Below are 71532 nucleotides of genomic sequence, written 5' to 3'. Positions count from 1 at the left end.
AAATGACTTAGGTGACTCGGAAGCCACAAGGCTCTAGAGCTGTTATACAACAACTGACTTTAGATACCCGGGAGAAATGATGAAGACCTCCCATGAACTGAGGTCCAAAGGATGTGTCAAGGGGACCTGAACCCACCTAAGCTCCTCATGTCTTTCTCTGAATTATTTAGCATGTTGAAAATAATAGCTTTATATCATTCTTTCTTATGGCTAACATTCCATTGCATACATAATATATCTGTCTTTATCCATTCACCTATCTATGGGCATTTAAGGCTGTTTCCATGTCTTTGCTACTGTACATTGGGCTACTATAAACACTGTTGTGCATATCACTTTTCTGATGGGAGTTTTCATCTTACTGGATATATGACCAGTAGTGTTATTGCTGGATCATATAGTAACTGTATTTTTAGAGTTTTAAAAAACTCTATACCGGGGAAGGAGATGATGGGCAGGAGGTTCAAAAGGAGGGGGGGTATATGGCTGATTCACATTGAGGTTTCAAAGAAAGCAACAAAATTCTATAAAGCAATCACCCTTCAGTAAAATAAAAAATATTATAAAAGCACTGCTTATTGTTTTCAATAGTGGCTGCATCAGTTTCTTGATTTTCATGTATAGTAGTGGTAGTGAAAGTCACTCAGTCGTGTCAGACTCTTTGCAATCCCATAGATTATACAGCCCATGGACTTCTCCAGGCCAGAATACTGAAGTGAATAGCCTTTTCCTTCTCCAGTGGATCTTCCCCACCCAGAGATCAAAACTAGGTCTCCAGCATTGCAGGCGGTTTTTCACGTATGCTGCTGCTGCTGCTTGTCACTTCAGTTGTGTCCAACTCTGTGTGACCTCACAAGACGGGAGCCCACCAGGCTAATGCATCCCTGGGATTCTCCAAGCAAGAACACTAGAGTGGGTTGCCATTTCTTTCTCCAATGCATGAAAGTAAAAAGTGAAAAGGAATTCACTAAGTCCTGTCCGACTCTGCACCCCCATGGACAGCAGCCTACAAGGTTCCTCTGTCCGTGGGATTTTCCAGGCAAGAGTATCAGCCATTATAGGATGTTGTTAATCTTCCTGCAGTACATGGTTGACTTACATGGTTTTTTTTTCCAAAAATATTTTTGTTGTTCTTCTTTTTTTAATATATATTCTTAGGAGTGGAGCTGCCAGGTCATATGGTCAGTCTCTTGTATTCTTTAAAAGGCACTTTGTAGTGACATTTATAATGGCTCCTACCAAATATATCTCACTAGTACCATAAAGATTCCCCTTTAAAAATGTTTCTCTACCATGTCTTCTCTGTATAATATTTGATACTTTTTCACTACTCAGAGGTGATACCTCATTAATATAGTGTGTGTATCTATAATAATACACTGGGTTTCTCAGGTGGCACTGTCGTTAAGAATCTGCCTGCAAAGACAGGAGTCAAAGGAGATGTGATTTGGGAAGATCCCCTGGAGGAGGAAATGGCAAGTCACTCCAGACTTCTTGCCTGGAAAATTCCATGGACAGAGGAACGTGGTGGGCTATGGTTCTTGGGATCACAAAGAGGTGAACCCAAAAGAATTCTCAGTAATTCAGTATAATGAGTGTATTTCATGTGCTTTTAAAGAAATACTGAGAACTGTATTTACCTGTTGGTATTTTCTTCCAGATATGGTGCGCTATTTGACATATTTCATTCACACAAGACAGTTAGCAATTTTTGAAAGACAGATATCATTGAAAGCCCCGCAGCCTTGGGAATATTAAGTGATTCTGTTTTTGTTTTTGTTTTTAAGCTGTATTTAACTGTTGATGTTTTCTTCCTGAGAGTGTCCGGGATTTCTTTTTCACTTTTTGTTTGTTTGTTTGTTTGTTTTGGATGAGTGACTCCTGTCATGTTCAAGGGTAGGTGTCATGTCAAGTCCACCAATAAGACCCTGTGTATATCAGATGTGCATCAGTGATAGTTTTAAGGCTGCTGTTACAGAGAAAACCCTCCATGCTGCAAGACTTTATTATTTGCTCCTCTTTTAGGATGGTCTGTGATGTCTGAGAGTTTTTGTCAGGCCTGGAAGTGCATTAGAGTAGAATGAGCCAGAGGATGCCACCAAACCTGATGTCTCCTCACTCTTGGATCTTGGAAGCAAGTGTTGCTATTCTCTTTAAGTTGAAGACAATGATGAGTTGGTTTTATGTGCACAGATTCTTGTTCTGAGACACTGAGACTATGTATTTAGCTGTGGTTGCTTTTCCCTACATATAATTAGAAATTGTTTTGTCTACCACTCTTGCTGCAATAGGTTTATATAGATTTTGTATTTAGTATGGATCTGTGGGAAGAAATTAATACCAAGTTCCAGATGTATCCCTTCCATCCACCAAGGTCCTTGGCTACCCTTAAGTTTCTTGCCAGTTGGATGTCCATGTCACATTTGTGTCAGAGCTCACTGCAGTGGATTTCTGTATCCCACCACTCCACTGTATCCTATGATGTTTCTTGAAATGTTCCTTCATTCATTGTGATGATCTCTGGATTTATCTCTATTGGTGAAGAGGGCCTACTTTCAAATTTCAATCCTTGATTCAAACTTCATTCCAGACCTATATCACACTTCTTTATCCATTCCTCTATCCAAGTACACTATCTTAACTTTCATTTCTTTGATGTTCTGAAAGATGCAGCAGGACTTAGTTTGCAGTGAGTCGTGTTGGAACTCTGTTCATGTCTGAAATACTCCCAGGGAGGATTGGATTTATCATACTGTCTCTACCTCTTTACTTATTTATTTTTCTCTCATGGGAGTGCACTTTTCTAGTCACGCTCATAGTGGCTCTTACCAGGTCCATTCCACCAGTACCTTAAAGCATCCACTGTACTAATCCTACTCTGCCATTAATGCCATGTCCAGGATCTGACAGTGGCCCTTTGCCATGCTCAGGTGGAGGTGATAATGTCCGCGGAGCTTAGATGTCTGTATCTCTTAGAATTCACCCTATGTGCCGTGTGCTTTTTTTTAAAGAAACATGGAATTGCGTTTACCTGTTCATATCCTCTTCCTGTTAGCTTCTCCCAAGTTCACTTTACTTATTGTCCCCATCTGCAAGCCCTGAAAATTTTTTCATCATGGGTATCAGTTGGAGCTCAACCCTTTTGTGAATAGTGTGGCCATCAGCAAACATTTTAAGGTTGCTGTTAGAGAAAATGTCCAGAAGGCCACAGCATTTCTTCATTCCTTCCTCTTATTTCCATGGTAACATCAGCCTCTGTGTTATTCCCAAGTCTGGTTGTAAATGAGAGTAAAGTGAGACACAGGTAGTCACCAAAAGTATTGGTTGTTTACTCTTTGATCTTTTTTTCAGAATCAAAGTTTTTCAGAAACTTTATTTTTTAAGACTATCAACACCGTTGTAGTTGTTTCATGGCAACAGTTCCACCTTCCTTTCCACAGATACTTGGAGGAATTCAGCTGTGGTTATTGTCAGAGGTGTCTTTTGGAATCTGCTGAGTATGTGCCTCTTGATACAGGAGGTCCATGTGGATTATGAATTGCGTAGGTATTTGTGGTTATAACTTTATTCCAGCCTTCACCTTTTGGCCTCTCACCCACCAATACCCTTTGCTAACTGTAATATTCTTACCAGGAGTGTAAATCCATTTCACTTTTCTTTGGGTGCTCGTTCCATCAATATGTTTTTTAATCCCCTCTGGAAGGCCTATGTTGTAATATCTCTTTAATCTGCCCTTCTTTACTTACTGTGATTCACTCTTGATTTCTGCATATCCCCATAAATGGCTTGTGTGTGTGTGTGTGTGTGTGTGTGTGTGTGTGTGTGTGGCATTTTCATAATGTCAGAGTCATAGTTTTTGTGTCTCTATGTCCCATATGTTTCTCTTTTCATTTGCAGCCAGCGATTCTTTCCTTTCATCACTTGGGCATTGTGAACCCTGCCGCCGGGCATGTTTGTGGAGTTGGGGGTGTTGTCGTGTGTTTTCCATGATCTGTTGATTGCTCAAATACTCTGGGAGTCTGCCATATGACATCATCTGTGTCATTTTGTGATTCCAAGGCACTTTGACAGTTATGCTTATAAGTCCCTGACCACTTACCTCCCACCAGTGGCATACAGGGGTCCTCTATACTAACATTGCTCTACTCTTTCTTGTCTGTAGAGTATTGGATAATGGCGTTTTTGGTTTCTCATTAGAGATATTGCCTTGCACTTTAACTTTTCGATTCACTGATAATAGAGCAAATGAGGCACATTTCCAGAGGCTTCTTTCTAAGCATTGACCAAGTATTTACTTGTTGATGTTTCCATCCTGATCATGTGATTTACGCCCGTTTGGTTTTTTTTTTTTGGTCTGCCACCGCTGGCCATTTTCTAAGGGTAGTCGTCATTAAAGCTCAGACGCCTCGTTTATAGTCAGTGTCCATCAACCCAGGGTTTAAGGTTGCTGTTCCTGAGCGTGGCGACAAGGCATCAGCATTTCTTCGGGTTCTCCTCTTGCTACCATGGTAACTGCATCTTTAGAAGTATGTGGCACTTCCACTGGTAAATGACAGTAGTATGAGATAGAGGAAGCCCCTGAATGCTTGTGTCTCCTTCCTACTCGGTTTTATTGTAGTTCATATTTCTTTTTTGAGGAAGGTGATGAACATTGTTTCCTTTGTTGTGGCTGTACAGATTATTCAGATTCCTGCTCCCTTACACCAATACACAGACATTCAACAATGGTTATTTCCTCCGACCTGCTCTCAGAAAGTGTGTAGTATATCACTCTTGCTAAATCAGTCCTTGTGGGTTATATAGTTGACAGGTATTTGTGGGAATCCGTGAACTTCAGCCTATCAATGTAAGACTTCCTCTCACCTATCCCCTTTGCTAAGCATCAGGAAGTTCCCATCACTGGGTGTCCATTTTATTTTGGTCGGAGTACTCACTGCCAGCAATCTTGTCTGCCCCATTTGAAAGGTAAATCCATTGAAACATGTAGAATATCATGTAAGAAACGAGTTGCCAGTCCAGGTTCGATGCGCAATACTGGATGCTTGGGGCTGGTGCACTGGGATGACCCAGAGGGATGGTGTGGGGAGGGAGGAGGGAGGAGGGTTCAGGATGGGGAACACATGTATGCCTGTGGCGGATTCATTTTGATATTTGGCAAAACTAAAACAATTATGTAAAGTTTAAAAATAAAATAAAATTAAAAAAAAAAAAAAGTAAATCCTATAACATAGCTCTCATCTTCGCTTCTTCACTCATTCTGGTTATCACTTATCTGTACCTCTGACCACGTTATTTCCTTGTTTCAAAGTGTGTGTCATAGTCCTTCATGAACCCGAATCCCATTCCTTGAACCATTCATCTCTTCCTCACTGTGTACTTTGTTTACTTTCATCTCTGGACATTGGGAATGCTGCTGCAGTGCATGCTCTCTTGCGTGTGGTTTTCAAAACCTGTGTCTTTTGAAGTATCCTAGGAGTGGAATACCAGACCACCTGACCTGCCTCTTGAGAAATCTGTATACAGGTCAGGAAGCAACAGTTAGAACTGGACATGAAACAACAAACTGGTTCTAAATAGGAAAAGGAGTACATCAAGGCTGTATATTGTCACCCTGCTTACTTAACTTATATGCAAAGTACATCATGAGAAATGCTGGGCTGGAGGAAGCACAAGCTGGAATCAAGATTGCTGGGAGAAATATCAATAACTTCAGATATGCAGATGACATCACCCTTATGGAAGAAAATGAAGCGGAATTAAAAAGCCTCTTGATGAAAATGAAAGAAGAGAGTGAAAACAGTTGGCTTAAAGCTCAACACTCAGAAAACTAAGATCATGGCATCTGGTCCCATCACATCATGCAAATAGATGGGGAAACAGTGGAAACAGTACCTGAGTATTTTTCTGGGCTCCAAAATCACTGCAGTTGGTGATTGCAGCCATGAAATTAAAAGATGCTTGCTCCTTGGAAGGAAAGTTATGACCAACCCAGACAGCATATTATAAAGCAGAGGCATTACTTTGCCAACAAAGGTCCATCTAGTCAAGGCTATAGTTTTTCCAGTAGTCATGTATGGATGTGAGAGTTGGACTATAAAGACAGCTGAGTGCAGAAGAACTGATGTCTTTGAACTGTGGTGTTGGAGAAGACTCTTTAGAGTCCCTTTGACTGCAAAGAGATCGAACCAGTCCATCCTAAAGGAGACTAGTCCCAGGTGTTCACTGGAGGGACTCACGTTGAAGCTGAAACTCCAATACTTTGGCCACCTGATGCAAAGAGCTGACTCACTTGAAAAGACCCTAATGCTGGGAAAGAGTGAGGGCAGGAGGAGAAGGGGATGATAGAGGACGAGATGGTTGGATGGCATCACTGATTCGACGGACATGGGTTTGAGTGGACTCTGGGAGATTGTGATGGACAGGGAGGCCTGGCGTGCTGTGGTTCATGGGGACATAAAGAGCTGGACACGACTGAGTGACTGAACTTAACTGAATTAGGAGTGGAGAGGCTGTGGTATACTATGGAGTACTGTTCATGGGCTTTTTGCTATTTGAAAGCACTTGAGTTGTGTTTATCTCTTTATGTTTTCTTCCTGAAAGTGTCTCATTTGTGTGTGTGTGTGTGTGTGTGTGTGTGTGTGTGTGTGTGTGTGTGTGTGTATTTATTTAATTTCGGGTGTGTGACTCCTGATGTGTTCAAGGGTAGGTATCATGTTGGGTCCAGCGGCCTTGTGAATATCAGATGTCCATCAGTGATAATTTTCAGGCTGTGGTTACAGAGAGCAGCCTCCATGCTGCAAAGCTTCTTTATCCTGTCCTCTATAAGGATGGCCTCTGCTGCCTGAGAGTTTTAGTCAGGCCTGACTATACATTCGAGTAGCATGAGCCAGAGGATGCCTCCAAATCTGATGTCTCCTCACTCTTGGATTTTAAGTAAAATTCCTATTCTATTTAAGTTGATTGACAAGGACGCATTTGTTTTACATGAACAGATCACTGTTCCACGACACGGAGAATACTAGATGTTCAGCTGTGCTTGTTTTCACCTACATGTTATTAGAATGGGTTTTGTCTTGCTGACAAACTTGCTGAAGTAGACTTATGTGGATTCTGTATTTTATATGTATCTGTGCAAGAAATTAATACCAAGTGCCAGATGTATCCCTTCCATCAAGCAGGGTTCTCCACTAACCCTAAGCTTCTTTCCAGGTTGGATGTCCATGTCACCTTTGTGTGGGGTCTCACTGTTCTGAATTTTTGTATCACACCTCTCCGCTTAATCCCATGATGATTCTTGCATCAACCTTCCTTCACTCAGTGTGATGATCTCTGGATTTATCTCTATCTGTTAAGATGGCCAATGTTCATATTTCAACCCTTGATTCAAAATTAATTCTATACCTATATCACGTTTCTTTATCCATTGCTCCTTCCAGGTATGCTATCTTTACTTTCATCTCTTCAAGGACCCTGTTTGGTGTGTGTGATGTCTGAAACCTATTCATTTCTGAAGTAGTGCAGGAGAGGATCTAATTAATCATACCGTCTCTACCTCTTTATTTATTTTTCTCTCATGGGAGTGGACTCTTCTAGTCATGCTCACAGTGGCTCTTACCAGATCCATTCCACCAGTACCCTAAAGCACCCACTGTACTAATGTTACTCTACCATTGATGCCATATTCAGCATTTGACAGTTGCCTTTTTCCATGGTCAGGCAGAGGTGATAATGTCCTCACATCGTAGCTGTCTGTATCTCTTAGAATTCACCCTATGTGCAAATTGTCCTGAGCTTTTTTAAAGAAACATGGAACTGTGTTTACCTGTTCATATCCTCTTCCTGTTAACTTCTCCTGTGTTTACTTTATTAATTTTCCCCTCTGGGACCCCTGGAAATTTGTTAAGGGTGGGTATCTTTCGGAGCTCAGCACTCTTGTGAATAGTGCAATCATGATGGCACCCCACTCCAGTACTCTTGCCTGGAAAATCCCGTGGACGGAGGAGCCCGGTAGGCTGCAGTCCATGGGGTCGCTCAGAGTCGTACAGGACTGAGCGACTTCACCTTCACTTTTCACCTTCATGCATTGGAGAAGGGAATGGCAACCCACTCCAGTACTCTTGCCTGGAGACTCCCAGGGACAGGGGAGCCTGGTGGGCTGCCGTCTCTGGGGTCGCACAGAGTCGGACACGACTGAAGCGACTCAGCAGCAGCAGCAGCAGCAAGCGGTTTAAGGTTGCTGTTAGAGAAAATGTCCACAAGGCGGCAGCATTTTTTCATTCCCGCCTCTTGTTACTATGGTAACAGCAGCCTGGGAGGTTATCCCAGTTCAGTTCAGTTCAGTCAGTCGCTCAGTCGTGTCCGACTCTTTGCGCCCCCAAGAATCTCAGCATGTCATTTCCATCAGCAACTCCCCAGCCTGGTTGTAAATGAGAGTAGAATGAGGCACAGGATGACATCAAAAGTTTTTGTCTCTTTAGCCCTTCAGGTTTAAGTCTAACTTTATTTCTTATTTAAGACCGTTTACACCAGTGTAGTTGTTGCAGGGAAACCGTTTCTCCTTCCTTTCAACAGATAACTGGAGGTATTCACTGTCGTTATTGTCAGAGCTATCTTTTAGAATCTGCTGAGTACATGTCTCTTGATACAGGAGGTCTATGTGGATTATGAATTACATAGGTAGTTGTGGGTACAACTTTATTCCAGGCTTCACCTTTTGGCCTCTCACCCTTTGCTAACTGTAATTTCCTTACCAGGAATGTAAGTCCATTTCACTTTTGTTTGAGTATTCATCGCTATCAGTATATTTTTTTAATACTCTCTGAAAGGCATATGTTGTGATTTGTCTTTAATCTCCCCTTCTTTACTTACTGTGATTCGCTCTAGATTTCTGCATATCCCTGAAAATGGCATTTTTTTTTTTTGGCGTTTTCATAATGCCAGAGTCATATTTTGTTGTGTCTCTATGTGCAATGTCTTTCTCTTCTCGTTTGCAGCCAACGAATCTCTTTGCTTTCATCTCTTTGGCAATGTGAATACTGCTGCAGCGCATGTTTGTGGGGTGGGGGTGTGGGCATGTGTTTTCCATGGTCTGTTGGTTTCTCAAATTCTCTGGGATTGGAAGTGCCACATGACATCATCTGTCCCATTTTTTGAGTCCAAGGCACTTTGACAGTCTTGCCCATGAATGTTCTGATCGCTTATCTACCACCAGTGGCATATAAGGTACCCCTTTCTAATACTGCTCTACCCTTTCCTGTCTATAGAGTTTTGGATAATGGCCTGTTTCATTTCTCACTAGTGGTATTGCATTGCAGTTTAATTTTTCATATCACTGATAATAAAGCAAGTGAGGTGCATTTGCAGAGGCTTCTTTCTAAGCATTGACTGGTATTTAGCTGCTTAAGTTTCCTTTCTGATCGTATGGTTTGTTCTTGTTTTTATTTCAGCGTGCTACCCCTGGCCATTTTGTAAGGATAGGTGTCATCTAGAGCCTGGTCGCCTTGTGAATAACCAGCGTCTATCAGCTTAAGGTTTGTGGTTGCTGCTCCAGAAATGGGCCACCAGACGGCAGCATTTCTGGGGTCTCTCTTCTTGTTAGTATGATAACTGCATCTTTAGAGCTATGAGCAATTTCTGCTTGTAAATGAGAGTCGAATGAGCTAGAGGAAGCTTGGCCTCCCACCCCTAAAGCTTGTGTCTATTTCATTCTAGGTTTTATTGTCGTTCGTATTTCTTGTTTGAGTTTGTTGTTTCTTGAACAGCAAATTTGTTGTTCATATTTCTTGTTTGATTTGCTTTTGTTGTGGCTGTATCAAGTCTTGCTCCCTTACACCAGTACACAGAGGCACTCGCAGTGGTTATTTCCCCTGACCTGCTCTCAGAAATTGTATAGTACATCACTCTTGCTAAGTTGGTCCCTGAAGATTATGTATGTGACAGGTATTATTGGGAATCTGTGAATTTCAGCCTACCAATGTAAGCCTTCCTCTCACCCATCCCCTTTGCTAAGCATCAGGGTGTTCCCAGCACTGATGGGAACCCATTTTACCTCAGTCTGTGTACTCACTGGCAGCAATATTATCTGTCCCGTTTGAAAGGTAAATGCTGTGACACAGCTCTCATCTGCCCTTCTTCACTGAGTCTGATTATCACCACACTTTTCTGTACCTCTGACAATGACATTATTTCTTTGTTTCAATGCCGGAGTCATATTCCAACATGAACCCGAATTCCATTCCTTGATCCATTCATCTCTGCATCCTGTGTACTTTCTTTACGTTAATCTCTGGGCATTGTGAATGCTGCTGCAGTGCATGCTCTCTTGCCTGAGGTTTTCAAAATCTGTATTTCTGAAGTATCCTAGGAGTGGAGGGGCCTAGTCATACTGTCTCTTTTGTTTCTGTAAAGTCACATGGACAGTGATTTTTATACGGGCTCTTCCCATTGATATGCCCTCACTAGCATAAAAGGATCCCCCTCACTAATGTTAATCTACCATTTCTGGTCTGGACCATTTTCCATGGTGGCCTTTTCCCGGGCTCAGATTTGACGTCTTGTGTCAGTTTAGATTTTGTATCTCTGATAAGAATCCCTGTTGAGTACTATTTATGGGATTTTTACACAATTCATAGGGTTTTTGGTTTTTGAAAGCACTTGGAATTGTATTTACTTGGTGATGTTTACTTCCTGAGTGTGTCCCCATTTTGTTTTGTTTTTTGTTTGTTTTTAATAGTATTATTATTATTTTTGATGTGTGACTCCTGACATGTTGAAGGGTAAATATCATGTTGAGTCCAGCGGCCTTGTGAATATCAGATGAACATCTGCAATAGTTTGAAGGCTGTAGTTACAGAGAAAAGCCTCCATGCTGCAAGGTATATGCCCTCCTCTTTTAGGATGGCTACTGTTGTCTTAGTGTTTTTGTCATGCTTGGTTGTACATTAGAGTAGAATGAGCCAGAGAAGCTACCAAACCTGGTGTCTCCTCACTCTCCTTAGCTCAGCCTTCCTTAGCTTAACTCCCTTTAGCTTAGCTGTCCTTAGCTCAGCTGTCTGGAGTTCTGCTTAGCTTAGCTCTCCTTAGTTTAGCTCTCCTAAGCTCAGCCCTCCAAGCTGTCCTTAGCAGAGCCCTCCTTAGGATAGCTCTCATTAGCTCAGCTCTCCTTAGCTTCGATTTCCTTAACACAGGTCTCCTTTCATGAGCTTGGCTCTCCTTATCTTAGTTCTCCGTAGTTCAACTCTCCTCCTTAGGATAGCTATCCTTAGGATAGGATAGGATAGCTATCTCCTCCTTAGGATAGCTATCATTAGCTCAGCTCTCCTCAGTCAGTTATTTCAGTCATTCAGTCTTGTCCAGATCTTTGCGGCCCTTGGACTGCAGCGCACTTGGCCTTCCTGTCCATCGCCAACTTCCAGAGTCTACTCAAATTCCTGTTAATTGAGTTGGTAATGCCATCCAACCATCTCATCCTCTGTTGTCCCCTTCTCCTCCTGTTTTCAATCTTTCCCAGCATCAGGGTCTATTGAAAGGAGTCAGTTCTTCACATCAGGTGGCTAAAGTATTGGAGTTTCAGCTTCAGCATCAGTCCTTCCAAAGAATATTCAGAATTGATTTCCTTTAGGATGGAATGGTTGGATCTCCATGCAGTCCAAGGGACTCTCAAAAGTCTTCTCCAAACCACAGTTCAAAAGCATCAATTCTTCAGCACTCAGCTTTCTTTGTAGTCTAACTATCACATCCGTACATGACTACTGGAAAAACCATAGCTTTGACTACACGAATCTTTGTTGGCAAAGTAATATCTCTTCTTTTTAATGTGCTGTCTAGCATTTTAATGTATGTTGGTCATACCTCTTCTGCAAGCAGTAAGCATCTTTTCATTTCATGGCTTTGGTCACCATCTGCAGTGATTTTGGAGACCCCAAAATAAAATCTGTCACTGTTTCCACCGTTTCCCCATCTATTTGCCATGAAATAATGGCACCAGATGTCATGATCTTAGTTTTCTGAATGTAGAGCCTTTAGCCAACTGTTTCACTCTTCTCTTTCACTTTCATCAAGAGGCTCTCTTGTTCTTCATTGCCTTCTGCCATAAGGGTGGTGTCATCTGCATATCTGAGGTCATTGATATTTCTCCCGGCAATCGTGATTCCAGCTTGTGCTTCCTCCAGCCCTGCGTTTCTCATGACGTACTCTGCATATAAATTAAATAACAGGGTGACAATATACAGCCTTGATGTAGTCCTTTCCCTCTTTGGAATCAGTGTATTCCATGTCTAGTTCTACCTGTTGATTGCTGACCTGCATATAGATTTCTCAAGAGGCCGGTCAGTTGGTCTGGTATTCCCATCTTGAAGAATTTTCCACAGTTAGTTGTGATCCACACAAAGTCTTTGGCACAGTCAATAAAGCAGAATTAGATGTTTTTCTGGAATTCTCATGCTTTTTGATGGTCAAATGGATGTTGGTATTTTGATCTCTGGTTCCTCTGCCTTTTCTAAATCCAGCCTGAACATCTGGAAGTTCATGGTTTACGTATTCTTGAAGCCTGGCTTGGAAAATTTTGAGCACTATTTTACTTGCATGTGAGATAAGTGCAATATGTGTGTCTCTAAGTGTGTGTGTCTTTCTCACAGTGTGTGTTTGAATATATCACTGTGTGTGTGTCTCTCTCGGTGTGTGTTGTATCTTTCGCTGTATGTGTGTGTCTCTAGTGTGTTTGTGTGTCTCTCTCAGTGTTTGTGAATTTCTCTCATTGTGTGTGTCTCTCTCTCATTGTGTGTGCCTCTCTCTCAATGTATGCTTCTCTCTCTTTGTGTGTGGTTGTCTTTCTCTCAGTGTGTGTGTTTCTTTGTGCATCTGTCTATGTGTCTCTCACGTGGCTCTATGTGTCTCATTCTCAAGGTTTGTGTCTGCTTGTATCTCAGAGTGTGTGTCTGTGTGTGTGTGTGACTTTCTGGATACGTCTTTCTCTGTGTGTCTCTGTGTGTTCATTGGCATCTCTCAGTCTGTGTGTGTCTCTCATTGTGTGTGTGTGTGTACCTCTCATTGTATAACAGTGTTGATAATACTAAGTAACAATAAAAACACATAAATAAAATATTTCATATTTTTATTATAGAAATAGAATAAAGGAGATAAGTATGCGAAAGTCCACACATTTATTTATACATAGAAGTTTTCACCTGAGACCAAAACCCAAACACACCCTCTTTCTACACCAAAAGAAAGTGGTTTAAGCTGATACTTAGTAAAGTGCTTTGGCCCAAGCAAACTCACTGGAAAGGCCTAGTAAAATATTCAGAGTGAAAATCAATCAATCAAGCATTGAGTAAATAAATACAATATAATTTACACTCAGGAAATTACCTAACATGCAGACAATAGACTCACTACAGCTTAGTCATCTGTAGTCCTCCCTATTTAAGTTTTGAGAGGGATGCTAACCTCTTGGTTAGAATGCTAAATCACATTGCAGGATTTTGTGAAAGCTTAGAGGATTTAAATAAATTGAGGAGGCGAGGAAGAGTGGGGAGAGATAAAGAGGAGGAGAAAGGAACAGGAAACAGAGAGATTTCTCCTGGCATAAATCTACATCCAGGTTCCCAGTTTCCTTGAGTGGTGCACAGAGATTGCTAGGTATCTGTGCCAGAAGTGGAAAAGGAATGGCATTAAAACATGCCTAAGGAGAACCAACTGTTTGAACCCACAGAGGCAGCCAAGTGTGCTGATGTTCAGGTATACTAAAAGGGTACCCTGTAGGTCTGTGAAAGAGCCCTTGGAGACCGAAAGAAAAAAGATTTCCACAAAAGATTAGATAGTTGGATAGATTAGAGCAAGGAGAATAACTCTTCAATTCAGTTCAGTTGCTCAATTGTGTCCGACTCCTTGCGACACCATGAATCGCAGCATGCCAAGTCTCCCTGTCCATCACCAACCCCTGGAGTTCACTCAGACTCACGTCCATCACGTTAGTGATACCATCCAGCCATCTCATCCTCTGTAGTCCCCTTCTCCTCCTGCCCCCAAATCCCTCCCAGCATCAGAGTCTTTTCCAATGGGTCAACTCTTTGCATGAGATGGCCAAAGTACTGGAGTTTCAGCTTTAGCATCATTCTTTCCAAGGAAATCCCAGGGCTCATCTCCTTCAGAATGGACTGGTTGGATCTCCTTGCAGTCCAAGGGACTCTCAAGAGTCTTCTCCAAACCACAGCTCAAAAGCATCAATTCTTCAGTGCTCAGCTTTCCTCACAGTCCAACTATCACATCCATACATGACTACTGGAAAAACCATAGTCTTGACTAGATGGACCTTTGTTTGCAAAGTAATGTCTCCTCTTTTCAATATGCTATCTGGGTTGGTCATAACTTTCCTTCCAAGGAGCAAACATCTTTTAATTTCATAGCTGCAGTCACCATCTGCAGTGATTTTGGAGCCCCCAAAAATAAAGTCTGACACTGTTTCCACTGTTTCCCCATCTATTTCCCATGAAGTGATGGGACCGGATGCCTCTATTACCTGATAAATACTGAAATAAATGAAGCAATTCTTGCACATCGGATTGTGTCAAGTAAGACCTAAACTCAGTATTAGTTTGATAAAGTGGGAAATCACACACACAAAGAATTAACTGTTAACTGTAATACATTCGTATCCAAGGCAAGATAAGATGCAGAACTGAAATCTTCACATGTTCAACTAGGGTAAGACACATGTACCTGCAAAAGGTAAGGAAAAGTTCTATAAAGGGTTTAATCACCCTGGACCATATTTATCCACCACATTTACTATTCTTGGACACCTCCATTGTAGCTTAAGGGTAAGAGAACTAAATTTAGCCCAATTCATAAACCTAACAGATTCCCTGTGTTTGATCCTTTTCAGTTAAAACTATGGGTCAAGGACAAATCAAACTGGATGTCAAGGCTTTTTTCCTTGGGAATCTTAACTTGCTTTACTACTGTGACTGAGACAGATATGGCTAGTTCACTGTGACTAAAGGCCAGCCAAATGGGAAAGGGGATAGAATGAATCAAATTACCCTTTTGATCATTCAACAGGTGTTCCACGGAGGCCAGGGCTCATTTTATTAACTATCTCTGCTTCTGAAACTGCAGTCAATGATACACAGGGCCTGCTTGATGCTTACAGGTGTCTCTCGCCAAACACAGGCATTTCAATGGTTGGCTTCCTTGAGATGTCCCTGGGGTAGGTAAAGACACTCTGAGACAGTGTTCCTTCTGCCGTGGCTCCATGCTTGGAGTGAAAGTGTGCCTCTTCCTCAACTTGGACAAGAAGTCAAAGCTCTCTCCTGACTAAATCCCATGTCTGCTTCAAACTCACATCACAGCTTCTCCATCAACTTCTCCACACAAGGCTTTCAGAGCCAGGTTATCTTAGATCAGCACAACAGAGGCACTTCAGAGAGTTCAGCAGCACATGTGACCATACCATAATAAAGCCATTCCAATCTGGCTGTATAGTTAATACTGAGATCTTCAAGGCATGAAAACAGTTGAAAATTATGTTGGCAAAACACCCTACAGATTATATGTATATAGAGCTTTCAAACTTACAAATAACATGAAATACCAAAATATGTTGTTACTTTTCCTCTCTCCCCCTCTCTCATTCTCTCTCTCTCTTTCACACAAACACACACTCACATACTTTTTACGTGTTAAGAAAGTTATATGAAAAACAGGTAATACATTTTTAAATAACATACCAACATTCAGATCAAACAAAACTGTACTTCATTAATTAAAAAAACAGACCACAAATAACTCATAGGTTTCACTATATTTGATACTATTGCATAATGCTATAATTTGGATTTTTTGTTTTTAATGTGGGTTTTAACTTTGACTGAAATACTTGCTTGAGACTTACTGAAAGTAGAATTAATGTGTGTGTGTGTGTGTGTGTGTGTTTTTAACTCCTACTTTTAGATTTGGGGGTATTAGTTCAGAATCAGATGTGTTCACAGTTATGGATGTTACTTCTACCAATCCAGGCTGAAGATGTTCCAGTGATACCTGAATAACAACTTTTGTTTCAGGAGGTAATCTTTCTAGCTGCTTAGGCTTCTTAAACTTTTGATGCCACTGAGTCTTGTGCTCCATTTTCTCTTTGAAAGTTAAAAACTGTAGCCAACATTTGGAATACTGGTAAAAACTCTTTTCCCAGTGCCCTCTCTATAATGACACATGTATGGTGTTGCAGTTTTAAAAATATTGAGACAAAATGTGCCTTATGATCCAGCAACCCCACTGCTGGGCATACACACTGAGGAAACCAGAAGGGAAAGAGACACGTGTACCCCAATGTTCATCGCAGCACTGTTTATAATAGCCAGGACATGGAAGCAACCTAGATGTCCATCAGCAGATGAATGGATAAGAAAGCTGTGGTACATATACACAATGGAGTATTACTCAGCCATTAAAAAGAATACATTTGAATCAGTTCTAATGAGGTGGATGAAACTGGAGCCTATTATACAGAGTGAAGTAAGCCAGAAGGAAAAACACCAATACACTATACTAACGCATATGTATGGAATTTAGAAAGATGGTGACAATAACCCTGTGTACGAGACAGCAAAAGAGACACTGATGTATAGAACAGTCTTATGGACTCTGTGGGAGAGGGAGAGGGTGGGAAGATTTGGAGAATGGCATTGAAACATGTGAAACGTCATGTATGAAACGAGATGCCAGTCCAGGTTCAATGCACGATGCTGGATGCTTGGGGCTGGTGCACTGGGACGACCCAGAGGGACGGTATGGGGAGGGAGGTGGGAGGAGGGTTCAGGATGGGGAACACATGTATACTAATTAAATAATTTTCTATTAAAGAAAAAAAAAAAAAGAAAAAGAAAAAAAAAGTGAAAAAAATAAAAATAAAAATATTGAGACAAAATGGACGAAACAAATACTTAGTGTTACCATGGTATGCTCTGAAATGTGACAGAGACATCACACACACACACATAATGGATATCCCTAATGAATACAGAGTCAAGAGTCCTCAACAAAATACTGGCAAACAAAATCTAAAAACATATAAAAAAGATTATATACCATGATCACGTGGGATTTATGGAGGTAAGCAAAGTTGGTTCATTATATGAAAGTCAATCAACATTATGCCATTTTAATAGAATAAAGGACAAAAAAACACATTGGCCTGTAGAAAAAGCATTTTCCTGAATCTAGCACATTTTCATAATAGGGGTTAAAAAAAAAACAATAAGAACAGATAGAACTTTCTCAATCAAAGGTACCTGTAAAAGATGCACAGCTAACATCATACATAATAATGAAACCCTGAAAGCTTTCCAAGATTGGGAAGAACACAAGGATGTCTATTCTGCACTTTGGCTCAATATTATGCTGGCAGTTCTATAATCAGGGCAATCAGGTAAGAAAAATGAGTTGCTGCTATTGTTGTTTTTTAAATAAAAAAAAGCATTCTTTATGGAAAGGAAAAAGTCAAAGTACGTTGGAGATAACATACTTTTGTATATAGAAAATCCTGAAGAAAAAGTATTACAAGTAATAAAAAGCTTGCAGAATACAAGATAAATATTTAAAAAATCAATCACATTTCTATACAGTGGCAACAAATGTTCTGAAAATGAAGTTAAATAAACAATTCAATCTACACTAGCATTAAAAAGAATACTTAGGAAGTCAGAAAGAGAAAGACAAATATCATATGGTATCACTTACTTGTGGAATCTAAAATATGACACAAATCAACTTATCTAGGAAACAGAAAGAGACTCAGAGACATAGAGAGCAGATTATGTGATTACCAAGAGGGGAAGGGTGGGGGAGTCATAGATTGGGAGCTGGTGATTAGCAGATGCAAACTATAATATTAATATATAGAATAGATAAACAATATCCTACTGTATAGTACAAGAAACTATACTTATATATTGTGATAAACAATAATGGAAAAGGATATAAAATTGTGTGTGCATGTGTGTGTGTGTATACATATGAAGGAAAGGAAAGGTAAAGGGAAGGAAAGTAAAGGATGACTATTGGCAATCACATACAGAAACTGGATCCTTGTGCGTTATGGATAGCTTTTAAAATGGTACAACTGCTACAGAAAACAGTATAAAGGCTCTTCAAAGAATTAAAAATAGAAATACAACATAATTCAGCAATTCCACTTCTGGATATAAATTCAAAAGAAGTTAACACGGGGTCTTGAGATATTTGCACAGCCATGCTCACAGCAGCACTAATCACAACAACTAAGAGGTGGAAGCATCTAAATGTCCATCAAATGTGGTATATACTTACCATGAAACATTATTTAGCCATATAAAGGAAATTCTGCCACATGTTACAAATGCATGATCCTTTAAGACATCAAGGTAAATGAAATAAGCCAGTCATAAAAAAAAAGACAAATACTGTATGTTTCCACTTATATGAAATATCTAATATAGTCAAGCAATAGAAAGGAAACAAAGAACAACGACGGATTCCAGGGTCTAGGGAAACAGGGAAGAGAAGAGGAATTATTGTTTAATGGTACAGGTGAAGGGTATGGAGTTTCAATTTTGCAAGATGAAAAGGTGTAGAGATCTGTTTCATAACAATCTGATAAGGAATTTCCTGGTAGTTCAGAGGTTAGGACTCCACACTTTCCTGTCAGGGGCCTGGGTATGATCCTCAACCAGGGAACTATCATGCAGGCTGAATAGCCCAGCTAAAACAATGACAACAACAACACAACAACACTGTGACTATGTGTGTGTGTGTGTTTTAGTCGCTCAGTTGTGTCTGACTCTTTGAGTTCCCATTGACTATAGCCTATCAGGTTCCTTTGTCCATGGGATTCTCCAGGCAATAATACTGAAGTGGGTTGCCATTTCCTTCTCCAAAAAGGCTGATGAAAGTGTGTGAAATACTTAGCATGTAAAAATACTTAAAATGGTAAAATTTAAGTTACATTTTTTACAACAGTAAAAAAGGAAACAAAACATTTAGCAACCAGGAAAAAATTTTGAATAGACTTTCCACCAAAGATGATATACCAATGGCCAACAATCATAAAAAATACTGCTTAACATGATTAGGAAAATGTAAATTAGTCTCAGTGAGATACTACTTCACACCCATTAGCTTGGCTATAATCAAAAAGAGGAATAGTAACAAGTGCTGCAGAGGATGTGGAGAAAAGGAAGCTTCATATATTGTTGATGTAATTGCTATAAAATGGTACAACTTGTAAGGACCTCACAAATCAAATATAGACTAGATGCTGTACTGGAAGAAGCACAAGCTGGAATCAAGATTGCTGGGAAAATATCAATAACATCAGATATGCAGATGACACCATCCTTATGGCAGAAAGTGAAGAGGAACTAAAAAGCCTCTTCATGAGAGTGAAAAAGTTGGCTTAAAGCTCAACATTCAGAAAACTAAGATCATGGCATCTGGTCTGATCTTTTCATTGCAAATAGATAGGGAAACAGTGGGGAAAGTGGCTGATTTATTTTTCTGGGCTCCAAAATCACTGCAGATGGTGACTGCAGCCATGAAATTAAAAGACGCTTACTCCTTGGGAGAAAAGTTATGACCAACATAGATAGCACGTTCAAAAGCAGAGACATTACTTTTCCAACAAAGGTCTGTCTAGTCAAGGCTATGGTTTTTCCAGTGGTCATGTATGGATGTGAGAGTTGGACTGTGAAGAAAGCTGAGTGCTGAAGAATTGATGCTTTTGAACTGTGGTGTTGGAGAAGACTCTTGAGAGTCCCGTAGACTTCAAGGAGATCCAATCAGTCCATTCTAAAGGAGACCAGTCCTGGGTGTTCTTTGGAAGATATGATGCTAAAGCTGAAACTCCGGTACTTTGGCTACCTCATGCAAAGAGATGACTCATTGGAAAAGACTCTGATGCTGGGAGAGTTTGGGGGCAGGAAGAAAAGGGGATGACAGAGGATGAGATGGCTGGATGGCATCGCCGATTTGATGGATGTGGGTTTGAGTGAACTCTGGGAGATGGTAATGGACAGGGAGGCCTGGTGTTCTGCGGTTCATGGGGTCACAAAGAGTCGGACACGATTGAGCAACTGAATTGAACTGAGAAATATGATCCAGCAATTTCACTGTTTTGTATACATCCATAAAAACTGAAAATGTTAAGTCCATGCAAAAACAATGTTCACAGCAACATTACTTACAATAGCCATTGAGAGTACGCCATCCAAATATTATCCAGGAATTGTTGAATGTATTAATAAACTCTGGTATATGCTCACAATGGACTACATGTAAGACATATACCATATTCAGCCATAAAAAAAAAAAAATGTACTGCTATACATGCATGAAATGGATTTTCTTGAAAACACACAAAATAGGGGACTTCCCTGGAGATCCAGTGTTTAAGACTCTGCACAGGTTCTATCCCTGGGCTGGGAACTAAGATCCCACATGCTACATAGCTAAATAAATAAATGTTTAAAAAGAAAACATTATATCCGAATAAAGCCAGGCACAAAGGTCATGCATTGTATGCAGGAAAACTGTAGGTAGAAGAGAAGCAGGAAAGAGAAGCATTCTGTAATCCAAATGAAACATTTTTGGGGGGCAGGAAGAATTGAACTACTCTGATAAAGGCTGCCAATAAATAAAATAAAAACTAAACATTGACCATTGAGTTTAACATTTGGAATTCACTGGTGATCTTGACAAGAGGGGATTACAAGGAAAATGAGGGAATTGAAGATAAATTCTACAAACAACTCTGTAGAAGTCTATAATAAGAAAATATGAAATAAAAGAAGCAGAAGCAGGATGTGTCACGAAAAGACAGATTTTTAATGAGAGATGCCATTATAGTCAGTCTGTTTGCTGATGGGAACCGTTCAGAGAAACAGAAAACTTAATCCAGGACAAAGAAGAGACTTGCTAGAATATCACTGAATAAACAAGAATTGAGTAGATCTAGCAGAGCTGACTCATTGGAAAAGACTCTGATGCTGGGAGGGATTGGGGGCAGGAAGAGAAGGGGACGACAGAGGATGAGATGGCTGGATGGTATCACTGACTCGATGGACTTGAGTCTGAGTGACCTCCGGGAGTTTGTGATGGACAGGGAGGCCTGGTATGCTGCGATTCATGGGGTCACAAAGAATTGGACACGACTGAGTGACTGAACTGAACTGAACTGAACTGAGCACACAAGAAGTGTACACAAGCCAAATAATTCACTCACAGTAACAGAACTGAGATCATATGAAGAAAGGTTGGCATGGTGGATTAATGGGTATGGAAATCAGCCTTCAAGATGACCCCAAGAGAATCACATCTCTTGATATTCCCACCCCTGTGTACTTCTCGCTCAAACTATCACAGTGTTGAGGTGTGAGACTTAGCAAACACAGAAGTGAAGATGTGTAACTTCTGGAAAAAGACTCTGCACTTTATCTTGGGCGCAAGTTCTTTTCTGAATCACTCATTCTGAGAAAAGACAGCAGCCTCCATACGAGCAGCCCCTTGGAGAGGCCCACAGAGGGAACTGAGGGCTCATTTGAGTACAGCCAAGTGAGAGAGCTTAGATTCAGCAAGCCAAGTCTTCAGAGGTTGCCAAACCAAATAAAAGCTGGACTACAACCTCAGGAGAGACACTGGGGCTAAACTACCCAACTGGATTCTAGACCAAGACAACAAATTTAAGTTCTTTCAAAGTATTCAATTTTGAGATAATATGTACAACACAAACATTTTGAATTTTAATATCATTCACATCATACTTTCACACAGAATAGTTCTCCTGTATATTTGGCAAAAGTTAAAACACACCAAAAAACCAAAACTTCTAAAAACAGGAGTTGCCTGGCAGTCCAGTGGTTAAGACTCAGCCCTCTCACTTCCAGGATCCTGTGTTCGATCCCTGGTTGGGGAACTAAGATCCTATGAAGTCACATGGTGTGACCAAAACAAAACATGGCAACACTGATATGCTGTGAAGTTCAAAACTGTACCAGCATTATATAACTATACAACAGAGCTGTAGGCACAAGATCTTGCTTACTGGCATGAAATGAACTCAGATGCTCCCCGGCCTCCATCCGGTGGAGTTCAACTACTTAATGAAATAAAGCCCTTAAGGGTACAGAAATGAGTAAGATATCCCATGTAAACATGTTAAACCACATGACATTTTCTCTGAACAAACCACTTTATTCTTTTATTTATTTGGCCATGCTGCTTGGCTTGTGGGATCCCATTTCCCTGACCAGAGATGGAACCCAGACCACTTCAGTGAAAGCCCAGAATCCTAACCACCAGGCCACCATGCAACACCCACACCTTCATTACTTTGATTTCATAGCTAAAACCTTAGGATATGTGCATTGCCCCATTTTGGCCTCACCAAGTTGTAGGAGTCATCTGTACACACCTTAAACCCATGGTGCTCTTACTTTTTTTCTTTCAAGAAGGCAGGGGAAAGCAAGCCACTAGCCCCATTGCCTGTTTCTAAGGTTGCAACTCGGAGAGCTTCAGAGTGACTTGAAACCATGACTTCCCTGAAGTTATCACCTGCATTCAGGGTCAGCTAATCCCCAATCAGGAGAAATCTCTCTCAACTACAACGTGTCAGCCCATGAATGAAAGGAGAAAAACAGAAGGCAAGAAAGACACAACTTTACTCCTTATTGTAAAGATGTCTGTCACCTTACCTCAGGAGCACACTGAAAACCTGAGCGCTTGACACTTCCCAGGCAGGAGAAGGTCACATCCTGGGGTCAAGGTGAGTCACGTGTTCCGGGAATATTCTATCCCCCAGGACCTACCCTACGGGCTGCTGACCAGGCGTCTCACACTCAGCCAGAGCCAAGCGATTGAATTCCTGTTGCCTTCTCTCAGTAACAAACAAACAAACAAATACCTCATTTGCCAACTATCTGAACCAAAGGCCTGAATCTTGGGGCCCCCAGGGACAGGGGCACCCTGGAGTCTGAGGACCGCATAGGAAACAGGAAAATGATCAAGCCACTGCGGCAGTGAAGAGGCCACTAGATCGACGTTTTTATGCTGCGCACGCCTGACTATGCCTGGGTTCAGGACTGGGTCGGGCGGAGCCACAAACCCACGGTGAAGATTTGTGTGTGTGTGTGTGTTTAAACACGTTATGTTCCACAGAAGACCTTGGTGGGGGCCAGGGGCCTGACAGGCCCTTCCACTTAGCTGGCTCCTCCCACCACCGGGGGCGGAAGGCCGCCAGAGAGCAGCAACGTCAGCACAGACTAGACTGGAGATGGCGAAAGGGGACTCGGGGGCCTGTGGGCCCAGCCGCACGCTTTGTCCTGAGGGCCCACCGGCCCTCACAGGCCGCCCCGCCGAGCAAGGCCCCGCGTGCGTGGGGCACCGAGAAAACCTCCCCTAGGCCCTCAGGCACCCGTTTGGTGGCACCACGCCCCTGGCTTTGGCGGTCTCATTTGGCAACGGTGCCAGAACTGCCTGTGCTCACCTGCCACTAGGTGGTTCCGGGGTTATGCCTGAGGCAACGAGGCCTCCTCAGGCCTGGGGCACCACTGCAGCTGCCCCTACAGGCCCTCCCACTGCCACCGATGATTGGCTGCCTGGTATCCCCGCCTGCAATCTGATTGACCACGAGGCTGAGTTGGGCACATGCCCGCTCTCTGCACATGTGAAGGCAACTGCTGGGGGCGCAGTCAGGCTGAACCTGAATCTCAAGGATCTTGGGTCTATCAAGATTGCACAGCTCACTAAGGGGAAAACACAAACACAAACACAAAACAGTTGCACAGTCGCCAGGGCACAGGGCTGAGAACAGCACACACACACACACACACACACACACCCACACACACACACACAAACTGGTTGCACAGTCGCCAGGGCACAGGGCTGAGAACAGCACACACACACACACACACACACACAATGGTTGCACAGTCGGCAGACACAGGGCTGAGAAAGGCACACACACAAAATGAAAATGGAGAGATCACAACAGACAACACAGAAATGCAAAGGATTATAAGAGACTACTATCAACAATTATATGCCAATAAAATGGACAACGTGGAAGAAATGGACAAATTCTTAGAAAAGTACAACTTTCCAAAACTGGAACAGGAAGAATTAGAAAATCTTAACAGACCCATCACAAGCACACAAATTGAAACCGTAATCAAAAATCTTCCAGCAAACAAAAGCCCAGGTCCAGACAGCTTCACAGCTGAATTCTACCAAAAATTTAGAGAAGAGCTAACACCTATCCTGCTCGAACTCTTCCAGAAAATTGCAGAGGAAGGTAAACATCCAAACTCATTCTATGAGGCCACCATCACCCTAATACCAAAACCTGACAAAGATCCCACAAAAAAAGAAAACTACAGGCCAATATCACTGATGAACATAGATGCAAAAATCCTTAACAAAATTCTAGCAATCAGAATCCAACAACACATTAAAAAGACCATACACCAGGACCAAGTGGGCTTTATCCCAGGGGTGCAAGGATTCTTCAATATCTGCAAATCAATCAAGGTTATACACCACATTAACAAATTGAAAAACAAAAACCATATGATTATCTCAATAGATGCTGAGAAAGCCTTTGACAAAATTCAACATCCATTTATGATAAAAACTCTCCAGAAAGCAGGAATAGAAGGAACATACCTCAACATAATAAAAGCTATATATGACAAACCCACAGCAAACATTATCCTCAATGGTGAAAAATTGAAAGCATTTCCTCTAAAGTCAGGAACAAGACAAGAGTGCCCACTTTCACCATTACTATTCAACATAGTTTTGGAAGTTTTGGCCACAGCAATCAGAGCAGAAAAAGAAATAAAAGGAATCCAAATTGGAAAAGAAGAAGTAAAACTCTCACTGTTTGCAGATGACATGATCCTTTACATAGAAAACCCTAAAGACTCCACCAGAAAATTACTAGAACTAATCAATGATAATAGTAAAGTTGCAGGATATAAAATCAACACACAGAAATCCCTTGCATTCCTATACACTAATACTGAGAAAACTGAAAGAGAAATTAAGGAAACAATTCCAGTCACCATTGCAACGGAAAGAATGAAATACTTAGGAATTTATCTACCTAAAGAAACTAAAGACCTATATATAGAACACTATAAAACACTGGTGAAAGAAAGCAAAGGGGACACTAATAGATGGGGAAATATACCATGTTCATGGATTGGAAGAATCAATATAGTGAAAATAAGTATACTACCCAAAGCAATTCATAGATTCAATGCAATCCCTAAGAAGCTACCAATGGTATTCTTCACAGAGCTAGAACAAATAATTTCACAATTTGTATGGAAATACAAAAAACCTCGAATAGCCCAAGCTATCTTGAGAAAGAAGAATGCAACTGGAGGAATCAACCTACCTGACTTCAGACTCTATTACAAAGCCACAGTTATCAAGACAGTATGGTACTGGCACAAATACAGAAATATTGATCAATGGAACAAAATAGAAAGCCCAGAGATAAATCCACGCACATATGGACACCTCATCTTTGACAAAGGTGGCAAGAATATACAATGGATTAAAGACAATTTCTTTAACAAGTGGTGCTGGGAAAACTGGTCAACCACTTGTAAAAGAATGAAACTAGAACACTGTCTAACACCATACAGAAAAATAAACTCAAAATGGATTAAAGATCTCAACGTAAGACCAGAAACTATAAAACTCCTAGAGGAGAACATAGGCAAAACCCTCTCCGACATACATCACAGCAGGATCCTCTATGACCCACCTCCCAGAATATTGGAAATAAAAGCAAAAATAAACAAATGGGACCTAATTAAACTTAAAAGCTTCTGCACAACAAAGGAAACTATTAGCAAGGTGAAAAGGCAGCCTTCAGAATAGGAGAAAATAATAGCAAATGAAGCAACGGACAAACAACTGATCTCAAAAATATACAAGCAACTCCTACAGCTCAATTCCAGAAAAATAAATGACCCAATCAAAAAATGGGCCAAAGAACTAAATAGACATTTCTCCAAAGAAGACATACAGATGGCTAACAAACACATGAAAAAATGCTCAACATCACTCGTTATCAGATAAATGCAAATCCAAACCACTATGAGGTACCATTTCACGCCAGTCAGAATGGCTGCGATCCAAAAGTCTACAAGCAATAAATGCTGGAGAGGGTGTGGAGAAAAGGGAACTCTCTTACACTGTTGGTGGGAATGCAAACTAGTACAGCCACTATGGAGAACAGTGTGGAGATTCCTTAAACAACTGGAAATAGAACTGCCTTATGATCCAGCAATCCCACTGCTGGGCATACACACTGAGGAAACCAGAATGGAAAGAGACACGTGTACCCCAATGTTCATCGCACCACTGTTTATAATAGCCAGGACATGGAAGCAACCTAGATGCCCATCAGCAGATGAATGGATAAGAAAGCTGTGGTACATATACACAATGGAGTATTACTCAACCATTAAAAAGAATACATTTGAATCAGTTCCAATGAGATGGATAAAACTGGAATCTATTATACAGAGTGAAGTAAGCCAGAAAGAAAAACACCAATACCGTATACTAACGCATATATATGGAATTTAGAAAGATGGTGACAATAACCCTGTGTACGAGACAACAAAAGAGACACCAATGTATAGATCAGTCTTATGGACTCTGTGGGAGAGGGAGAGGGTGGGGAGATTTGGGAGAATAGCATTGAAACATGTGTAATATCACGTATGAAACGAGTCGCCAGTCCAGGTTCGATGCACGGTACTGGATGCTTGGGGCTGGTGCACTGGGACGACCCAGAGGGAGGGTAGGGGAGGGAGGAGGGAGGTGGGTTCAGGATGGGGAACGCGGGTATACCTGTGGCGGATTCATTTCAATATTTGGCAAAACTAATACAATATTGTAAAGTTTAAAAATAAAATAAAATTTAAAAAAATAATAAAATAAAAAATACGGAATGGCTGTGGGAAAATACAATAATTGTGCCTTACATTATTAAGTTGGCTTTGCACTCTCAACATGAGTTGTCACCCTGGTGGCCCTGCTCCACCGAACAGATCAGGTTTGCCTGTCATTATATTTGAGGCTTGCTTGCTTTTCGTTTATTCAGACAACCTGAGTGGAATATCATGGCTTTTTAATTTTTCTTTCCAGTCTTACTGAGACATTAATAGAATTGACATATAGCCCTGTGTAAGTTTAAGGTGTTCAGCATCATGAATCCACTTACATCCATCCTGCAATGATAAGCACAGTAAGTCTAGTGAACATTTATCAATGGATAAATTGAATACAATTTTAAATAGAAAAAAGTATTTTCATTTTGATGAGAACTCTTAGGGTTTACTCTATTAACCTTTGAGGGGAGGGAGGGAAGTTTTTCAGTCGTGTTCGACTCTGTGCGACTCTGTGCGGAAGCCCACCAGGCTCGCCCTTCCCTGGGATTCTCCAGGCAAGAACTTTGGAGTGGGTTACCACTTCCTCCTCCAATGCATGAAAGTGAAAAGTGAAAGTGAAGTCGGTCAGTCGTGTCCGACTCTGGACTGCAGCCTACCAGGCTTCTCCATCCATGGGATTTTTCAGGCAAGAGTACTGGAGTGGGGTGCCATCACCTTCTCCAGTATTAACCTTTATATCCAATATAAAACATTAGTTATACTTGTGTTGTATGTCACCTAACAAAACAGTGTTAGTTATGCCTGTATTGTATGTCACCTGCCTCATACATACTGCTTACTAGAAGATGAACATGATTGTCTCACAAGGTGTCCCTTCCAGTCACCGAGAAGGATGCCAGCTAGCCACTTTGTAAATATTAGAAATATTCCCTCCCAAGCTGCCCGCACCCACTTCCTCTGAGCCTCTCTCATCTGTGTGTCCAGTCTCAGTGCTCCCTTCATGTGCCCTTGGAAATAGGAAGGAGGGACAGACACTGGCATCTTCCTTAAGCAAAAAGAAACAGTCAGACCCTGTGAAACTATTAGGTATTGTTTCCAGGGCTCCCAAGAGCTCTGGCACCACAGTCCTTTCTGTGTCATGATAGAACAAATAGCCCCAGGTCATTTACCTTAAAACCTACATAAATAAGCAATCGGCCAAGCAGAGGTATAGAACTGATATAGAATTTAAAGACTTAAGAGGCAATTTTCTGTAACAGGTTAACTGGGGGTATCCTCTACTGCACGTTAATGAAGTCTCCTTTATGTACAGTTGGGAAGGTCCACTGGAGTTGGAAATAGCAACCCACTCCAGTATTTTTGCCTAGAGTATCCCAAGGACAGAGGAGCCTGATGGGCTACAGTCTATGGGGTCACAAAAAGTCAGACATGTCTGAGCGACTAATACTTAATACTAGAAAGAAATTATATGAAAAGTGAAGTGCTAGAAAAGAAGTCATTTATTACAGTAGGACACTTGGAAGGTTCACAAGCCTTGTGTTGCCCTAAGTACTCAGTTACACTTTCACAATCAGAGGAAGAGGGGAGGGGGGAAAATATCTTCTTTTTCTTGAGTAGACAGCATGTTTCCATTACCAGTGCCTCCCCCAGGTAGGGCAGGGAAGTTTATTTGTCCATTCTATATGGTCAGGCTAGGATATCGTAGTTCAGTTCAGTTCATTTCAGTTGCTCAGTAGTATCCAACTCTTTGCCATCCCATGGACTGCAGCACACTAGACTTCCCTGTAGTATTACTTGGGAAAAATATTTTCAGGTCTCAATTCAATGCAGGTCTTTCATTTTGAAAAGTCATCTTTCCAAAAGTGATAGTGTTTTGTATGCACAGAGCCTGTTTTGGGGAGGCATTAAGTTGTTGATTTGGAGAAGGCAATGACACCCCATTCCAGCACTCTTGCCTGGAAAATCCCATGGATGGAGGAGCCTGGTGGGCTGCAGTCCATGGGGTCGTGAAGAGTCGGATATGACTGAGCGACTTCCCTTTCACTTTCCCGCATTGGAGAAGGAAATGGCAACCCCCTCCAATGTTCTTGCCTGGAGAATCCCAGGGACGTTGGAGCCTGGTGGGCTGCCGTCTATGGGGTCGCACAGAGCCGGACACGACTGAGCGACTTACCAGCAGCAGCAGTAAGTTGTTGATCACTGGGCAGGTTGTAGGTCCTGTTTTCTGCTATTGTTTTATTGTTTGGGGGCACATTCTGGAAAGAAGTTGTCTTAGTGGCCAAAGACCATGTTTCTGGGGTTATTAACTCATGGAGCTCACTAGCCAGGATGTAAGTCTCTTGCCACCACAGTTTGATTATTTTGGGCCATGTCTCATGCTTCTGCTGCATGGTTTTGTTGCTAAGCAAGTTAGCTTGGTGAAACGAGATGCCAGTCCAGGTTCAATGCACGATATTGGACGCTTGGGGCTAGTGCACTGGGACGACCCAGAGGGATGGTATGGGGAGGGAGGAGGGAGGAGGGTTCAGGATGGGGCACACATGTATACCTGTGGTGGATTCATTTTGATATTTGGCAAAACTGATACAATTATGTAAAGTTTAAAAATTAAATAAAATTAAAAAAAAAAAAAAGAAATCCAAGCTGGCTTTGATGCTAAGCATTTGTTTTGCTTTATGTGTCAAGCAAGCCTGCATGTTTCAGAATTTTCCCATTATTTTCTTGAGTGTCATTAGTCTCATTGTGGTCTCCCAAAACCCCATAAAGTTTCTTCTCTATCTACAGTTCCCTAATGAAGTTTCAAGCTAACTGTTTGAACATTCTGTTCTCTTATTCTGTCCCTACCACCTCGGGGCACTCCTAGGCCCCAAGTGCAGGCTGCAGTGCCCTCAGCGATCCTGACACCCCTCCAGAAAATGAGATGCAGCTCTGAGAGCCAGGAGTCTAGGCCCCTAGTTCTGCTGTCATTTTCTGCCTCCCCCTTGTTCTGGGCTATCCCCTGCCAAGTGCTGCAGTCCTACCTGCCTGGATAGGGCCCTCAACCTCCCTTCCCCCACCGACTCCATCCTACTGTTGCTTTGCCTCTAGAATCACCACCCTAGGGAGTAACTGGTTAGAGTTAGGGTGACCTAGACATCTGGCAAGTCTTCAATCAGGAGGAAGAAGGAGGGGGCCTCTTTTGTTTAGGTCTAGATGTCATTGAATCTGTCTAGCCAAGCACAGAAAGAGGCAAAGAGGTCTCATAGAGAGGGTAGACTATTCCAGTGTAAGCAGGGGTCTGACTCCAGAGTGGAGGGAGGACAGACATACTGGAACTCCAGGTGGGATCTCGGCTGCTGGAGGCTGGGTCCCCAAGGCTTCTCGTCAGTCTGGGGCCTCTGAGGATCATCCAGGCTGTGGTCTTCCTCCAGAAGCCAGGGAGGGTCATTTTCCAACATTTCTAGTGACTCTTTGGGTGCAGATTCATTCCAAAGGGCCCCAGGAAAGCCCTGGGGAGCAGATGCTTTGCAGTCACAGAAGGAATTCTGCCACTAGAGAGGGAATGAGCTCTTCCCATGACGAAATGAGCTCAGTGGCTGCACCAGCCTGTGCAACACAAAAACAGGTAGATATGTCCCCCAGGTTGACTACGCCTGGGTCCTGGGAGTTGTCCTGGCCAAACCTGACACTGGGCAAGAAGAACACGTCTTCATGCAGATGAGCCCCTAGTGCTTCGGTGTTCAGTGAGTCCCCTGCACAAACAGACTCTGTGGAGCTGGGGGTGGATAGAGGCCTGTCCCCTGCCTCACTAGAAAAAACTTTTTACTGATACTCCTTGATTTTAGATCATTTGAAGACAGTGGTCCCTCCTGCATCCTTAGATCTCCTGGATGCTGAGTTCCCATGGAAACATCCCAAGCTTAGACTTCTGCTTTTTCCTGTTTCCCTGAGTCCCTATGAAGTCAGCTAGCTCTTCCTAATGTTCACTGGGGCACATTCGTCCATCTTCCCCCAAGTAGGCCTTCCAGTTCCTCCTTCGTGGAGCATGGCAGAGCCCTGCCTTGGCTTTCTCACACTCACCAGGCTGGAAAGGAAACCAGGGGTGAATTTCGACTTCTCTCTGAAAGTTATTTGAAGTACTGGTGGAAAGTGCCAGCATCCTCATGGTTGTTACTTAATCAGGGACTGGATGATTCTCTTCGTTGCTAATCTTGAGCTTCTGCAGCTGTTTGGCCAAGGTGATTGCCGGAAGTCAAAGTGCCCTTAAGGCACATTCCAGCTTAACCCTATTTTAGGGGTTTTAACTCTATTTAAGGGACACCCACATCTCTGGCTGCTGATGGGGATGGTGGGAATTTGGTGAATGCCATCTCTAGGAAGTTAACAAACTGTAGAGTAGCTTTCAGGGAAGGCCTCCTTCTTGCCTTCCATATAGAATTGTTGGGGCATCACAATGCCAGGCGTGGAGAGGTTCCATCTGTCTGTGTTCTGAGACCTCAACAGAACCAGTGTGTCAGCCGGCCCAGAAGGGGCTTCAACCCAGACCCTTTGATGCAGGATTTGCACTTCCCCAGGGAGAAAGTCCGTGTGGCTACCTGTTCTTAATGCAGAGCAAAGGAAAAACTGAATTGTATTTGTGGGCTTAAAGTTGAGCTCCCATCAGAATCTCTGTAAGTGAGAGCCTTAAGGGAGGGAGAGGGGTTGGGGTTGGGCGGGAGGGCGGTTTCAAAGGCGCTTTGGATTTCTTGTTCACTGGCACTGAGGGAAGGTCAGGTTACCCAGCTACATTGGGAAGGAGCCTTTGAAGGTCATGTTGAGGGTACAGGTCGCTGGACAGAGCCCAGGCTGGGATGTGCAGAGGACCCCTGAGCCTCCGGTTTACAGCCATTTGCTGACACAGATTTATGTCCTTGGCCCACGTTTATTTCCCTTCAGGAGAGCCCACGACCCTAAGCCATAAGTGGCTTTCAGGCAAAACAATGCCTGTCCAAGGTTTGGCCAGCCAAAACAGTTCCATCCTCTCCTAAAACACATTCGTAAATGTAATAGCCTAGCTTCACAAAGGAAATGCCCTTTTGCCTCCAGGGAGGAAGGAAGTCTGGATCTTGGGTTTGTCTTGGGTGTAAGGGATCCACTGGTCCCTTTTTAGCCACTCCCTCTTCTGACAATTTCACAAGCCTAGGCTAAGATAAGTCTTTGAATTCCTCCAAACAAAGCACACTTTCTTGGGTACTTTCATGGTTTTGTTACAAATGTCTGGTCCCTCTGTTCTCCTGGCCAGCTCCTAGGTGTATTTTGATCTGACCAGTTCCAGGGAATTCTTCACTCTCAAAATCTGGAGGACCCATCATCCCTCCATTACACCTCTGTTCCTCTGTGAACGGGAACATGTTTCACTGTCTGACAGTGTAGAAGTGACAGTGTGATACTCAGGAATCTTACTTTGTTTCTTTGATTTCTGGGGTGACATCACCATCCACACAAAACTGTCTGAATGTGAACATTTGGTTGATTTTGATGTGGCCCAAACTCCCCCAACGAATGTACCTTCAGGTTAGTTTTCTTCTTTTATATTTTTAAATATTTTGGTAACCTATTGTGAACAGACAGGATCCCATCAGTTGTATGTAGTGAGAAAGTAAAAAAACAAAAACAAAAACCACTCAGCCTTAGCTGGATGGAAATCTAGTAGTAAGATAGCACTTTATCTGGAAATGGAAATTTCAGCCAGAATCGGAAAACTGTGTCCTGGAAGGAGAAGAGGGTCTGAGGACTGAGCACACTGCTCCACGCTGGAGCATTGGGCTCTGACAGATGTACCTGCTGGGGTCTTCATGGGACAGTCCATGCAGGCCACGATCCTGTGGAGAATTTTCTTTGCCTTTCCATTCACGTTGGCAATTGTATACTTTGCTTTTCCTTCTACATGCAGTTTTACCTTTATCCCAGACAGTTTGGTTGCTTCTCTGATTTTCTCCACTTGTACAGATCATTACAACATTTCCTAACTAGATAAAATTTGACAGGGTAGGGGCAGTGAGGGATGGGTTAGGGTGGGGTGAGATTTAGGGGATGGGGCCACACAGAACAGCATCTGGTGTCATAGATCCCTGATGGGGATAGAACTCATGCCCCTGCTGTGAAAGAATAAAGTCCTCCACACTGAAATTCAGGGAAGTTCCTGGAATTGATTTAATGAAAGACATCTAATTAGGAGGAATTTTTGGGTGACATTTTACATTTTAGTTTGAGACCAGTGATTATAGTTCATATTATTTTACAGTTTTGTGATTTGACTAGCCTAAAGGATTTTGGGGGTTTCTTTTTGTATTAAAAGCTAAAGACTTTTTTAATCCCATGGGATACCAAAAAAAAAAAAAAAATCTGTAGAATATTTGAAAGAGTGGAGGTTTTGTTCTGAATGCGAGTGCTTTGGTCCACTGAACCAAATGGTAATAACATTTGTAGAAGAGACACCCAGTGAAAGTGACTTTTTTATGTAGTGACCTAACAGCACTCATTGTGTGAGTTACTGGTTGGAGTTTAGAGACAGGCTGTGTTGGGCTAAACTCCTGATTCCTGTTTTCAGCCCTTGAGTAATAATCAGAAGCTTTCTCTGAAGAGAGTGGGGTCAGCTGTCAGACTCCTAGGTATCTACCGGCCAGTAGGGCTGGGATTAAATGCAGCAGCCAGGAGATACGGGATGGAGCAAGAGGTCACCTTGTCCCTTTGTTGCTGCCTGGAGAGATGCTTGTCCATGTGCTGGTGGGACAAAAGCTGTGACTTTGTGGCCAGAGGATTTCTCTGACCCTGCCTTGGTTCCCTGAGGGTGGAGGGACAGCAGGGTCTCCCCGGTTCCTTGACCAGAGAAGGAAACACCACCCCCCACTCCCATGCCCTTGCTCTCTGACGTCCTCCCAGGACTCATTCCAGAGGAGGTTCTTCAGGATGAACGTCCAGGCCCCACCCCGACTCCTGGAGCTGGGCGCACAGTGCCTGCTGCGCAATGAGGTCTTGGCCATCATGGCTCTGGAGGAGCTGCCCATCGAGCTCTTTCCACCACTGTTTATGGAGGCCTTTGCTGGAAGGCACACAGAGGCCCTGAAGGCGATGGTGCAGGCCTGGCCCTTCCCCTGCCTCCCACTGGGGGCCCTGATGCAAGACCACCAGCCTCATCTGGACACCTTCCAGGCAGCACTCGATGGTCTGGATGTCCTGCTTGCTCAGGAGGTCCGCCCCAGGTAAGGTCAACCTGGCAGACTGGTGAGGCCTGGGGGTGTAAGCAAGGTGCAGACAGGGCAGGTGGATGAGGACTCATATGGAAACAAGCAATTGGATGTATAGGACTGGTTGAGGGGGAGAGGGCAGAAAAAGCATGTGGGCCACCCCCCATTATCCCTTAAAGTGGGAACCAAGGGGGCCCTAGAAGCCAGAGGAGCTGTGGTACGTGGAGTGCAGAGAACTCATGGGGTCCTGGTGCCCATTGGCCTCTGCATGGCTCAGCCTTTCCCCTGCGGCCTCACAGGCGGTGGAAGCTGCAGGTGCTGGACTTGCGCCGGAAAACCCACCAGGACTTCTGGACCCTGTGGTCCGGGATGAAGGTCAGTGTTTGCTCACTGCTGGAGCCTGAGCCAGCCCAACCAATGCAGAAGAGGTGCAGGGTGGAGGCGCAGGCGGGGCTGAAGCCAGAGCAGGCCTCTGTGGAGGTGCTGGTCGACCTGTGCATCAAGGAGGACACTCTGGATGAGACCCTCAGCTACCTGCTGAAGAAGGCCAAGAAGAGGGGGAAGCTGCTGCACATCCGCTGCCAGAAGCTGAGGATCTTCACCATGCCCATGAAGAGCATCAGGAAGATCCTGAAGGTGGTGCAGCTGGACTCCATTCAGGACCTGGAGGTCAACTGCATCTGGAAGCTGGCCACGCTGAGCAGGTTCCTGCCGCACCTGGGCCGGATGGGCAACCTGCGCCGGCTGCTGCTGTCTCGCATCCACATATTGCCACATACCACCCCGGACCAGGAGAACTGCGTCAACCAGCTCAGTGCACAGTTCCTGAACCTGCCCCACCTGCAGGAGCTCTACCTGGACTCCATCTCCTTCCTCGAGGGCCGCCTGCACCAGGTGCTCAGGTGAGGTGTGGCGCCAGCTCTGCAGCAAAACCTGGCCTCTTTCATTTCTTTACCATCGGGGTGTCTATTTGTGCCTGCTGGGGACATGGCCAGTGTGCACAGGCCACTTGGAAGTCCTCACGGTATGGCCGCTCTGTCCCCGGGCTTCTTGTCAGGTCACCTCCCTGGTTAGGGTCAGAGGCGTGGCCTAGGTTAGATGCTGCCAAATGGGACTTGTGCTGGGAGTCCGCATAGTGGGGGTCAGGTGTGATGCCCTTGGGAATTCTTTCCGAGAGAGTGATGTCTTAGCTGAGACGATGACAGAGAATGACAAAGAATTGTAGGTGATGATGGATGAATTGTAGGTGATGATGGATGGTTTGTGACCCCCGGATATCTGGGGGATATGCACCCAGGGATCGTCTGTAACTGCTGGGACCCACCAGCCCATGTCTACTGCATCCAGCCTGCTGTTGAATTCAACTAGCCGTGTCCTGTACAAACATCTTAATTCCTGTGAACAAGATACTAGTAAGCTGAAATAGGCAAATAATCTTTGTTTACAGTTTGTTTCCCACATTAAAAATAGTTCATCATTTTGTGCAGGGGGAGGTCATAACCATATGAGCATGACCTTCCCCCTGGAAGAACCCCTGCCTTCCTGTCAAGGAGGTGAGAGGCCAGCTCCAAGCCAGTGAGATCCCCTGTGTTCCTGTGAAAGGGGCCTCTCCTCCCCATATCCCTCTGCCCCTGACACTGACTGCTCTGTCTTTCCCCAGGTGCCTGAACACCCCTCTGGAGACCCTGTCGATCACCAATTGCCTGATTTCGGAGTCAGACCTGACATACCTGTCGCAGTGCCCGAGCGTCAGCCTGCTGAAGGACCTTGGCCTCAGCGGGGTCAACCTGACCAGCCTCAACTTGGAGTCCCTGCAGGTCCTGATTGAGAGGACCTCAGCCACCCTGCAGGAACTGGACCTGGATGAGTGCGGCATCATGGACTCTCAGTTCAGTGCCCTCTTACCCTCCCTGAGCGGCTGCTCCCAGCTCACCACCTTCAGCTTCTGTGGCAACCCTATCTCTATGGCTGTGCTGGAGAGCCTGCTGCACCACACCATGGGGCTGAGTAAGCTGAGCCACGTGCTGTACCCTGCACCCCTGGAGAGCTATGAGGATGTGCATGGCACCCTGCACCTGGGCCTTCTGGCTCAGCTGCATGCCCGGCTCAAGCAGCTTCTGTGCAAGTCTGGGCGGTCCAGCATGTTCTGGGTCAGCGCCAGCCCCTGTCCACACTGCGGTGACCAGATCCTCTATGACACCGAGCCCATCCTGTGCCCCTGCTACTTGCCCGACTAGCCCAGCTCATGAGTGGCAGGCTGAGAATGAACACAACAGTTTCAGACAATTTTTCAGTGTAAGCAGGAGAAAGTGATTTAGAGTGGGCAGTGGGGGAGGGCTTGGTGGGATTTTTGGAGAGATATGTTCCTACACAGTTAGAAATGTGAATCTGATTTTTGGAGGGGGAATTTTGGGCTTGGTAGGGTGATGGGGTCATTACCCCTCTGTTGGATTGTTACAAAGAAATAAAGGGAACTTCAATGTCAATCATTTGGTGTCCTCTGTGACCTGTGACCATGATTCTCCCCTTTAAATTCATGACTCTCCTGTTAGTGGTTCTATAAAACGGCCTGAGCATGAGTGGGGCCTAGATGCTCTCTGATAGGCCAGGATCAGCTAAAGGAGTTCAGGGCACCATCTTTCCACTCCCTGTGGTTCTCATTTCCAGGGCATCCACCTCCTCACTTATTTCTGAGGCTGTTCAATCTGTCATCATATACAAGGTGCATCCTCAGGGCCTGGACTGAACTAAGTGTCCAGGAGTGAGCACCGCTGGTGGGAATCTTCTTCCAAGGAACCCCTACTACTAACCCCACCCAGCCACTGGGGTTTTCCTCAGTGGATCCAGCAGATGCAAAACCTCCATCTCGGGCCATGGGCAGTGCCAAGATGGGTTCACTGTACAACGTCAGGCCCGGAGTCCTGGGGCATATTCACCAGCAGACCATCTGGAGCCTTTGGGACACACCAGCCCGTGCCCACCTTCCCACTGCTCAGCTGGATCTGATTCTTTGGGAATCAATGGACTGTAGCCTCCCAGCGTTCTCTGCCCATGGAATTCTACAGGTGGGAATACTGCAGTGGGTAGTCATTCTCTTTTCCAGGAGATCGTCCTAACCCAGGCAGATTTTTTACCATCTGAGCTGCCAGGGAAGCCTCCATTTTCTAAGAGAAAACCCAACATCCTTGAATCCATTGTCTAAGTGTGCTTTTATGCCACTAATATTACCACAGGTTTTATTTTGTTTTTATATTAATAAAAACTTTCACACACAATTATTTGTTCAAAGGCTGATGGAAATCCATTCCCAATTGTCAAAAAAAGTCACTTCTGAGTTGAGTATTTCAGTGTTGATTCATCTGTACCTTTTTTTTAAAAAATCTTAATCCTTACGTTTTTACCTTAAGCCACATGGTAAAGATAAAATTTCCTCCAAATCCTGGTTATCTGCCAATTTGACAGCATTAAGGCTTTTAACAAATTCTCTTTACCCATCAGACCTCTTTGCTTAGACCTAGTCCTCTGAGATTCAGAGATATTTAGTAACTAAAACAAAATAGTGATAATCAGATCACCCCTTCAGAGTGGAGGGCTCCAACTACACCACTTTTTCTGGCCAGTGGAGCTGAAACCAGCATGGACCAGCCAAAGTTTAATCTAGGAATGTCCTAGAAATTAGTATCATTTTGATTTGAGCTTTCCTGGTAGCTCAGATGGTAAAGAACCCACCAGCAATGCAGTAGACTCAGGCTTAGTCCCTGAATCGGGAAGATCCTCTGGAGAAGGGAGTGGTTACCCACTCCAGTATTCTTTACTGGATAATTCCATAGAGGAGCCTATGGAATTGTTGGGCTACAGTACATGGAGTCACAAAGAATCAGACAGGACTGACTAACACTTTCACTTTACCTTTAATAATGTGGGTAAGCAGGTGGTGCAAGTTGTCATTGAGTTTTGCAATGTGTCATGGTCCATTAAGGTTCAGTCCCTCTCTGTACCACCCTTGCATTTAACCTGTGAAACCATCCTTTTACGATTTCTTACTAAGCGAATTAGAACTGAGAGCAGAAGTAGCAAGAAGCCAGACACTCTGGACTGATGAGGTGAGGATCAAGGAGGAGAGTGAAATAGCCGGCTTAAACCAAGTATTAAAAAAAACTAAGTTTGTGGCATCTGGTCCCTTACTCCATGGCAAATAAAAGGGGAAAAGGTGGAAGTACTGACAGATTTCCTCTTCCTGGCCTGTGCAATCACTGCAATGGTGATTGAAACCATGAAATCAAAAGACAGTTGCTTCTTGTCAGGAAAGCTGTGAAAAACTTAGTGTGTGGAAAAGCAGAGACATTACTCTGCTGACAAAGGTCTCTATAGTCAAGGCTATGGTCTTCCTAGTGGTCATGTACGATTGTGAGAGATGGACCACAAAGAAGGCAGAGTGCCACAGATTTTTGCCTTCGAGTTGTGGTGCTGGTGAAGACTCCTGAGTGTCCCTTGGACAAGAAGGAGATCAAACCAGTCAATCTTAAGGGAAATCAACCCTGAATACTTGTTAGAAGGAATGATGCTGAAGCTGAAGGTCCACTATATTGATCATCTGATGGCAACAGCTGACTCACTGGGAAAGTCTCTGATTCTGGGCAAGATTGAGGGCAGAAGGAGAAGAGGGTGATAGAGAATGAGATGGATGGATGGCATCACCAATGCAATAGACATGAACTTGGGCAAACTTCAGGAGATGGTAATGGACAGCAAGACCTGGCATGTTGCAGTTCATGGGGTTTCAGATACAACTGGGCAAATGAACAACAACAATCTCTTGATATAAAGATGTCCCAGGGAGAGTAGAAGAGGAAAAGGTTTGTGAGAACAATGGAAATGCCTGGCTCTCCCCTAGAGATGGATAAAATCGGAACAGGCTGGCCACCTGGATTAGTGCCCTCTTGAAAGGTGTGCTTTCTGGCCACCTTGTAGAGTCCACTTCTCATACAGCCCTTATCTGTAGGGCTGATCTCCTACTGGGTACCAGGTGCTCAGTTGGTGTGAGGTGCCCAGCCCTGTTGGTGGACACTCAGGCTGATCACATGTCTCTCCATGGTCACAAGCCTCGGGGAGCTTCCTCCCTGACCACAGCAATGGACCTGCACTGGAGCTGACCCTGCAGTTGTCCATGGAAGGAAAAGTGGGAATAGGTCATGTCTGTCTTTCTTTTTTTGTTTTGTTTGTTGGCCAGCCTATGAAGCTTGCAGCTTCTAACCCCAACTAAGGATAGAATCTATGCACTCATCAGTGAAAGTACAGAGTCCTCACCATTGCAGAACTACCAGAGAGTTCCTAGTAGGTCATTTCTTGAGCCTGACAGATGGCCCAGAAATCTGATGTTGGCTTCTGAAAGGCAGCTTCTATGCGTCAGGCTTTGATGAAGTCACCAAACATTCCTCTCTCCCTGAACTCTGGGAGCCCTGTGATCATGGCCCATATCATAGAAACTTCTGGAGGTAGAGGGAAATGAAGGATGACATACCCCCTCCACTCATATTCCTCTTCTGGCTACAGACTCAAATGCCTTTCAATAAATTCACCTGCTCTCAACCCATCTACAGAAATCATGCTGTCCTCATTCCTGGAAACCTTACCTGCAGAAGAGATTGAACTCATGTCCTCTGCTTTTTCCTAACCTAACGTATGAAGGCTTTTTGGTACATCTGGTGATAAGCTTCATTGTATTCTGCTTGACAGCTCTGGGGTTTTATTCCTTTTTTTTTTTTTTCATTAAAAGACATACTCCCTTTCACATCCAGGATGGTTTGAGCACAGGCCTCACTCTGTTTTCAAGGTTCTGTCCCTCACAGTCTAGAAGAGAAGTAAAAGATGTTGGGGCCAGAAAGAGAGTTGGGTGGAGACCTTTAGCAGCAATGGTCTGCAAGAAGTGTTTCACAGGAGCAGGCTTCCTCCTGGAAAATCTGGGTGGGTGGGCATTTGTTGATGGGTGGGAGTCACGTGGGAGCTGAGTCATCACCTGTGTACATCCTGCCTGTCCTTGAGGTGAGCCCTCTCTAGGGACTCCCGATCTAAAGAATGTGTTAGGGTACTAAGGTCGCCACCAGAAATACCTCAGATTTAAACAACAGAAAACTGTTTTCTCCCAGTTTTGGAGGCCCGAAGCCCAGAATCAAGGTGTTGACAGTGTGGTGTCTCTGGAGGTCTCTTTCCTTGATGCATAGACAGCTGCATTCTTGTGTCCTCCTGTCCCTTTATGTCCAAGCATCCTTGATGTCTTTTGTGTCCTAATTTCCTTTTTTTTGTTGTTGTTGCTAGCTGTGATGCTTCCCTTCTGGGTCTTAGTTTCCAGACCACGATGCGTCAACTCTTCACATGAGGTGGCCAAAGTACTGGAGTTTCAACTTTAGCATCATTCCTTCCAGAGAAATCCCAGGGCTGATCTCCCTCTGGTCTTAGCAGTTTCTTAAACTTTCCTTGCTTTTCATGACTTTTGACAATTTTCAGGAGTCCTTCAGGGACAGGTATTTTGCAGAATGACTCTCAATATGGGTTTGGTATGTTTCTCCTGGTTGCACAGGGGTTTATATATTTTTAGAACTATACCTCCAAGGCAATATATCTTTCTCATTACTTCCCATCAAGGATTCATACTATCAATATGACTTACCACTAGTTCCTCTGCTATAAAGTTATCTCTTTCCCCCTGACATATTCTGTCCTTTGGAAACAAGTCACTAAACCCAGCCTATACCTGGAGAGGGGCATGGACTCTCAAATTGAGGAAAATATCTAAGAGATTCACAAATTATTGAGTATAAAATTAATTGAAACACATTTATAAGGAAGATCTGGTTCCTCAAGCAATAGCTTTTAATTTTAAATTAATTAAATAAAAGTAAATTTTAATAGGTTTCCCAGGTGGTGATAGTGATAAGGAACCTGCCTCCCAATACAGGAGACATAAAAAATATGGGCTCAATCCCTGGGTCGGGAATATCCCCTGGAATGGGAAATGGCAACCCACCCCAGTATTATTGCCTACAGAATCCCATGGACTTAGAAGAGCCTGACGGGCTACAGTCCGTGGGGTCACAAAGAGTTGGACAGGACTGAGAATGTTCAAACTACGGCACAGTTGGACTCATCAGACATGCTAGTAAAGTAATGCTCAAAATCTCCCAAGCCAGGCTTCAGCAATACATGAACCGTGAACTTCCTGATGTTCAAGCTGGTTTTAGAAAAGGCAGAGGAACCAGAGATCAGATGCCAACATCTGCTGGATCATAGAGAAAGCAAGAGAGTCCCATAAAAACATCCATTTCTGCTTTATTGACTACGCCAAAGCCTTTGACTTTGTGGATCACAATAAATTGTGGAAAATTCTGAAAGAGAAGGGAATACCAGACCACTTAACCTGCCTCTTAAGAAACTTGTATGCAGGTCAGGAAGCAACAGTTAGAGCTGGACATGGAACAACAGACTGGTTCCAAATAGGAAAAGGAGTATGTCAAGGCTGTCTATTGTCACTCTGCTTATTTAACTTATATGCAGAGTACATCATGAGACACACTGGTCTGGAAGAAACACAAGCTGGAACCAAGACTGTCAGGAGAAATATCAATAACCTCAGATACGCAGATGACACCACCCTTAAGGCAGAAAGTGAAGAGGAACTAAAAAGCCTTTTGATGAAATTGAAAGTGAAGAGTGAAAATGTTGGCTTAAAGCTCAACATTCAGAAAATGAAGATCATGGCATCCAATCTCATCACTTGATGGGAAATAGATGGGGAAACAGTGGAAGCAGTGTCAGACTTTATTTTTTGGGGCTCCAAAATCACTGTAGCCTTGAAATTAAAAGACGCTTAATCCTTGGAAGGAAAGTTATGACCAACCCATATAGCTTGTTCAAAAGCAGAGACATTACTTTGCCGACAAAGGTCCATCTAGTCAAGGCTATGGTTTTTCCTGTGGTCTTGTATGGATGTGTGATTTGGACTGTGAAGAAGGCTGAGGGCTGAAGAACTGATGCTTCTGAACTGTGGTGTTGGAGAAGACTCTTGAGAGTCCCTTGGATTGCAAGGAGATCCAACCAGTCCATTCTGAAGGAGATCAGCCCTGGGATTTCTTTGGAAGGAATGGTGCTAAAGCTGAAACTCCAGTACTTTGACCACCTCATGCAAAGTGTTGACTCATTGGAAAAGACTCTGATGCTGGGAGGGATTGGGGGCAGGAGCAGAAGGGGATGACAGAGGATGAGATGGCTGGATGGCATCACTGACTCGATGGACGTGAGTCTGGGTGAACTCTGGGAGTTGGTGATGGACACGGAGGCCTGGCATGTTGCAATTCATGGGGTCACAAAGAGTTGAATGCAACTGAACTGACCTGAACTGCAGTGACTGAGCACACACAAGGATTTAATACCTCTGTCACATTAGCTACATTTTAATATCTCTGAAGTGGCATATTAGACAAGGAGAGAGAAAACTTTTTCATTGAGAATTCCCTAATGATCTGGAAGTTAGGGCTTTGTGTTTGCAATGGAGGGGCAGAAATTCAATCCCTGGTTGAAGATCTATGATTCCTTAAGCCTTACAGGAAACAAACAAAAATTCCTACAAGATGAACACCCCGACTGAAAAATCAGATAAAGTATATAAATACATTACCTCACAGAAGAGAAAAATATGCATTTATATATGTGAAAACCTGATCATCCTTATTAGGGAATACATGTAACAATGATTTAAAAAATTTATATTGCTACCAAAATGTCTGTGAATAGCATATACTTAGATCATTGTTTTGCCAAGCTTTCTTCTTTTCAAATGTAGTGCACATTAACATATGAAACTGCTTTAGCTCTGTCTCAAAAAGTTTGCTATTTTCAATATCATTCCTTTTTTCATAACAATTTCACTTAGGAGCTACAAGTTATTTAGGTTCAGAAGCAGGAATCAGTTCAGTTTAGTTCAGTCACTCAGTCATGTCCGACTCTTTGCAACCCCATGAATCGCAGCATGCCAGGCCTCCCTGTCCATCGCCAACTCCCGGAGTTCACTCAGACTCACGTCCATCGAGTCAGTGATGCCAGCCAACCATCTCATCCTCTGTCATCCCCTTCTGCTCCTGCCCCCAATTCCTCCCAGTGTCAGAGTCTTTTCCAATGAGTCAACTCTTCGCATGACCTCATGCCAAAGTACTGGAGTTTCAGCTTTAGCACCATTCCTTCCAAAGAAATCCCAAGGCTGATCTCCTTTAGAATGGACTAGTTGGATCTCCTTAAAGTCCAAGGGACTCTCAAGAGTCTTCTCCAACACTACAGTTCAAAAGCATCAATTCTTCAGCGCTCAGCTTTCTTCACAGTCCAACTCTTACATCCATACATGACCACAGGAAAAACCATAGCCTTGACTAGATGGACCTTTGTTGGCAAAGTAATGTCTCTGCTTTTGAATATGCTATCTAGGTTGGTTATAACTTTCCTTCCAAGGAGTAAGTGTCTTTTAATTTCATGGCTATTTTGTATCTGTCAGTAACAAATCTGCCTGCAATGCAGGAGACCCAGGTTTGAACGCTGGGTCAGCAAAATACTATGGAGAAGGAAATGCCAAGCCATTGTGGTATTCTTGCCTGGGAAAACCCATGGACAGTGGAGACTGGTGGGCTAGAGTGTGTGGGGTTGCAAGAGTCAAATACCACTTAGCAACTTTACCACTACCACATGGATTATCAGAAAATCTCATATCCATATATACAGATATAGCTATCTTAGAGAAATTACTGTGAAACACATACCCATGTTCATAGGCAGCTTATTCAAAAAGGCAAAATTAAAGCCTCAAATTTCAGGCACAGTAAATGGACATATAAGACTATGCCCATTCATCCAAGGGAATTCTACCCAGTAATGAAAAGGAATGTTCCACAGCTACATGTAATAAGAATGCGTCTCACTTATTTGAAAGAAAACAAAGACCAGGGGAACAGAAATTCTGTTGTGTGATTCTATCTATTTAAAATTTGAAACAAAGGAAAATGAATACCTGGTGCTAGAGTTCAGAGAAATGGTTACTTTGGGGATCAGAGAGAAGCCAGGAAGGAACATGGAGATTTCAAAGCTACTTGATGGTGGAGAGATGAAGCCAGTACAATCTCAGTTACAGTAAATCCAGACTTTATTTTTTAGGGCTCCAAAATAACTGTGGACTGCTACTGAGGCCCTGAAATTAAAAGACACTCTTTGGAAGAAAAGCTGTGACAAATGTAGATAGCATCTTAAAAGACAGAGACATTACTGTGCCAACTAATGTCCATAAAGTCAAAGCTATAGTTTTCCCAGGAGTCAGATACAGATGGAAGAGCTGGACTGAAGGCTGAATGCTGAATTGATCTGTTTGAACTGTGGTCCTGGAGAATGGAGAAGACTCTGGAGAGTCCCTTGGACTGCAAGGAGATCCAACCAGTCAATCCTAAGGGAAATCAACCCTGAATGTTCAGTGGAAGAACTGATGCTGAAGCTCCAACAATTTGGTCACCTGATGGGAAGAGTCAACTTATTGGAAAAAACCCTGATGCTGGGAAATATTGAAGGAAGGAGCACAAAACATGACAGAGGACAAGATGGTTGGATGGCATCAGCAACCCAATGGAATGAGTTTGAGCAAGCTTCAGGAGACGGTGATGGACAGGGAAGCCTGGTGTACTGAAGTTTATAGGGTCACAGGGAGTCAGACATGACTGAGCAACTGAACAAAAGCCAAGCAGGGTCTTTATGTACAGCTGGCTGAACCTCAATAGGGCTGTTTTGAATTTCTGGAGGTGGGTAGAACATAGTTTTTAGCCAGATCCCTTGCTGCAACACGTCTGGAGTAGTTTGTGTTGGTAGTCAATCTTCTTTGTAGTTTTTCTGGGTGGCACTCGGGAGTCAGTGTTCCTCACAATGATGGATGCTGTCTCTCTTAGGGAAATCAACTCAGTCTCAGCTGAACTGAAGTTTGGATCATGACCTCTGTTTCAGTAGGCAACCCTTGCAATTGTTCTGGCTTTTTGAATGGCTGATGATTATTGGTTTGATGCTCTGTATTTTCCTTTGGCTTCAATAACTGTAGTAGGCACTTGGAACATGGAAAGACCCTCTTGTTCCAGTGCCTCCAAGTGTGATTTACGAAGGATATCACCAGTTTGAAAAATTTGAGGCAAAACAGACAAAGCAAATTGTTTGTGTTTCCATGCCATGTTCTAAAATTTGCCTCTGTATCAGCAAAGGCTGAAGATCTGTAATTGCAAATGTGGCATTCATAAGGTGTTTTGCCAGGTTTGTGACTGTCCTTCATGTGTTGTAAGAGAACCTGATGTGTTTCGAAGGACAATTCACAGATTTTACAGACCGTGGAGGGCTCCCCAGAAGTGTGGACACTTTCAATGTGATACTGCAGCTGGAATGGGCTGGGAAACTGGCGGTTGCAGTGCTGGCCAGTAGTGTGGATTTCCTAGCTGTCACCCTTCTGCTTCTCAAACTCCAGATGGTTCCTCACCTGGGTCATAAACTTGACATTTTTTAGAACTCTCAAGCAGCTGAGGCTTGTGAGTCACACAGCTCAGCTGAGGGTTGTGAGTCACTCAGCTCAGCTGAGGCTGTGTGAGTCTTCTGTTCTGGCTGCCTATCTCTTGTATGCTGTCCACAGTAAAAGTCATCAAATAGCATGATCAGATTTCATTTCATGGGACCAACAATCTTGCTCTGACTTGCTAGAGTCAAAAAGTCTGTTTTCTCCAGCCCTTCCAAACTACATGTGCTGTCTGGATCCATAAGACTGAAGCATGTCTGGTCATTTACGTGAATCTGTGAAAATGGTGTCTCACCATAAACATGGCTTGGTGAGGTCAAGAGACCTTCCAAGGTCATAATCATATTATTTGTAGAATAGACTCCTGGAGGGGCCATGGTGAATTCAGGTCCCCCTGGGATTCCATTTCTGAGTCTGGTCACTCTGTTCAAATGTTAGAAATGACTGGCTTTGAACTTGAATCCAGGTGTCACTCTCTGTGGTTTTAGTTAACCCTGAGGGTTGTTCTCTGAAAATATTAAATGGAAAATTCCAGAGAGAAATAACTCATAAATTGTAAATTGCATGTCATTTTGAGGAGTGTGATTGGAATCTCACACCATCCTGCTTCCTCCTGCCCAAAATGTGAATCGTTCCTTAGTCCTGCACATCCCACTCGGTTGTTACTTGTTTACCACAATGACTGTTGAGATGTCACAGAGCTGTGACCAAATCACCCTTATTTTACTCAATAATGAACCCAAAGCATATTAGAGTGATGCTGGCCATTTAGACATGCTAGAGGGAATCCATTAAGTGCTACATTTAAGTGAAAATATCAAAGTTCTCAATTTGATTAAAAAGAGAACAGTTGCATGCTGAGGTTGTTAAGATCTGTGGTGAATGTGAAGAAGAGAAAAGAAATCTGTATTAGTTTTGCTGTTAAACCTCAAACTGCAAAAGGTATGGCCACAGAGTGCAGTAAGTGCTTGCTGCTGCTGCTGCTTCTGCTGCTAAGTCACTTCAGTCATGTCCGACTCTGTGCGACCCCATGGACTGTAGCCCACCAGGGTCCTCTGTCCCTAGGATTTTCCAGGCAAGAACACTGGAGTGGGTTGCCATTTCCTTCTCCAACGCATGGAAGTGAATAGTGAAAGTGAAGTCACTTCAGTTGTGTCCGACTCTGTGCGACCCCATGGACTGTAGCCCACCAGGGTCCTCTGTCCATGGGATTTTCCAGGCAAGACTACTGGAGTGGGGTGCCATTGCCTTTAGGGTGAAAAACATCAGTAAATTAGTACAGTAATATATTTTACATGGAAACTTTCACAAAACTTCTATAAAAGTATACTGTTATAATTGTTCTATGTTATTATTATACTTTCCCTGGTGACTTAGATGGTAAATTGTCTGCCTACAATTCAGGAGACCCGGTTTCAATCCCTGGGTTGGGAAGATCCTTCACAACAGGAAATGGCAACCGACTCCAGAATTCGTGCCTGGGAAATCCCATGGACAGAGGAGAGTAGTAAGGTGCAGTCCAAGGGGTTGTAAAGAGTCGGAAACGACTGAGCAACTTCACTTTCACTTTCCTGTCATTATTAGTTGCCAATCTCTTACTGTACTTTTATAAAATAAACTGCATCACAGGTATGTTTGTATAGCAAAAACACTGTGTATATAGGGTTTGATACTACGTGAGGTTACAGATATCCACTGGGGGTCTTGGAACTTACTCTGTGCAGATGAGTGGTGATGATTCTATTTCTTTCAAAAGACAAAATTAGTACTTGATTGAATCATTGGCTGAAACATTGAGATAACTATTAACACCCTTTTTTATACATAAGGAAACATCTCAAACTCAGTTAAGTGACATGACAGTTTTAAACTTTCTTCCCCAGCCCCCACTTTTGCCTTGTCTCCCCATGATGGCCCAGTGCTCCTGTCACTCTACAGGAGAGCTGGTAGGTGCCATTTTGCTATAGTTCTCCAATAGCACTCAGAAATGCTGAACAACATAAAATGTCTAAAAGAGCCCTCATCTGTCCCTTGGGGCTGCCCCTCACGCCCTCCTCTCTGTGAGTCCAGAAGGCATCGGACTCTATTCATGGATCAAAAATATATAAAAAAACAAATCCAGAAAGTTCTAATAACAAAACTTGAACCTGCCTCATGCTGGAAAATATATATATATAAACGTAATATATATATATATATTTGTGTACTTGAAACTATTTACAGAGCACTGACATTGTATTAAGTATTATAAGGAATCTGGGGATAATTTAAAGCATGTGGGAGCACCCCCTTAAGTTACATGCAAAGACTACACCATTTTATATAAGAGACTTGCACTGCCATGCATTTTGGTATCTGTGGGTGCAGGGTTCCTGGACCCAATCTCCCAAGGGCACCGAGGAGAGAGGACGGGGCCTTCTCAGGACTTCTGCTGCTCTCCCTGCCTAGGATGCTGTCTCAAGTACCATCACCCAGCTCCTGATCTGTCACGGTCCACAGTTTGTCTGCCAAGCTTGCCCGACCATGATGTCAGAAATTACAGCCTTCTCCCACTCACATGCCATATTCAACTCCAGAGCTATTGGGTTGCTATATTTTTGTTTCTAGAACAACATGTGGCATCTGTCAGTGTTATATGTCTGCTACAAAAATAAACAGTAACTCTTAATAATACAATCATTTGTCTGTATCACAGGCTCGACCCACTAATTCCTGGATCCCCAGGTACTTACACTTGATCTTAGCCAAAAGGCTGAGAAGCAGTTTTCCCTAGCATTTCATGAAATCCAAATCTTAATGACTTAAAACTATCACACAAGGGAGAGTGTCAGCCAGTATGTAGCTGGATGATGTCAGGACCAGTTGTAGTCATTGAAACAAAAGATACGTAACACAATTTCTCTCCATATAATACATTTTTCGATAGCTTCCATGCCATTAACAGGTTTCGCTGACATTTACGACCATTCTAAAGTTTACATTTGACCATTTCTGATACCAGATCACATTTCATCAGTAGCATACCATAGTTTGCTTGGCTAAATGGTGGCTCTAGCAGTAAAGGACCCTCCTGCCAATGCAGAAGACTTAAGAGACACAGGTTCAATCTCTGGGTCAGGAAGACCCCCTGGAGGAGGGCATGACAACCCACTCCAGTATTCCTGCTTGAAGAATCCTGTGGACAGAGGAGACTGCTGAGCTACAGTCCATAGAGTTGGAAGAGTCAAACATGACTGAAGCAACAGCACATACACACATTCATATGTATATAAATATATATTTTATAGTGGTGTGAAAAATAATGCTTCGGGCCTTCCTGGTGATCCAGTACTTAAGACTCCTCACTCCAAGCCAGGGGGCATGGCTTCAATCCCTGGGCAGGGACCTATGACCCCACATGCCACAGATAAGATTTGATCAGTCACTCAGTTGTGTCCAACTCCTTGCGACCCCATGAATTGCAGCACGCCAGGCCTCCCTGTCCATCACCAACTCCTGGAGTTCACCCAGACTCATGTCCATCGAGTCAGTGATGCCATCCAGCCATCTCATCCTCTGTCGTCCCCTTCTCCTCCTGCCCCCCAATCCCTCCCAGCATCAGAGTCTTTTCCAATGAGTCAACTCTTCGCATGAGGTAGCCAAAGTACTGGAGTTTCAGCCTTAGCATCATTCCTTCCAAATAAATCCCAGGGCTGATCTCCTTCAGAATGGACTGGTTGGATCTCCTTGCAGTCCAAGGGACTCTCAAGAGTCTTCTTCAACACCACAGTTCAAAAGCATCAGTTCTTCAGCCCTCAGCCTTCTTCACAGTCCAACTCTTACATGCATACATGATCACAGGAAAAACCATAGCCTTGACTAGACGACCTCTGTTGGCAAAGTAATGTCTCTGCTTTTGAATATGCTATCTAGGTTGGTCGTAACTTTGCTTCCAAGGAGTAAGCATCTTTTAATTTCATAGCTGCAGTCACCATCTGTAGTGATTTTGGAGCCCAGAAAAATAAAGTCTGACATTGTTTCCACTGTTTCCCCATCTATTTCCCATGAAGTGGTGAGACTGGATGCCATGATCTTCGTTTTCTGAATGTTGAGCTTTAAGCCAAATTTTTCACTCTCCACTTTCACTTTCATCAAGAGGCTTTTGAGTTCCTCTTCACTTTCTGCCATAAGGGTGGTGTCATCTGCATATCTGAGGTTATTGATATTTCTCCCAGCAATCTTGATTCCAGCTTGTGTTTGGCAAAAACAAACAAACAAAACACCAAATAATGTTGTAGATTACAGGTGATGTCTTCTTAGATTTAATGAAGATTCTATTTTTCATAAGCAGAATCCAGGCTACTAAATTCGTGTAGCAAGCCACTAATGCTATGCTAGCTGCCTTATATAGGCAAATGGTTTAGAAAGGGATTGACAAATTGGCATGCCTCCTGTTTGTTTTTTTCTCCCAACCAGCAAGCTAAGAATGATTTTTATGTTTTAGTTTTTTTTTTTTAACTTTTAAAAATACGTTTAATATTTTTACTTTTTAATTTTATTTGGGGGAAACAAAGGAACATTTTGTGACATGTAAAAATTATATGATGTCTAAATTTCAGTGTCACAAATAAAGTTTTTTTGGAACACAACTGCGATCATTTGCCACTGCACAAGGTTGTTTCACACTGCTAATGGCAAAGACCGAATGGACCTTAATTCCTGGTTACTTTCTAGCCCTTTATAGAGAAATTTTGCAGACTCATGACTTCAGAGAACAAAATGAAGTATTCCAAACCCCATGGCTCACCAGCTGCTGATGTCCAGTTGACTCAGTGAAGCTAAACATATCCCATTCTGAGCCCCAGTGGCGGGTGAAGCTGGAGTGTTTTTGTCTTCACGTCCCAGAGAGATTTCTCTGGAAATGCCAGCACCACTTCCTGTGTCCAGTGTCCATGAACCCCTACAGTGAGGCTGTTTCAGGAGATTCCAAATCTTTTAAAGCCCATTCTAACCCAATCCATAGTATCCAACCCGGGCTCCAAACAGGTTTCTGAAACAGTTTTCCCCCATCGAGTCTTTCAACTAGAAATCTTTCTACCAAGTTGCTAGAGAGAGGAAAGAATGTGGATGGGGCTTCAGGGCTTCACCCAGGGGCTATTGTCCAGGTCTCAGGGTGGTGAGAGTCTCCACTTCTCTCTCTGGCATCCAGAGGCCCACCACTTTATCTCCAATTTATCTGCAATTGTAGTTATTTGGGGTTCAATAGCTTAAGGGCAGGGGAAGGCGGTCTACACAGCTATTCCGACAGAGCTCAGGCTGATATCAGGAACCTAAAAAGGCAGGGGTCCTCTTCCAATGCCAGAAAATTCACCAGCTGCAAACAGCAAACCCCTGTATTCTTCCAGGGGCAAGGGGGATAGGTTGGGGGGGCAGAGCAGGCAAGGTGGGAGGGCAGGAAGCAAGCTTACTCCCAAGTGATCTGCACTTGAAGATTCAGCACCTGCTGGATTCCTGGGGTCCTCATCATGGATTTCATGCTGAACTCCAGGAGCTTGATCTAGGCAAGGGCTCATGCTTTCTAAAACCATGTCAGGGTGCTAGGTCACACCCTGGTCCCCCTCCTTCTCCCTTCCTTCCTCACTCCCCCTCTTCTCTCTCCTTCCCCTTTGCACCACTTAGATTATATCTCAAGCTTTCCCTCCCACTGCCTTTACAGCCTTATGCACACAGATTCTTAGGAGGAGGGAGGGTTTTAGAGTAGAAATATGTGTATTTCCATTTCTTATAAGGTAACAGTCACTGAATTAGAAAAAAAATGAAGTTCAATAATGAACGTGATCTCAAGCGCTATAAACAGATATAACATCAAAAATACCGTTCTTATCAAATCAACATGTGTTCACCTTAAATTTATAAAATATATGTCCATTACATCTCAATGAAACAGGAAAAAAAAAAAAAACCTGACCATTAGAAAGAGATCATTTTATACTCTTTTAAGATGGTTGATGGTGAGTGCTGTGTCTAGTTGCTCAGTTGTGTCTGACTCTTTGTGACCCCATGGACTGTAGCCAACCAGGCTCCTCTATCCATGGAATTCTCCAGGCAAAAATACTGAAGTGGGTTGCCATGTCTTTCTGCAATGCTGGTGAGTATGAAAACCCAAGGCTAGGGAATGCCCTGGTGGTTCAGTGGTTGAGAATCTGCCTTCCAAGGCAGGGAGCATGGATTTGATCCATGATTGGGGAAATAAGATCCCACAACACAGAGGGCAGTAGGACCCACAAAGGATGCTGCATGCCACAACTAATACCCAAGGCACCCAAATAAGTAAATAAAAATAAATATTTGAAAAAACTCTATGTTATTTACATTCTTCTGGATATATTTGAAAGCATGATATTAACAGTTTTATTTATTTATGGAAGCACCACGAGACTTCCTTCAGGATCTTAGTTTCCTGTCCAGGGACTGACCCAGGTCACCAGAGTGAAAGCATTGAGCACCAAGCACTGGTTTCCCAGAGAATTCCTAGTTTTATTTACTTAAAGGGTTTATTCTTATTGTATGCAAAAGCTGCATCCTTTGCAGTGTTTACACTTACAACAAAAACATTTTGGGTGTCAATTATAAAATGTTTGCAAAAACTTAAGGGAAAGAAAGGAAAATTTTGACTACTTATTTATGCTTCTAGGCTTCCCTGATGGCTCAGACAGTAAAAAATCTGCTTGCAGTACAGGAGACCAAGGTTTGATCCCTGGGTCAGGAAGACATCCTGGAGAAGGGAAAGGCTAGCCACTCCAGTATTCTTGCCTGGAGAATTCCATGTACAGAGGAGCCTGTAGAGCTATTATCCATGGGTTTGCAAAGAGCCGAACACAACTGGCCAACTAACACGTTCATTTTCATATGCTTCTAGAAATTGCTCAAATTTCAGAATCACCTGGGACATTGTTAAACATAGAGATTCCAGGGCTGCATATCACATCTCAGAAACTCAGATTGCCAGAGGAGAGGGCCTGGGAATCTGAAAGTTCAGTGTTTGCCGCACTTGATTCTGTAGTGAAGTGAATCCCAGGGTGTAAAATCCTCCAATACTTTGGGAAAGATTGATCTCTGGTGTCGCAGAGGTATAGAATCCACCTGTTAATGCAGGAGACCTGGGTTCAATCTCTGAGTTGCAAAGATCCCCTGGAGGAAGAAATGGCAACCCACTCCAGTATTCTTGCCTGGGAAATCCCATGGACAGAGGAGCCTGGCAGGCTACTGTCTATGGGGTCACAAAAGAGTCAGACACAACTTAGCAATGAAACCACAACAATGAAAGTGAAAGTCGCTCAGTGGTGTCTGACCCTTCATGACTCCACGGACAATACAGTCCATGGAATCCTCCAGGCTAGAATACTGCAGTGGGTAACATTTTCCTTCTCCAGGGGATCTTCCCAACCCTGGGTAAAGCCAGGTCTCCCATATTGCAGGCAGATTCTTTACCAGTTGAGCTACAAGGGGAGAACAACAATAAAAAACATGTTTAAAATACCCAAGAATCTACTCCTTCAGGAAACCCTGAGGGTGGAGGGTCAAGAATTCATTTTTTCATCATTGGACACATTGACCACCTGCCTTGGGAGGAGCAGGTTATTGGTAATTCAATACACCAATCACATGTTGTTGCTTGAGCTGGGAGCTTCATTCTCCCCACCACCCTTCAGAGATTCTAGGACTCCCACACATTTCTGAGAGCGTCTAGATGTCCTTCATATTGAAAGAAGTTAGGGTATAAGCAAAGCCAAGCGATCTGGGTCCAAACTTCTCAATTTGGGCCACACTTTCAAATCTCCTGGGCTGTGATTCTTAACCCTCAGTGAATCTAAGGAATTGCTATGTGTTTTGTCCAAAAACACATTCTTGTCCAACAGTTGTAGGTCTGAGTTTCTCACAAGCTCCAGGTGTTGCCCAGGCTGCATAAAGTGTCATATTAAACAGTGAGTATTAGACAGCTTTTGAAAAGTACTGATGTTCTGGTTGACTCTGCCAATCTTACTCCATACCCACAGAATCAGTATCTCCAAGAAGTGGACCAGGGAGTCAATGTTATTAAAGGTCTCAGACATTTCTAAGGAGCAGGTATATTGCAAATGTGCAGCCAGGCAAATCACCCCACCATCAACCCTGTTTTGGGCTTTACTGTGTCCTGAAAATTCCATATGTTGAGGGGACTTTCACAGTGGTCCAGTGGCTAAGAATCTGCACTTCCAGTGCAAGGGGCTGGGCTCCAGTCCCTGGTCAGGGGACTAGATCCCACATGCTGCCAGGAAGACCAAAGCCCCCATGTGAAACAACTAAGACCTGGTGCAGTCAAATTAATTAATTAATTAAAAATATATCTGTAGAAGTCCTAGCACCCAACACTTTGGAATGTAACCATATTTGGAAATAATACCTTTAACAAGGTGATTAAGTTAAAACAAGGTCACTAGGGTGGGCCCTAGTCCAATCTGATGGTTCTCCATATAAAAAGAGAGAGGGGAATTCCCTAGCAGGCCAGTGGTTAGGGCTCAGAACTTTCACTGTCAAGGGCCCAAAGTCAAATCGTGGTCTGGAAACTAAGACCCAGAAGGGAAGCATCACAGCTAGCAACAAAAAAAAAAAAAAAAGAGGAAATTAGGACACAAAAGACATCAAGGATGCTTGGACATAAAGGGACAGGAGGACACAAGAATGCAGCTGTCTATGCATCAAGGAAAGAGACCTCCAGAGACACCACACTGTCAACACCTTGATTCTGGGCTTCGGGCCTCCAAAACTGGGAGAAAACAGTTTTCTGTTGTTTAAATCTGAGGTATTTCTGGTGGCGACCTTAGTACCCTAACACATTCTTTAGATCGGGAGTCCCTAGAGAGGGCTCACCTCAAGGACAGGCAGGATGTACACAGGTGATGACTCAACTCCCACGTGACTCCCACCCATCAACAAATAAATGCCCACCCACCCAGATTTTCCAGGAGGAAGCCTGCTCCTGTGAAACACTTCTTGCAGACCATTGCTGCTAAAGGTCTCCACCCAACTCTCTTTCTGGCCCCAACATCTTTTACTTCTCTTCTAGACTGTGAGGGACAGAACCTTGAAAACAGAGTGAGGCCTGTGCTCAAACCATCCTGGATGTGAAAGGGAGTATGTCTTTTAATGAAAAAAAAAAAAAGGAATAAAACCCCAGAGCTGTCAAGCAGAATACAATGAAGCTTATCACCAGATGTACCAAAAAGCCTTCATACGTTAGGTTAGGAAAAAGCAGAGGACATGAGTTCAATCTCTTCTGCAGGTAAGGTTTCCAGGAATGAGGACAGCATGATTTCTGTAGATGGGTTGAGAGCAGGTGAATTTATTGAAAGGCATTTGAGTCTGTAGCCAGAAGAGGAATATGAGTGGAGGGGGTATGTCATCCTTCATTTCCCTCTACCTCCAGAAGTTTCTACGATATGGGCCATGATCACAGGGCTCCCAGAGATCAGGGAGAGAGGAATGTTTGGTGACTTCATCAAAGCCTGACGCATAGAAGCTGCCTTTCAGAAGCCAACATCAGATTTCTGGGCCATCTGTCAGGCTCAAGAAATGACCTACTAGGAACTCTCTGGTAGTTCTGCAATGGTGAGGACTCTGTACTTTCACTGATGAGTGCATAGATTCTATCCTTAGTTGGGGTTAGAAGCTGCAAGCTTCATAGGCTGGCCAACAAACAAAACAAAAAAAGAAAGACAGACATGACCTATTCCCACTTTTCCTTCCATGGACAACTGCAGGGTCAGCTCCAGTGCAGGTCCATTGCTGTGGTCAGGGAGGAAGCTCCCCGAGGCTTGTGACCATGGAGAGACATGTGATCAGCCTGAGTGTCCACCAACAGGGCTGGGCACCTCACACCAACTGAGCACCTGGTACCCAGTAGGAGATCAGCCCTACAGATAAGGGCTGTATGAGAAGTGGACTCTACAAGGTGGCCAGAAAGCACACCTTTCAAGAGGGCACTAATCCAGGTGGCCAGCCTGTTCCGATTTTATCCATCTCTAGGGGAGAGCCAGGCATTTCCATTGTTCTCACAAACCTTTTCCTCTTCTACTCTCCCTGGGACATCTTTATATCAAGAGATTGTTGTTGTTCATTTGCCCAGTTGTATCTGAAACCCCATGAACTGCAACATGCCAGGTCTTGCTGTCCATTACCATCTCCTGAAGTTTGCCCAAGTTCATGTCTATTGCATTGGTGATGCCATCCATCCATCTCATTCTCTATCACCCTCTTCTCCTTCTGCCCTCAATCTTGCCCAGAATCAGAGACTTTCCCAGTGAGTCAGCTGTTGCCATCAGATGATCAATATAGTGGACCTTCAGCTTCAGCATCATTCCTTCTAACAAGTATTCAGGGTTGATTTCCCTTAAGATTGACTGGTTTGATCTCCTTCTTGTCCAAGGGACACTCAGGAGTCTTCACCAGCACCACAACTCGAAGGCAAAAATCTGTGGCACTCTGCCTTCTTTGTGGTCCATCTCTCACAATCGTACATGACCACTAGGAAGACCATAGCCTTGACTATAGAGACCTTTGTCAGCAGAGTAATGTCTCTGCTTTTCCACACACTAAGTTTTTCACAGCTTTCCTGACAAGAAGCAACTGTCTTTTGATTTCATGGTTTCAATCACCATTGCAGTGATTGCACAGGCCAGGAAGAGGAAATCTGTCAGTACTTCCACCTTTTCCCCTTTTATTTGCCATGGAGTAAGGGACCAGATGCCACAAACTTAGTTTTTTTTAATACTTGGTTTAAGCCGGCTATTTCACTCTCCTCCTTGATCCTCACCTCATCAGTCCAGAGTGTCTGGCTTCTTGCTACTTCTGCTCTCAGTTCTAATTCGCTTAGTAAGAAATCGTAAAAGGATGGTTTCACAGGTTAAATGCAAGGGTGGTACAGAGAGGGACTGAACCTTAATGGACCATGACACATTGCAAAACTCAATGACAACTTGCACCACCTGCTTACCCACATTATTAAAGGTAAAGTGAAAGTGTTAGTCAGTCCTGTCTGATTCTTTGTGACTCCATGTACTGTAGCCCAACAATTCCATAGGCTCCTCTATGGAATTATCCAGTAAAGAATACTGGAGTGGGTAACCACTCCCTTCTCCAGAGGATCTTCCCGATTCAGGGACTAAGCCTGAGTCTACTGCATTGCTGGTGGGTTCTTTACCATCTGAGCTACCAGGAAAGCTCAAATCAAAATGATACTAATTTCTAGGACATTCCTAGATTAAACTTTGGCTGGTCCATGCTGGTTTCAGCTCCACTGGCCAGAAAAAGTGGTGTAGTTGGAGCCCTCCACTCTGAAGGGGTGATCTGATTATCACTATTTTGTTTTAGTTACTAAATATCTCTGAATCTCAGAGGACTAGGTCTAAGCAAAGAGGTCTGATGGGTAAAGAGAATTTGTTAAAAGCCTTAATGCTGTCAAATTGGCAGATAACCAGGATTTGGAGGAAATTTTATCTTTACCATGTGGCTTAAGGTAAAAACGTAAGGATTAAGATTTTTTAAAAAAAAGGTACAGATGAATCAACACTGAAATACTCAACTCAGAAGTGACTTTTTTTGACAATTGGGAATGGATTTCCATCAGCCTTTGAACAAATAATTGTGTGTGAAAGTTTTTATTAATATAAAAACAAAATAAAACCTGTGGTAATATTAGTGGCATAAAAGCACACTTAGACAATGGATTCAAGGATGTTGGGTTTTCTCTTAGAAAATGGAGGCTTCCCTGGCAGCTCAGATGGTAAAAAATCTGCCTGGGTTAGGACGATCTCCTGGAAAAGAGAATGACTACCCACTGCAGTATTCCCACCTGTAGAATTCCATGGGCAGAGAACGCTGGGAGGCTACAGTCCATTGATTCCCAAAGAATCAGATCCAGCTGAGCAGTGGGAAGGTGGGCACGGGCTGGTGTGTCCCAAAGGCTCCAGATGGTCTGCTGGTGAATATGCCCCAGGACTCCGGGCCTGACGTTGTACAGTGAACCCATCTTGGCACTGCCCATGGCCCGAGATGGAGGTTTTGCATCTGCTGGATCCACTGAGGAAAACCCCAGTGGCTGGGTGGGGTTAGTAGTAGGGGTTCCTTGGAAGAAGATTCCCACCAGCGGTGCTCACTCCTGGACACTTAGTTCAGTCCAGGCCCTGAGGATGCACCTTGTATATGATGACAGATTGAACAGCCTCAGAAATAAGTGAGGAGGTGGATGCCCTGGAAATGAGAACCACAGGGAGTGGAAAGATGGTGCCCTGAACTCCTTTAGCTGATCCTGGCCTATCAGAGAGCATCTAGGCCCCACTCATGCTCAGGCCGTTTTATAGAACCACTAACAGGAGAGTCATGAATTTAAAGGGGAGAATCATGGTCACAGGTCACAGAGGACACCAAATGATTGACATTGAAGTTCCCTTTATTTCTTTGTAACAATCCAACAGAGGGGTAATGACCCCATCACCCTACCAAGCCCAAAATTCCCCCTCCAAAAATCAGATTCACATTTCTAACTGTGTAGGAACATATCTCTCCAAAAATCCCACCAAGCCCTCCCCCACTGCCCACTCTAAATCACTTTCTCCTGCTTACACTGAAAAATTGTCTGAAACTGTTGTGTTCATTCTCAGCCTGCCACTCATGAGCTGGGCTAGTCGGGCAAGTAGCAGGGGCACAGGATGGGCTCGGTGTCATAGAGGATCTGGTCACCGCAGTGTGGACAGGGGCTGGCGCTGACCCAGAACATGCTGGACCGCCCAGACTTGCACAGAAGCTGCTTGAGCCGGGCATGCAGCTGAGCCAGAAGGCCCAGGTGCAGGGTGCCATGCACATCCTCATAGCTCTCCAGGGGTGCAGGGTACAGCACGTGGCTCAGCTTACTCAGCCCCATGGTGTGGTGCAGCAGGCTCTCCAGCACAGCCATAGAGATAGGGTTGCCACAGAAGCTGAAGGTGGTGAGCTGGGAGCAGCCGCTCAGGGAGGGTAAGAGGGCACTGAACTGAGAGTCCATGATGCCGCACTCATCCAGGTCCAGTTCCTGCAGGGTGGCTGAGGTCCTCTCAATCAGGACCTGCAGGGACTCCAAGTTGAGGCTGGTCAGGTTGACCCCGCTGAGGCCAAGGTCCTTCAGCAGGCTGACGCTCGGGCACTGCGACAGGTATGTCAGGTCTGACTCCGAAATCAGGCAATTGGTGATCGACAGGGTCTCCAGAGGGGTGTTCAGGCACCTGAGGAAAGACAGAGCAGTCAGTGTCAGGGGCAGAGGGATATGGGGAGGAGAGGCCCCTTTCACAGGAACACAGGGGATCTCACTGGCTTGGAGCTGGCCTCTCACCTCCTTGACAGGAAGGCAGGGGTTCTTCCAGGGGGAAGGTCATGCTCATATGGTTATGACCTCCCCCTGCACAAAATGATGAACTATTTTTAATGTGGGAAACAAACTGTAAACAAAGATTATTTGCCTATTTCAGCTTACTAGTATCTTGTTCACAGGAATTAAGATGTTTGTACAGGACACGGCTAGTTGAATTCAACAGCAGGCTGGATGCAGTAGACATGGGCTGGTGGGTCCCAGCAGTTACAGACGATCCCTGGGTGCATATCCCCCAGATATCCGGGGGTCACAAACCATCCATCATCACCTACAATTCATCCATCATCACCTACAATTCTTTGTCATTCTCTGTCATCGTCTCAGCTAAGACATCACTCTCTCGGAAAGAATTCCCAAGGGCATCACACCTGACCCCCACTATGCGGACTCCCAGCACAAGTCCCATTTGGCAGCATCTAACCTAGGCCACGCCTCTGACCCTAACCAGGGAGGTGACCTGACAAGAAGCCCGGGGACAGAGCGGCCATACCGTGAGGACTTCCAAGTGGCCTGTGCACACTGGCCATGTCCCCAGCAGGCACAAATAGACACCCCGATGGTAAAGAAATGAAAGAGGCCAGGTTTTGCTGCAGAGCTGGCGCCACACCTCACCTGAGCACCTGGTGCAGGCGGCCCTCGAGGAAGGAGATGGAGTCCAGGTAGAGCTCCTGCAGGTGGGGCAGGTTCAGGAACTGTGCACTGAGCTGGTTGACGCAGTTCTCCTGGTCCGGGGTGGTATGTGGCAATATGTGGATGCGAGACAGCAGCAGCCGGCGCAGGTTGCCCATCCGGCCCAGGTGCGGCAGGAACCTGCTCAGCGTGGCCAGCTTCCAGATGCAGTTGACCTCCAGGTCCTGAATGGAGTCCAGCTGCACCACCTTCAGGATCTTCCTGATGCTCTTCATGGGCATGGTGAAGATCCTCAGCTTCTGGCAGCGGATGTGCAGCAGCTTCCCCCTCTTCTTGGCCTTCTTCAGCAGGTAGCTGAGGGTCTCATCCAGAGTGTCCTCCTTGATGCACAGGTCGACCAGCACCTCCACAGAGGCCTGCTCTGGCTTCAGCCCCGCCTGCGCCTCCACCCTGCACCTCTTCTGCATTGGTTGGGCTGGCTCAGGCTCCAGCAGTGAGCAAACACTGACCTTCATCCCGGACCACAGGGTCCAGAAGTCCTGGTGGGTTTTCCGGCGCAAGTCCAGCACCTGCAGCTTCCACCGCCTGTGAGGCCGCAGGGGAAAGGCTGAGCCATGCAGAGGCCAATGGGCACCAGGACCCCATGAGTTCTCTGCACTCCACGTACCACAGCTCCTCTGGCTTCTAGGGCCCCCTTGGTTCCCACTTTAAGGGATAATGGGGGGTGGCCCACATGCTTTTTCTGCCCTCTCCCCCTCAACCAGTCCTATACATCCAATTGCTTGTTTCCATATGAGTCCTCATCCACCTGCCCTGTCTGCACCTTGCTTACACCCCCAGGCCTCACCAGTCTGCCAGGTTGACCTTACCTGGGGCGGACCTCCTGAGCAAGCAGGACATCCAGACCATCGAGTGCTGCCTGGAAGGTGTCCAGATGAGGCTGGTGGTCTTGCATCAGGGCCCCCAGTGGGAGGCAGGGGAAGGGCCAGGCCTGCACCATCGCCTTCAGGGCCTCTGTGTGCCTTCCAGCAAAGGCCTCCATAAACAGTGGTGGAAAGAGCTCGATGGGCAGCTCCTCCAGAGCCATGATGGCCAAGACCTCATTGCGCAGCAGGCACTGTGCGCCCAGCTCCAGGAGTCGGGGTGGGGCCTGGACGTTCATCCTGAAGAACCTCCTCTGGAATGAGTCCTGGGAGGACGTCAGAGAGCAAGGGCATGGGAGTGGGGGGTGGTGTTTCCTTCTCTGGTCAAGGAACCGGGGAGACCCTGCTGTCCCTCCACCCTCAGGGAACCAAGGCAGGGTCAGAGAAATCCTCTGGCCACAAAGTCACAGCTTTTGTCCCACCAGCACATGGACAAGCATCTCTCCAGGCAGCAACAAAGGGACAAGGTGACCTCTTGCTCCATCCCGTATCTCCTGGCTGCTGCATTTAATCCCAGCCCTACTGGCCGGTAGATACCTAGGAGTCTGACAGCTGACCCCACTCTCTTCAGAGAAAGCTTCTGATTATTACTCAAGGGCTGAAAACAGGAATCAGGAGTTTAGCCCAACACAGCCTGTCTCTAAACTCCAACCAGTAACTCACACAATGAGTGCTGTTAGGTCACTACATAAAAAAGTCACTTTCACTGGGTGTCTCTTCTACAAATGTTATTACCATTTGGTTCAGTGGACCAAAGCACTCGCATTCAGAACAAAACCTCCACTCTTTCAAATATTCTACAGATTTTTTTTTTTTTTTTGGTATCCCATGGGATTAAAAAAGTCTTTAGCTTTTAATACAAAAAGAAACCCCCAAAATCCTTTAGGCTAGTCAAATCACAAAACTGTAAAATAATATGAACTATAATCACTGGTCTCAAACTAAAATGTAAAATGTCACCCAAAAATTCCTCCTAATTAGATGTCTTTCATTAAATCAATTCCAGGAACTTCCCTGAATTTCAGTGTGGAGGACTTTATTCTTTCACAGCAGGGGCATGAGTTCTATCCCCATCAGGGATCTATGACACCAGATGCTGTTCTGTGTGGCCCCATCCCCTAAATCTCACCCCACCCTAACCCATCCCTCACTGCCCCTACCCTGTCAAATTTTATCTAGTTAGGAAATGTTGTAATGATCTGTACAAGTGGAGAAAATCAGAGAAGCAACCAAACTGTCTGGGATAAAGGTAAAACTGCATGTAGAAGGAAAAGCAAAGTATACAATTGCCAACGTGAATGGAAAGGCAAAGAAAATTCTCCACAGGATCGTGGCCTGCATGGACTGTCCCATGAAGACCCCAGCAGGTACATCTGTCAGAGCCCAATGCTCCAGCGTGGAGCAGTGTGCTCAGTCCGCAGACCCTCTTCTCCTTCCAGGACACAGTTTTCCGATTCTGGCTGAAATTTCCATTTCCAGATAAAGTGCTATCTTACTACTAGATTTCCATCCAGCTAAGGCTGAGTGGTTTTTGTTTTTGTTTTTTTACTTTCTCACTACATACAACTGATGGGATCCTGTCTGTTCACAATAGGTTACCAAAATATTTAAAAATATAAAAGAAGAAAACTAACCTGAAGGTACATTCGTTGGGGGAGTTTGGGCCACATCAAAATCAACCAAATGTTCACATTCAGACAGTTTTGTGTGGATGGTGATGTCACCCCAGAAATCAAAGAAACAAAGTAAGATTCCTGAGTATCACACTGTCACTTCTACACTGTCAGACAGTGAAACATGTTCCCGTTCACAGAGGAACAGAGGTGTAATGGAGGGATGATGGGTCCTCCAGATTTTGAGAGTGAAGAATTCCCTGGAACTGGTCAGATCAAAATACACCTAGGAGCTGGCCAGGAGAACAGAGGGACCAGACATTTGTAACAAAACCATGAAAGTACCCAAGAAAGTGTGCTTTGTTTGGAGGAATTCAAAGACTTATCTTAGCCTAGGCTTGTGAAATTGTCAGAAGAGGGAGTGGCTAAAAAGGGACCAGTGGATCCCTTACACCCAAGACAAACCCAAGATCCAGACTTCCTTCCTCCCTGGAGGCAAAAGGGCATTTCCTTTGTGAAGCTAGGCTATTACATTTACGAATGTGTTTTAGGAGAGGATGGAACTGTTTTGGCTGGCCAAACCTTGGACAGGCATTGTTTTGCCTGAAAGCCACTTATGGCTTAGGGTCGTGGGCTCTCCTGAAGGGAAATAAACGTGGGCCAAGGACATAAATCTGTGTCAGCAAATGGCTGTAAACCGGAGGCTCAGGGGTCCTCTGCACATCCCAGCCTGGGCTCTGTCCAGCGACCTGTACCCTCAACATGACCTTCAAAGGCTCCTTCCCAATGTAGCTGGGTAACCTGACCTTCCCTCAGTGCCAGTGAACAAGAAATCCAAAGCGCCTTTGAAACCGCCCTCCCGCCCAACCCCAACCCCTCTCCCTCCCTTAAGGCTCTCACTTACAGAGATTCTGATGGGAGCTCAACTTTAAGCCCACAAATACAATTCAGTTTTTCCTTTGCTCTGCATTAAGAACAGGTAGCCACACGGACTTTCTCCCTGGGGAAGTGCAAATCCTGCATCAAAGGGTCTGGGTTGAAGCCCCTTCTGGGCCGGCTGACACACTGGTTCTGTTGAGGTCTCAGAACACAGACAGATGGAACCTCTCCACGCCTGGCATTGTGATGCCCCAACAATTCTATATGGAAGGCAAGAAGGAGGCCTTCCCTGAAAGCTACTCTACAGTTTGTTAACTTCCTAGAGATGGCATTCACCAAATTCCCACCATCCCCATCAGCAGCCAGAGATGTGGGTGTCCCTTAAATAGAGTTAAAACCCCTAAAATAGGGTTAAGCTGGAATGTGCCTTAAGGGCACTTTGACTTCCGGCAATCACCTTGGCCAAACAGCTGCAGAAGCTCAAGATTAGCAACGAAGAGAATCATCCAGTCCCTGATTAAGTAACAACCATGAGGATGCTGGCACTTTCCACCAGTACTTCAAATAACTTTCAGAGAGAAGTCGAAATTCACCCCTGGTTTCCTTTCCAGCCTGGTGAGTGTGAGAAAGCCAAGGCAGGGCTCTGCCATGCTCCACGAAGGAGGAACTGGAAGGCCTACTTGGGGGAAGATGGACGAATGTGCCCCAGTGAACATTAGGAAGAGCTAGCTGACTTCATAGGGACTCAGGGAAACAGGAAAAAGCAGAAGTCTAAGCTTGGGATGTTTCCATGGGAACTCAGCATCCAGGAGATCTAAGGATGCAGGAGGGACCACTGTCTTCAAATGATCTAAAATCAAGGAGTATCAGTAAAAAGTTTTTTCTAGTGAGGCAGGGGACAGGCCTCTATCCACCCCCAGCTCCACAGAGTCTGTTTGTGCAGGGGACTCACTGAACACCGAAGCACTAGGGGCTCATCTGCATGAAGACGTGTTCTTCTTGCCCAGTGTCAGGTTTGGCCAGGACAACTCCCAGGACCCAGGCGTAGTCAACCTGGGGGACATATCTACCTGTTTTTGTGTTGCACAGGCTGGTGCAGCCACTGAGCTCATTTCGTCATGGGAAGAGCTCATTCCCTCTCTAGTGGCAGAATTCCTTCTGTGACTGCAAAGCATCTGCTCCCCAGGGCTTTCCTGGGGCCCTTTGGAATGAATCTGCACCCAAAGAGTCACTAGAAATGTTGGAAAATGACCCTCCCTGGCTTCTGGAGGAAGACCACAGCCTGGATGATCCTCAGAGGCCCCAGACTGACGAGAAGCCTTGGGGACCCAGCCTCCAGCAGCCGAGATCCCACCTGGAGTTCCAGTATGTCTGTCCTCCCTCCACTCTGGAGTCAGACCCCTGCTTACACTGGAATAGTCTACCCTCTCTATGAGACCTCTTTGCCTCTTTCTGTGCTTGGCTAGACAGATTCAATGACATCTAGACCTAAACAAAAGAGGCCCCCTCCTTCTTCCTCCTGATTGAAGACTTGCCAGATGTCTAGGTCACCCTAACTCTAACCAGTTACTCCCTAGGGTGGTGATTCTAGAGGCAAAGCAACAGTAGGATGGAGTCGGTGGGGGAAGGGAGGTTGAGGGCCCTATCCAGGCAGGTAGGACTGCAGCACTTGGCAGGGGATAGCCCAGAACAAGGGGGAGGCAGAAAATGACAGCAGAACTAGGGGCCTAGACTCCTGGCTCTCAGAGCTGCATCTCATTTTCTGGAGGGGTGTCAGGATCGCTGAGGGCACTGCAGCCTGCACTTGGGGCCTAGGAGTGCCCCGAGGTGGTAGGGACAGAATAAGAGAACAGAATGTTCAAACAGTTAGCTTGAAACTTCATTAGGGAACTGTAGATAGAGAAGAAACTTTATGGGGTTTTGGGAGACCACAATGAGACTAATGACACTCAAGAAAATAATGGGAAAATTCTGAAACATGCAGGCTTGCTTGACACATAAAGCAAAACAAATGCTTAGCATCAAAGCCAGCTTGGATTTCTTTTTTTTTTTTTTAATTTTATTTAATTTTTAAACTTTACATAATTGTATCAGTTTTGCCAAATATCAAAATGAATCCACCACAGGTATACATGTGTGCCCCATCCTGAACCCTCCTCCCTCCTCCCTCCCCATACCATCCCTCTGGGTCGTCCCAGTGCACTAGCCCCAAGCGTCCAATATCGTGCATTGAACCTGGACTGGCATCTCGTTTCACCAAGCTAACTTGCTTAGCAACAAAACCATGCAGCAGAAGCATGAGACATGGCCCAAAATAATCAAACTGTGGTGGCAAGAGACTTACATCCTGGCTAGTGAGCTCCATGAGTTAATAACCCCAGAAACATGGTCTTTGGCCACTAAGACAACTTCTTTCCAGAATGTGCCCCCAAACAATAAAACAATAGCAGAAAACAGGACCTACAACCTGCCCAGTGATCAACAACTTACTGCTGCTGCTGGTAAGTCGCTCAGTCGTGTCCGGCTCTGTGCGACCCCATAGACGGCAGCCCACCAGGCTCCAACGTCCCTGGGATTCTCCAGGCAAGAACATTGGAGGGGGTTGCCATTTCCTTCTCCAATGCGGGAAAGTGAAAGGGAAGTCGCTCAGTCATATCCGACTCTTCACGACCCCATGGACTGCAGCCCACCAGGCTCCTCCATCCATGGGATTTTCCAGGCAAGAGTGCTGGAATGGGGTGTCATTGCCTTCTCCAAATCAACAACTTAATGCCTCCCCAAAACAGGCTCTGTGCATACAAAACACTATCACTTTTGGAAAGATGACTTTTCAAAATGAAAGACCTGCATTGAATTGAGACCTGAAAATATTTTTCCCAAGTAATACTACAGGGAAGTCTAGTGTGCTGCAGTCCATGGGATGGCAAAGAGTTGGATACTACTGAGCAACTGAAATGAACTGAACTGAACTACGATATCCTAGCCTGACCATATAGAATGGACAAATAAACTTCCCTGCCCTACCTGGGGGAGGCACTGGTAATGGAAACATGCTGTCTACTCAAGAAAAAGAAGATATTTTCCCCCCTCCCCTCTTCCTCTGATTGTGAAAGTGTAACTGAGTACTTAGGGCAACACAAGGCTTGTGAACCTTCCAAGTGTCCTCCTGTAATAAATGACTTCTTTTCTAGCACTTCACTTTTCATATAATTTCTTTCTAGTATTAAGTATTAGTCGCTCAGACATGTCTGACTTTTTGTGACCCCATAGACTGTAGCCCATCAGGCTCCTCTGTCCTTGGGATACTCTAGGCAAAAATACTGGAGTGGGTTGCTATTTCCAACTCCAGTGGACCTTCCCAACTGTACATAAAGGAGACTTCATTAACGTGCAGTAGAGGATACCCCCAGTTAACCTGTTACAGAAAATTGCCTCTTAAGTCTTTAAATTCTATATCAGTTCTATACCTCTGCTTGGCCGATTGCTTATTTATGTAGGTTTTAAGGTAAATGACCTGGGGCTATTTGTTCTATCATGACACAGAAAGGACTGTGGTGCCAGAGCTCTTGGGAGCCCTGGAAACAATACCTAATAGTTTCACAGGGTCTGACTGTTTCTTTTTGCTTAAGGAAGATGCCAGTGTCTGTCCCTCCTTCCTATTTCCAAGGGCACATGAAGGGAGCACTGAGACTGGACACACAGATGAGAGAGGCTCAGAGGAAGTGGGTGCGGGCAGCTTGGGAGGGAATATTTCTAATATTTACAAAGTGGCTAGCTGGCATCCTTCTCGGTGACTGGAAGGGACACCTTGTGAGACAATCATGTTCATCTTCTAGTAAGCAGTATGTATGAGGCAGGTGACATACAATACAGGCATAACTAACACTGTTTTGTTAGGTGACATACAACACAAGTATAACTAATGTTTTATATTGGATATAAAGGTTAATACTGGAGAAGGTGATGGCACCCCACTCCAGTACTCTTGCCTGAAAAATCCCATGGATGGAGAAGCCTGGTAGGCTGCAGTCCAGAGTCGGACACGACTGACCGACTTCACTTTCACTTTTCACTTTCATGCATTGGAGGAGGAAGTGGTAACCCACTCCAAAGTTCTTGCCTGGAGAATCCCAGGGAAGGGCGAGCCTGGTGGGCTTCCGCACAGAGTCGCACAGAGTCGAACACGACTGAAAAACTTCCCTCCCTCCCCTCAAAGGTTAATAGAGTAAACCCTAAGAGTTCTCATCAAAATGAAAATACTTTTTTCTATTTAAAATTGTATTCAATTTATCCATTGATAAATGTTCACTAGACTTACTGTGCTTATCATTGCAGGATGGATGTAAGTGGATTCATGATGCTGAACACCTTAAACTTACACAGGGCTATATGTCAATTCTATTAATGTCTCAGTAAGACTGGAAAGAAAAATTAAAAAGCCATGATATTCCACTCAGGTTGTCTGAATAAACGAAAAGCAAGCAAGCCTCAAATATAATGACAGGCAAACCTGATCTGTTCGGTGGAGCAGGGCCACCAGGGTGACAACTCATGTTGAGAGTGCAAAGCCAACTTAATAATGTAAGGCACAATTATTGTATTTTCCCACAGCCATTCCGTATTTTTTATTTTATTATTTTTTTAAATTTTATTTTATTTTTAAACTTTACAATATTGTATTAGTTTTGCCAAATATTGAAATGAATCCGCCACAGGTATACCCGCGTTCCCCATCCTGAACCCACCTCCCTCCTCCCTCCCCTACCCTCCCTCTGGGTCGTCCCAGTGCACCAGCCCCAAGCATCCAGTACCGTGCATCGAACCTGGACTGGCGACTCGTTTCATACGTGATATTACACATGTTTCAATGCTATTCTCCCAAATCTCCCCACCCTCTCCCTCTCCCACAGAGTCCATAAGACTGATCTATACATTGGTGTCTCTTTTGTTGTCTCGTACACAGGGTTATTGTCACCATCTTTCTAAATTCCATATATATGCGTTAGTATACGGTATTGGTGTTTTTCTTTCTGGCTTACTTCACTCTGTATAATAGATTCCAGTTTTATCCATCTCATTGGAACTGATTCAAATGTATTCTTTTTAATGGTTGAGTAATACTCCATTGTGTATATGTACCACAGCTTTCTTATCCATTCATCTGCTGATGGGCATCTAGGTTGCTTCCATGTCCTGGCTATTATAAACAGTGGTGCGATGAACATTGGGGTACACGTGTCTCTTTCCATTCTGGTTTCCTCAGTGTGTATGCCCAGCAGTGGGATTGCTGGATCATAAGGCAGTTCTATTTCCAGTTGTTTAAGGAATCTCCACACTGTTCTCCATAGTGGCTGTACTAGTTTGCATTCCCACCAACAGTGTAAGAGAGTTCCCTTTTCTCCACACCCTCTCCAGCATTTATTGCTTGTAGACTTTTGGATCGCAGCCATTCTGACTGGCGTGAAATGGTACCTCATAGTGGTTTGGATTTGCATTTATCTGATAACGAGTGATGTTGAGCATTTTTTCATGTGTTTGTTAGCCATCTGTATGTCTTCTTTGGAGAAATGTCTATTTAGTTCTTTGGCCCATTTTTTGATTGGGTCATTTATTTTTCTGGAATTGAGCTGTAGGAGTTGCTTGTATATTTTTGAGATCAGTTGTTTGTCCGTTGCTTCATTTGCTATTATTTTCTCCTATTCTGAAGGCTGCCTTTTCACCTTGCTAATAGTTTCCTTTGTTGTGCAGAAGCTTTTAAGTTTAATTAGGTCCCATTTGTTTATTTTTGCTTTTATTTCCAATATTCTGGGAGGTGGGTCATAGAGGATCCTGCTGTGATGTATGTCGGAGAGGGTTTTGCCTATGTTCTCCTCTAGGAGTTTTATAGTTTCTGGTCTTACGTTGAGATCTTTAATCCATTTTGAGTTTATTTTTCTGTATGGTGTTAGACAGTGTTCTAGTTTCATTCTTTTACAAGTGGTTGACCAGTTTTCCCAGCACCACTTGTTAAAGAAATTGTCTTTAATCCATTGTATATTCTTGCCACCTTTGTCAAAGATGAGGTGTCCATATGTGCGTGGATTTATCTCTGGGCTTTCTATTTTGTTCCATTGATCAATATTTCTGTATTTGTGCCAGTACCATACTGTCTTGATAACTGTGGCTTTGTAATAGAGTCTGAAGTCAGGTAGGTTGATTCCTCCAGTTGCATTCTTCTTTCTCAAGATAGCTTGGGCTATTCGAGGTTTTTTGTATTTCCATACAAATTGTGAAATTATTTGTTCTAGCTCTGTGAAGAATACCATTGGTAGCTTCTTAGGGATTGCATTGAATCTATGAATTGCTTTGGGTAGTATACTTATTTTCACTATATTGATTCTTCCAATCCATGAACATGGTATATTTCCCCATCTATTAGTGTCCCCTTTGCTTTCTTTCACCAGTGTTTTATAGTGTTCTATATATAGGTCTTTAGTTTCTTTAGGTAGATAAATTCCTAAGTATTTCATTCTTTCCGTTGCAATGGTGACTGGAATTGTTTCCTTAATTTCTCTTTCAGTTTTCTCAGTATTAGTGTATAGGAATGCAAGGGATTTCTGTGTGTTGATTTTATATCCTGCAACTTTACTATTATCATTGATTAGTTCTAGTAATTTTCTGGTGGAGTCTTTAGGGTTTTCTATGTAAAGGATCATGTCATCTGCAAACAGTGAGAGTTTTACTTCTTCTTTTCCAATTTGGATTCCTTTTATTTCTTTTTCTGCTCTGATTGCTGTGGCCAAAACTTCCAAAACTATGTTGAATAGTAATGGTGAAAGTGGGCACTCTTGTCTTGTTCCTGACTTTAGAGGAAATGCTTTCAATTTTTCACCATTGAGGATAATGTTTGCTGTGGGTTTGTCATATATAGCTTTTATTATGTTGAGGTATGTTCCTTCTATTCCTGCTTTCTGGAGAGTTTTTATCATAAATGGATGTTGAATTTTGTCAAAGGCTTTCTCAGCATCTATTGAGATAATCATATGGTTTTTGTTTTTCAATTTGTTAATGTGGTGTATAACCTTGATTGATTTGCAGATATTGAAGAATCCTTGCACCCCTGGGATAAAGCCCACTTGGTCCTGGTGTATGGTCTTTTTAATGTGTTGTTGGATTCTGATTGCTAGAATTTTGTTAAGGATTTTTGCATCTATGTTCATCAGTGATATTGGCCTGTAGTTTTCTTTTTTTGTGGGATCTTTGTCAGGTTTTGGTATTAGGGTGATGGTGGCCTCATAGAATGAGTTTGGATGTTTACCTTCCTCTGCAATTTTCTGGAAGAGTTCGAGCAGGATAGGTGTTAGCTCTTCTCTAAATTTTTGGTAGAATTCAGCTGTGAAGCTGTCTGGACCTGGGCTTTTGTTTGCTGGAAGATTTTTGATTACGGTTTCAATTTGTGTGCTTGTGATGGGTCTGTTAAGATTTTCTAATTCTTCCTGTTCCAGTTTTGGAAAGTTGTACTTTTCTAAGAATTTGTCCATTTCTTCCACGTTGTCCATTTTATTGGCATATAATTGTTGATAGTAGTCTCTTATAATCCTTTGCATTTCTGTGTTGTCTGTTGTGATCTCTCCATTTTCATTTTGTGTGTGTGCCTTTCTCAGCCCTGTGTCTGCCGACTGTGCAACCATTGTGTGTGTGTGTGTGTGTGTGTGTGTGCTGTTCTCAGCCCTGTGCCCTGGCGACTGTGCAACCAGTTTGTGTGTGTGTGTGTGGGTGTGTGTGTGTGTGTGTGTGTGTGTGCTGTTCTCAGCCCTGTGCCCTGGCGACTGTGCAACTGTTTTGTGTTTGTGTTTGTGTTTTCCCCTTAGTGAGCTGTGCAATCTTGATAGACCCAAGATCCTTGAGATTCAGGTTCAGCCTGACTGCGCCCCCAGCAGTTGCCTTCACATGTGCAGAGAGCGGGCATGTGCCCAACTCAGCCTCGTGGTCAATCAGATTGCAGGCGGGGATACCAGGCAGCCAATCATCGGTGGCAGTGGGAGGGCCTGTAGGGGCAGCTGCAGTGGTGCCCCAGGCCTGAGGAGGCCTCGTTGCCTCAGGCATAACCCCGGAACCACCTAGTGGCAGGTGAGCACAGGCAGTTCTGGCACCGTTGCCAAATGAGACCGCCAAAGCCAGGGGCGTGGTGCCACCAAACGGGTGCCTGAGGGCCTAGGGGAGATTTTCTCGGTGCCCCACGCACGCGGGGCCTTGCTCGGCGGGGCGGCCTGTGAGGGCCGGTGGGCCCTCAGGACAAAGCGTGCGGCTGGGCCCACAGGCCCCCGAGTCCCCTTTCGCCATCTCCAGTCTAGTCTGTGCTGACG

The 71532-nt window shown here is 44.2% G+C and overlaps 2 protein-coding genes and 1 pseudogene across 4 annotated transcripts; 1 reads left to right on the top strand and 2 right to left on the bottom strand.

Annotated features, from left to right (window-relative positions):
- Positions 1-31424: 31424 nt before the first annotated feature.
- LOC132344627 (melanoma antigen preferentially expressed in tumors-like) lies at positions 31425-36636 on the top strand. 2 transcript variants are annotated; one of them, XM_059884284.1, is made up of 4 exons: positions 31425-31594; positions 33846-34165; positions 34450-35052; positions 35811-36636. In XM_059884284.1, the coding sequence occupies exons 2-4, from the start codon at positions 33873-33875 to the stop codon at positions 36385-36387; spliced, it is 1473 nt and encodes a 490-aa protein (XP_059740267.1). In that variant the 5' UTR covers positions 31425-31594; positions 33846-33872; the 3' UTR covers positions 36388-36636. The 2 variants fall into 2 exon arrangements, with proteins under 2 accessions (XP_059740267.1, XP_059740268.1); XM_059884285.1 differs by lacking the exon at positions 31425-31594 and adding an exon at positions 32417-32477.
- A 2920-nt stretch (positions 36637-39556) lies between these two features.
- LOC132344435 (zinc finger protein 280A-like) lies at positions 39557-51225 on the bottom strand (annotated as a pseudogene).
- A 6945-nt stretch (positions 51226-58170) lies between these two features.
- Positions 58171-63382, bottom strand: LOC132344482 (melanoma antigen preferentially expressed in tumors-like). Of its 2 annotated transcripts, none has more exons than XM_059884093.1 (4): positions 63213-63382; positions 60642-60961; positions 59755-60357; positions 58171-58996 (listed from the first exon to the last, which is right to left on the bottom strand). In XM_059884093.1, the coding sequence occupies exons 2-4, from the start codon at positions 60932-60934 to the stop codon at positions 58420-58422; spliced, it is 1473 nt and encodes a 490-aa protein (XP_059740076.1). In that variant the 5' UTR covers positions 60935-60961; positions 63213-63382; the 3' UTR covers positions 58171-58419. The 2 variants fall into 2 exon arrangements, with proteins under 2 accessions (XP_059740076.1, XP_059740075.1); XM_059884092.1 differs by lacking the exon at positions 63213-63382 and adding an exon at positions 62330-62390.
- Between the last annotated feature and the right edge of the window lie 8150 nt (positions 63383-71532).

Source organism: Bos taurus, chromosome Y (assembly GCF_002263795.3).
Source record: "Bos taurus isolate L1 Dominette 01449 registration number 42190680 breed Hereford chromosome Y, ARS-UCD2.0, whole genome shotgun sequence".
NCBI classification, from domain to species: domain Eukaryota; kingdom Metazoa; phylum Chordata; class Mammalia; order Artiodactyla; family Bovidae; genus Bos; species Bos taurus.
Note: the sequence above shows the minus strand (reverse complement) of the source record. Positions and strands in the feature narration are given on the sequence as shown.

Bases quoted from the DNA above. Each gene is read 5' to 3' on its own strand.
- LOC132344482 (XM_059884092.1), bottom strand. From the start codon at position 62,365: ATGTGGCCCAAACTCCCCCAACGAATGTACCTTCAG. The intron at 60,358-60,641 runs GTAAGGTCAACC...GCGGCCTCACAG, and splicing joins GCTCAGGAGGTCCGCCCCAG to GCGGTGGAAGCTGCAGGTGC. The intron at 58,997-59,754 runs GTGAGGTGTGGC...GTCTTTCCTCAG, and splicing joins CGCCTGCACCAGGTGCTCAG to GTGCCTGAACACCCCTCTGG.
- LOC132344627 (XM_059884285.1), top strand. From the start codon at position 32,442: ATGTGGCCCAAACTCCCCCAACGAATGTACCTTCAG. The intron at 32,478-33,845 runs GTTAGTTTTCTT...ACGTCCTCCCAG, and splicing joins CCCAACGAATGTACCTTCAG to GACTCATTCCAGAGGAGGTT. The intron at 34,166-34,449 runs GTAAGGTCAACC...GCGGCCTCACAG, and splicing joins GCTCAGGAGGTCCGCCCCAG to GCGGTGGAAGCTGCAGGTGC.